Source organism: Electrona antarctica (assembly GCF_951216825.1).
Source record: "Electrona antarctica genome assembly, chromosome: 11".
Classification (NCBI taxonomy): Eukaryota; Metazoa; Chordata; class Actinopteri; order Myctophiformes; family Myctophidae; genus Electrona; species Electrona antarctica.
In genome coordinates, this window is record NC_136792.1 from 5,886,879 (window position 1) to 5,958,182 (window position 71,304).

The 71,304-nt window shown below is 39.9% G+C and overlaps 4 protein-coding genes and 4 long non-coding RNA genes across 8 annotated transcripts; all 8 read right to left on the reverse strand.

Moving 5' to 3' along the window:
- Nucleotides 1–358: 358 nt before the first annotated feature.
- LOC306933010 (uncharacterized protein) lies at nt 359–18,510 on the reverse strand (the record flags this gene model as incomplete). The annotated part of the gene is made up of 24 exons (XM_079514980.1): nt 359–1,806; nt 2,116–3,696; nt 3,787–4,635; nt 5,926–6,066; nt 6,200–6,243; nt 6,776–6,935; nt 7,172–7,300; nt 7,426–7,582; nt 7,986–8,225; nt 8,427–8,606; nt 8,704–8,839; nt 9,130–9,281; nt 9,537–9,637; nt 10,196–10,322; nt 11,291–11,392; nt 12,156–12,297; nt 13,013–13,130; nt 15,287–15,412; nt 15,498–15,699; nt 15,807–15,916; nt 16,398–16,479; nt 17,153–17,267; nt 17,666–17,912; nt 18,432–18,510. The coding sequence occupies 24 exons, from the start codon at nt 18,508–18,510 to the stop codon at nt 359–361; spliced, it is 6,768 nt and encodes a 2,255-aa protein (XP_079371106.1).
- A 14,203-nt stretch (nt 18,511–32,713) lies between these two features.
- On the reverse strand, nt 32,714–34,162 carry LOC306931960. The gene is made up of 2 exons (XR_013791090.1): nt 33,878–34,162; nt 32,714–33,217 (listed from the first exon to the last, which is right to left on the reverse strand). It is a non-coding gene; the product is annotated as an uncharacterized lncRNA (long non-coding RNA).
- Nucleotides 34,163–35,868: 1,706 nt separating this feature from the next.
- LOC306932628 lies at nt 35,869–37,679 on the reverse strand. Its single transcript, XR_013791135.1, has 5 exons — nt 37,552–37,679; nt 36,969–37,067; nt 36,710–36,832; nt 36,176–36,215; nt 35,869–35,999 (listed from the first exon to the last, which is right to left on the reverse strand). It is a non-coding gene; the product is annotated as an uncharacterized lncRNA (long non-coding RNA).
- A 302-nt stretch (nt 37,680–37,981) lies between these two features.
- On the reverse strand, nt 37,982–40,777 carry LOC306933011 (intestinal mucin-like protein; the record flags this gene model as incomplete). The annotated part of the gene is made up of 6 exons (XM_079514981.1): nt 37,982–38,097; nt 38,324–38,495; nt 38,670–38,701; nt 38,900–39,015; nt 40,488–40,560; nt 40,684–40,777. The coding sequence occupies 6 exons, from the start codon at nt 40,775–40,777 to the stop codon at nt 37,982–37,984; spliced, it is 603 nt and encodes a 200-aa protein (XP_079371107.1).
- Nucleotides 40,778–40,977: 200 nt separating this feature from the next.
- Nucleotides 40,978–51,329, reverse strand: LOC306933012 (uncharacterized protein; the record flags this gene model as incomplete). The annotated part of the gene is made up of 8 exons (XM_079514982.1): nt 40,978–41,162; nt 41,465–41,648; nt 42,228–42,252; nt 42,955–43,643; nt 44,013–44,696; nt 45,024–45,740; nt 46,221–47,017; nt 51,311–51,329. 8 exons carry the CDS (start codon nt 51,327–51,329, stop codon nt 40,978–40,980), a joined length of 3,300 nt encoding a protein of 1,099 aa, XP_079371108.1.
- A 60-nt stretch (nt 51,330–51,389) lies between these two features.
- LOC306932548 lies at nt 51,390–52,173 on the reverse strand. The gene is made up of 3 exons (XR_013791126.1): nt 52,129–52,173; nt 51,607–51,650; nt 51,390–51,451 (listed from the first exon to the last, which is right to left on the reverse strand). It is a non-coding gene; the product is annotated as an uncharacterized lncRNA (long non-coding RNA).
- A 73-nt stretch (nt 52,174–52,246) lies between these two features.
- On the reverse strand, nt 52,247–52,911 carry LOC306932545. Its single transcript, XR_013791123.1, has 3 exons — nt 52,780–52,911; nt 52,525–52,653; nt 52,247–52,288 (listed from the first exon to the last, which is right to left on the reverse strand). It is a non-coding gene; the product is annotated as an uncharacterized lncRNA (long non-coding RNA).
- Nucleotides 52,912–53,228: 317 nt separating this feature from the next.
- Nucleotides 53,229–56,639, reverse strand: LOC306933013 (mucin-2-like; the record flags this gene model as incomplete). The annotated part of the gene is made up of 6 exons (XM_079514983.1): nt 53,229–53,239; nt 53,422–53,560; nt 55,845–56,024; nt 56,114–56,221; nt 56,313–56,451; nt 56,557–56,639. 6 exons carry the CDS (start codon nt 56,637–56,639, stop codon nt 53,229–53,231), a joined length of 660 nt encoding a protein of 219 aa, XP_079371109.1.
- Between the last annotated feature and the right edge of the window lie 14,665 nt (nt 56,640–71,304).

The following is a 71,304-nucleotide window of genomic DNA, read 5'->3' on the forward strand; positions in this document are numbered from 1 at the left end:
AATGAATGGTGTTCATTCAACTCTAATATAGTTTTTGTTCCACATTTGCATGAACGTGCTTGAATACCTTTAATGGTGGCTCTAGGTAATAACAATCCACAGATGGAGTGGTTACTACAGGAGTGGTGATCTTTGTTGTGGTTGTGGTTGTAGACTGGCATGGTCTACTGTGTTTTGTAATGTTACCCGTACACGCATTGGGATCACATTCAGCAAAGTAACACCAGCCATCACCATCAGTTGCATTATAGATAATAGCTCCTATTATGGGAGAAGGAAAAAACATTAATTCTTACACTATGCTGATTTAAAACATATGTGAAAAAAGCCATGGGTGCCAATGGTTACAGGAACATTTTTACGTACCCTGAACAAATTCCTGGTTCTCGAATTTGCATTTACATGTTATCACTCTTTCTGTGGTCGGTTTAACTGTGGTACTTGGTTTTTCTGTGATTACGGGTTTTTCTGTGGTTGTCGTAGTTGTAGATTTTCCTGTGGTAGTTGTTTCTGTTGGAGGCTTTTCTGTGATTGTGGTAGTTGTTTCTGTTGGAGGTTTTTCTGTGATTGTGGTAGTTGTTTCTGTTGGAGGTTTTTCTGTGATTGTGGTAGTTGTTTCTGTTGGAGGTTTTTCTGTGATTGTGGTAGTTGTAGGTTTTCCTGTGGTAGTTGTTTCTGTTGGAGGTTTTTCTGTGATTGTGGTAGTTGTAGGTTTTCCTGTTGTAGTTGTTTCTGTTGGATGCTTTTCTGTGATTGTGGTAGTTGTTTCTGTTGGAGGTTTTTCTGTGATTGTGGTAGTTGTAGGTTTTCCTGTGGTAGTTGTTTCCGTTGGAGGCTTTTCTGTGATTGTGGTAGTTGTTTCTGTTGGAGGTTTTTCTGTGATTGTTGTAGTTGTTTCTGTTGGAGGTTTTTCTGTGATTGTGGTAGTTGTAGGTTTTCCTGTGGTAGTTGTTTCTGTTGGAGGCTTTTCTGTGATTGTGGTAGTTGTTTCTGTTGGAGGTTTTTCTGTGATTGTGGTAGTTGTAGGTTTTCCTGTGGTAGTTGTTTCTGTTGGAGGCTTTTCTGTGATTGTGGTAGATGTTTCTGTTGGAGGTTTTTCTGTGATTGTGGTAGTTGTTTCTGTTGGAGGTTTTTCTGTGATTGTGGTAGTTGTAGGTTTTCCTGTGGTAGTTGTTTCTGTTGGAGGCTTTTCTGTGATTGTGGTAGTTGTTTCTGTTGGAGGTTTTTCTGTGATTGTTGTAGTTGTTTCTGTTGGAGGTTTTTCTGTGATTGTGGTAGTTGTAGGTTTTCCTGTGGTAGTTGTTTCTGTTGGAGGCTTTTCTGTGATTGTGGTAGTTGTTTCTGTTGGAGGTTTTTCTGTGATTGTGGTAGTTGTAGGTTTTCCTGTGGTAGTTGTTTCTGTTGGAGGCTTTTCTGTGATTGTGGTAGTTGTTTCTGTGGGAGGTTTTTCTGTGATTGTTGTAGTTGTTTCTGTTGGAGGTTTTTCTGTGATTGTGGTAGTTGTAGGTTTCCCTGTGGTAGTTGTTTCTGTTGGAGGTTTTTCTGTGATTGTGGTAGTTGTAGGTTTCCCTGTGGTAGTTGTTTCTGTTGGAGGCTTTTCTGTGATTGTGGTAGTTGTAGGTTTTCCTGTGGTAGTTGTTTCTGTTGGAGGCTTTTCTGTGATTGTGGTAGTTGTTTCTGTTGGAGGTTTTTCTGTGATTGTGGTAGTTGTAGGTTTTCCTGTGGTAGTTGTTTCTGTTGGAGGCTTTTCTGTGATTGTGGTAGTTGTTTCTGTTGGAGGTTTTTCTGTGATTGTTGTAGTTGTTTCTGTTGGAGGTTTTTCTGTGATAGTGGTAGTTGTAGGTTTTCCTGTGGTAGTTGTTTCTTTTGGAGGCTTTTCTGTGATTGTGGTAGTTGTTTCTGTTGGAGGTTTTTCTGTGATTGTGGTAGTTGTAGGTTTTCCTGTGGTAGTTGTTTCTGTTGGAGGCTTTTCTGTGATTGTGGTAGTTGTTTCTGTTGGAGGTTTTTCTGTGATTGTGGTAGTTGTTTCTGTTGGAGGTTTTTCTGTGATTGTGGTAGTTGTAGGTTTTCCTGTGGTAGTTGTTTCTGTTGAAGGCTTTTCTGTGATTGTGGTAGTTGTAGGTTTTCCTGTGGTAGTTGTTTCTGTTGGAGGCTTTTCTGTGATTGTGGTAGTTGTTTCTGTTGGAGGTTTTTCTGTGATTGTGGTAGTTGTAGGTTTTCCTGTGGTAGTTGTTTCTGTTGGAGGCTTTTCTGTGATTGTGGTAGTTGTTTCTGTTGGAGGTTTTTCTGTGATTGTTGTAGTTGTTTCTGTTGGAGGTTTTTCTGTGATTGTGGTAGTTGTAGGTTTTCCTGTGGTAGTTGTTTCTGTTAGAGGCTTTTCTGTGATTGTGGTAGTTGTTTCTGTTGTAGGTTTTTCTGTGATTGTGGTAGTTGTAGGTTTTCCTGTGGTAGTTGTTTCTGTTGGAGGCTTTTCTGTGATTGTGGTAGTTGTTTCTGTTGGAGGCTTTTCTGTGATTGTGGTAGTTGTTTCTGTTGGAGGTTTTTCTGTGATTGTGGTAGTTGTTTCTGTTGGAGGTTTTTCTGTGATTGTGGTAGTTGTAGGTTTTCCTGTGGTAGTTGTTTCTGTTGGAGGCTTTTCTGTGATTGTGGTAGTTGTTTCTGTTGGAGGTTTTTCTGTGATTGTGGTAGTTGTAGGTTTTCCTGTGGTAGTTGTTTCTGTTGGAGGCTTTTCTGTGATTGTGGTAGTTGTTTCTGTTGGAGGCTTTTCTGTGATTGTGGTAGTTGTTTCTGTTGGAGGTTTTTCTGTGATTGTGGTAGTTGTTTCTGTTGGAGGTTTTTCTGTGATTGTGGTAGTTGTTTCTGTTGGAGGTTTTTCTGTGATTGTGGTAGTTGTAGGTTTTCCTGTGGTAGTTGTTTCTGTTGGAGGCTTTTCTGTGATTGTGGTAGTTGTTTCTGTTGGAGGCTTTTCTGTGATTGTGGTAGTTGTAGGTTTTCCTGTGGTAGTTGTTTCTGTTGGAGGCTTTTCTGTGATTGTGGTAGTTGTTTCTGTTGGAGGCTTTTCTGTGATTGTGGTAGTTGTAGGTTTTCCTGTGGTAGTTGTTTCTGTTGGAGGCTTTTCTGTGATTGTGGTAGTTGTTTCTGTTGGAGGTTTTTCTGTGATTGTGGTAGTTGTAGGTTTTCCTGTGGTAGTTGTTTCTGTTGGAGGCTTTTCTGTGATTGTGGTAGTTGTTTCTGTTGGAGGTTTTTCTGTGATTGTGGTAGTTGTAGGTTTTCCTGTGGTAGTTGTTTCTGTTGGAGGCTTTTCTGTGATTGTGGTAGTTGTTTCTGTTGGAGGTTTTTCTGTGATTGTGGTAGTTGTAGGTTTTCCTGTGGTAGTTGTTTCTGTTGGAGGCTTTTCTGTGATTGTGGTAGTTGTAGGTTTTCCTGTGGTAGTTGTTTCTGTTGGAGGCTTTTCTGTGATTGTGGTAGTTGTTTCTGTTGGAGGTTTTTCTGTGATTGTGGTAGTTGTAGGTTTTCCTGTGGTAGTTGTTTCTGTTGGAGGCTTTTCTGTGATTGTGGTAGTTGTTTCTGTTGGAGGTTTTTCTGTGATTGTTGTAGTTGTTTCTGTTGGAGGTTTTTCTGTGATTGTGGTAGTTGTAGGTTTTCCTGTGGTAGTTGTTTCTGTTGGAGGCTTTTCTGTGATTGTGGTAGTTGTTTCTGTTGGAGGTTTTTCTGTGATTGTGGTAGTTGTAGGTTTTCCTGTGGTAGTTGTTTCTGTTGGAGGCTTTTCTGTGATTGTGGTAGTTGTTTCTGTTGGAGGCTTTTCTGTGATTGTGATAGTTGTTTCTGTTGGAGGTTTTTCTGTGATTGTGGTAGTTGTTTCTGTTGGAGGTTTTTCTGTGATTGTGGTAGTTGTTTCTGTTGGAGGTTTTTCTGTGATTGTGGTAGTTGTAGGTTTTCCTGCGGTAGTTGTTTCTGTTGGAGGCTTTTCTGTGATTGTGGTAGTTGTTTCTGTTGGAGGTTTTTCTGTGATTGTGGTAGTTGTTTCTGTTGGAGGCTTTTCTGTGATTGTGGTAGTTGTTTCTGTTGGAGGTTTTTCTGTGATTGTGGTAGTTGTTTCTGTTGGAGGTTTTTCTGTGATTGTGGTAGTTGTAGGTTTTCCTGTGGTAGTTGTTTCTGTTGGAGGCTTTTCTGTGATTGTGGTAGTTGTTTCTGTTGGAGGCTTTTCTGTGATTGTGGTAGTTGTAGGTTTTCCTGTGGTAGTTGTTTCTGTTGGAGGCTTTTCTGTGATTGTGGTAGTTGTTTCTGTTGGAGGCTTTTCTGTGATTGTGGTAGTTGTAGGTTTTCCTGTGGTAGTTGTTTCTGTTGGAGGCTTTTCTGTGATTGTGGTAGTTGTTTCTGTTGGAGGTTTTTCTGTGATTGTGGTAGTTGTAGGTTTTCCTGTGGTAGTTGTTTCTGTTGGAGGCTTTTCTGTGATTGTGGTAGTTGTTTCTGTTGGAGGTTTTTCTGTGATTGTGGTAGTTGTAGGTTTTCCTGTGGTAGTTGTTTCTGTTGGAGGCTTTTCTGTGATTGTGGTAGTTGTTTCTGTTGGAGGTTTTTCTGTGATTGTGGTAGTTGTAGGTTTTCCTGTGGTAGTTGTTTCTGTTGGAGGCTTTTCTGTGATTGTGGTAGTTGTAGGTTTTCCTGTGGTAGTTGTTTCTGTTGGAGGCTTTTCTGTGATTGTGGTAGTTGTTTCTGTTGGAGGTTTTTCTGTGATTGTGGTAGTTGTAGGTTTTCCTGTGGTAGTTGTTTCTGTTGGAGGCTTTTCTGTGATTGTGGTAGTTGTTTCTGTTGGAGGTTTTTCTGTGATTGTTGTAGTTGTTTCTGTTGGAGGTTTTTCTGTGATTGTGGTAGTTGTAGGTTTTCCTGTGGTAGTTGTTTCTGTTGGAGGCTTTTCTGTGATTGTGGTAGTTGTTTCTGTTGGAGGTTTTTCTGTGATTGTGGTAGTTGTAGGTTTTCCTGTGGTAGTTGTTTCTGTTGGAGGCTTTTCTGTGATTGTGGTAGTTGTTTCTGTTGGAGGCTTTTCTGTGATTGTGGTAGTTGTTTCTGTTGGAGGTTTTTCTGTGATTGTGGTAGTTGTTTCTGTTGGAGGTTTTTCTGTGATTGTGGTAGTTGTTTCTGTTGGAGGTTTTTCTGTGATTGTGGTAGTTGTAGGTTTTCCTGTGGTAGTTGTTTCTGTTGGAGGCTTTTCTGTGATTGTGGTAGTTGTTTCTGTTGGAGGCTTTTCTGTGATTGTGGTAGTTGTAGGTTTTCCTGTGGTAGTTGTTTCTGTTGGAGGCTTTTCTGTGATTGTGGTTGTTGTTTCTGTTGGAGGCTTTTCTGTGATTGTGGTAGTTGTAGGTTTTCCTGTGGTAGTTGTTTCTGTTGGAGGCTTTTCTGTGATTGTGGTAGTTGTTTCTGTTGGAGGTTTTTCTGATATTGTGGTAGTTGTAGGTTTTCCTGTGGTAGTTGTTTCTGTTGGAGGCTTTTCTGTGATTGTGGTAGTTGTTTCTGTTGGAGGTTTTTCTGTGATTGTGGTAGTTGTAGGTTTTCCTGTGGTAGTTGTTTCTGTTGGAGGCTTTTCTGTGATTGTGGTAGTTGTTTCTGTTGGAGGTTTTTCTGTGATTGTGGTAGTTGTAGGTTTTCCTGTGGTAGTTGTTTCTGTTGGAGGCTTTTCTGTGATTGTGGTAGTTGTTTCTGTTGGAGGTTTTTCTGTGATTGTGGTAGTTGTTTCTGTTGGAGGTTTTTCTGTGATTGTGGTAGTTGTAGGTTTTCCTGTGGTAGTTGTTTCTGTTGGAGGCTTTTCTGTGATTGTGGGTTTTTCCGTGGTTGTGGTTGGCTTAGTAGTAGTAGCTTGAATAGTGGTGGTACTAAAGATAAAAGGTGTAGTAATTGGGGCACGTGTAGTTGTTGGTGTAGTTGTAGTACTTGTAACACATGGCTTCATGACCCTTGTAATGTTTCCATTCTTTCCGCAGGTTGCAGTGATACAAGTATCATATCCATCATGTGTGTCGTAGATTGTTGCTCCATATTCATATTTATTCCCCTTGTACAAACAATAGCAGGCTGGAATAGAAACAGACACACACACACACACACACACACACACACACACACACGTTATTGATACAGTCATGTTTATAGTAAATATGTTTAAAGTCATAATATTACATTATAAATATATCAGACTAATAGTTACCCTTGACATCATAGGTGCAGATCGCTTTTGTGGATTCACAAGAACTTCAAACATAGAGATTAAGAGAAGTTTAGTTCATGAATATTTAATACGACATTACAATTTGACATCACATTCATAAGATAACAAATTGTATTCATAATACTCTTCTCTTTTAAAGCACACATGTCAAGAGGAGTGTTATTGTTTTAGAACATTTACCGTAGCAGTGGACAGTTTCAATTTAATTTGTTCTTTTGTATTAATTTGGAGATTTGAATAATTAAACACATTTCGGGTTTTCATGTTCTCAGCTCATTTGCCTAATGTATGGAGCACAGAGTCGGCTGAGGAATGAAAATACATGTATCCCAATTTCATACAAAGTGATAATATGTGCAGATTCTATGCATAAAAATGCATAGAATCTGCACATATTATATGAATTTGAATCCCTCACTTTGAATTTGAATCCCTCACTTTGGTTGATTTATTCCCATTTGGGGAGTTTTGGCACACACAATAGACATTCCACCGTTCTCTCACTGTATGTGTAGTTAATTGAATCTTTCTACAGAATTACATCTACATAAATACCATTTGTGGCAGTTCTGGACTGAAGGGATGTCTGAAGGAATATCCTCTCCTTCCTCATAATGCTTCCCATCAACATAACAGCCACACTGCTTCATCTGCACACATTCCATAGTAGATTCTTCCAGATAAGGTCGTTCCGGAGGGCATCGTGGGTAGCACCCTATATTAACATTATTCCGTGGAGACCATAGAACAATACAGAATGGATATGAGTTAACAAACTTGAGCCGTGAAACAGGACTTCTACTTATTGTCCTCATTTGTATTGCCATTTGCTTTAAACTACGACTTTTCTGCCTGCTATGCTTGAATTCTCCTTTTTATCGAGGCAGTACGATAACATTTAGTTTTATGTTATCGTACTTCCTCTGTTTTCCATAAATGTATACATCATACCTTCCAGAGCTGGTATCGGATTGGTGCATAATCCTGAAGGATTTGTGCATGTCTTCATACATGGTTTACCACAGGGTTCGTAGTGCCATTCACATTCTCCAGATGGGTTGTAATAATCACAGAACAGAGCTGTGTAGGACAGAGACAAGACAACAGTAAACACCCTCTCTGTTAGGGTCAGTGTATCACAATACAACAGAATGACAATGACAGATGCTTTATGTGTTTCATTTGTTAGAAGGACAAAGACTCACGGCAGACTTTGGGAGTTCTCCACCTCACGCACACTCCAGCTATGTTACAGGCAGCAGCGTAAGCTGCCACCGCTGTGCAGAAACACTCACAGTCACCCCCAGAGTTACAGGCACAGGAGTCCTTCACACACGCTTCATAATAGTTTTTGGGATCCACCTTTTTCCAGAGAAGACATTTCATTATTGCAATTACGATTTGCTAGTGAATACAGCAAGAAATAAACATATGTTATTAACTAGTATGAACTAGTAGTGACTTTGCACGATTAAAGTTAGACCTCAGCTTGGGGTTTTAAATGCAGATCTCATCCTTTTGATGATGTATGACCACAACACTGCCCTTGATAACCTAAATTAACTTAAATATTTTGTTGCATAATTATATTAGGGGCATTATAATAATTCTGCAACATTTTGTTCAAGTTGACAAATATGGTGTTTTGGTAGAATCATTTGAATTATAAATAAAGTTCACTAATTACTACACAAAAAATACATATACGTATGTACGTGCATGCATGCATGTGTGCGTGCGTGCGTGCATGTGTGTGACATGCTACCTTCAAGTGACAGGCTTTGAATACATCAGTGTTGATAATGCTGCAGTGCTTCACAGCCCAGGCCTGTCTGTAGGAGTAGACAGCACAAGGACCTTTCTCACTTTCCTTGTCAGGACAACTAGGAGAAACTTTCCAGCTGTTTCCAAACTCAAGAGCTTTCGCCACCACTTCCTGGTTCCTGGTTGTGAAGTCATTCCTTGCATTTCCATCATAGTTCCCACACAGACCACAGATTTTTCCCTGGAGGAAAAAATATATGTTGTTTATAAAACATTCAGGAATCATCAAACAACCACCTTTGCTTCAGGCTGTCAGCTTAGCATTTTACCCCAATTCTGAAGACCTCAGGTGTTTGGATATACTATAGTTGAATAATAAGTTACAGCAGCATCACATGATTGATACTATAGATACTAAGCGTTTGTTATATTGTTAACTAACCTTGTATGTAGAGCTGAGTTTGATCATCAGACCTGTCTTCTTGTCCCAGATTAGAGTCAGTCCCTGTTTTGCCTCAAGGACCAAATAAATGCCCATGGTGTGGACCTTATAGGAGACCTCCTGGCTTTTACTTTGTTTGACAACTTTGACTCTTTCCTCACTCAGTTCAATTTCAGTGTCCTGAAATAACAAAGAGCAAAGCATGTTGACTTAACTTGTAATGCACCATGGTATGTGTACAGCAAATATGTGTTTGTAACAAATTTGTGCTTTGTACCCCTAAGAAGAGCTTGATCAAGATGGAGCAGGTCTGGTAAGCAGGCCCACATGGGACACTCTCAGTCAGAACCCTGAAGGTGCCGTCGGTGTTGCCGCCGCAGTAATCCTGTAAGATGCTGGCATTAGCATTCTGACTGAATTCACATCAAAACACTGAAATAACAGAGAGAGACCAAATAGAAACCTCTCTATTGTACCTGAGCAAAGACATATCCACAGCCACCATGAAAAGAGAACCTCTTGGCATCAAAAGTGACATAATGACCCTCTCCATAGATACTGCAGGTCCCTTCACATTGCTTTGTGGTGCATTTCCATGTTTTCCCAGAGCACGTGCTATAATGACCATAACAGAAAGGTTTAAATATCGAACAGGTTCTGAATAACACACAAAGACATACTTCAGAGCATGAAAGTCCTTTACCAGGTGTTACAGTCCACCTTGACCGTCTGTCCAGGCTCATAGGTGACCCCACCATACGAACAGGGACACTGGTTGTCTTTGATACATCCCCCTTTACCATCGGACAGCAAGCCGCCAGGACACACACAGCCTGACACGCAATCAGAGCTCACCTACAAAACACATCAAGTTCAGTTCATTGTAAACACCACCTTTATCTACAACAAGCTGAAGTCAGCATTGCATTGATAACATGTTACTATATTAGAAGAAGGGTATAACTATATGATTCAAGTGTTGTGTTGATGACGATTCAATCCTGTATGTTTAATTTCTGACTAGATTAGAGGTTCTGGGGTTCTGTTTCAATTATTCTCTGGACACACATTTTATTTCCATCACATGATAAAGCGCCAAAAGTAATTTACACATTCAGTGTCGGCAGACTGACAGCTCTTCTGGCATTCTGAGCCTTTTGCGTCCACCGAAGCTTTGGAACAGTTGAAGAAGACCATCGGAGCTTTGCAGGCTGAAGAGAAAATGGTGTTAAAAAACATACTTCTTATGTTAGAAATGATGCAACGAGAAGAGTGCTGAGTACCCACATGTAATGCTTGGCTTTCCATAACAGTTGAGCTTCCCACGCTTGCAGACACTAGAAAGTGAAAGAGACACATTGGACAGTAGATCAAAGAGAAGTAGAAAAACATCAAAGAAGAAGCATTGGAGCAGTGATATCCTCACCAGGTTTTTCCTTGAATCCTGACGGTGGTCCCAGGTTGAATCTGGTGATACCCATCATAGCAGGGACATTTTATCAATGGCACACACTCTCCCTTTTCATTAAGATAAGTTCCTTCAGCACATCCACAGCCGTCCACAGGAGTAAAGGCTATCTGACACGTAGTGTCGGGTTGGCTTAGAGAGCGACAACCATGATTACAGCTGGTCATTTTGTAGCTGTACACCATGCTAGCAGGGCAGGAGGTTGTGTATTTTTCTGTGAAAACATGAAAGGCTGTCAGTGGATTAAATCTAACAAACACTGCTGTTCATTTGAAATGAGATGTTTGTATGCAGAGCTTACTGCACACTGTGTTTCTCCACCCAGTGATGAAGATGCCTGCTGCAGCGCAGGTCTGAACGTAGGCAGATACAGCCGCACACATGCAGTCTTCACTCTTCTCACAGCTGCAGGTAGCCTCCTTACAGCTCTATGAAGAGGGTTATTCACAGGGTCAATCTACACACACATATTTAATCTACATTTGGCTGAATTGTTTTTAAAATATCAAATCTTTACATCTTCATAGAACTCTGGATCAATTTCAGAATGACACTTAGAAAAAATCCCTTTGGCGTCACCAATCATGGAACACCAATTCTCAGCATACTTCTCTGTAAAACAAAAAAAAAGGAAAAAAAGATGAAAACGTTTTATCCACTGAAATAGTTGAATAGACAGACTAAAGCAATGTGCAGATTACAGACCTTTCTGTACATTCAGACTGCATGCACTGGTAAAGACTTTGCTGGCAGGACAGGAAGCTTTACTCATCCATGTATTAGCAAACTCTGCAGCCCGAGCCTCAATCAGCCCACTACTGGTTTTTAAGTCATCAGTTTTAACATCGTTAAAGTCTCCACAAAGACCTGGAGAAACAACAGTCATATCATTGCATCACCATTTGAATATATTGTTTTTCAATAATACAAAACATTATGGTATGGATGCATACCACGGAGCTTCCCCTTAAGAGACGCAGCAGCTGTGATGTAGACTTGCATTCTGGGTGTTAGCTGTATCTGAACCTGGAGTCCATAGCTAGTATGAATGAGCACGTGGAATGTGGATGGCTTGAAGACTTTTACATTGTCTGTGAAATACAGAATGACTTATAGTACATTGAAGCCATTCAACATCGATGTCTGTAATAAACCAATTCATTACATGGAAGAAGGAAAAATAAATAACGACATCCTTTCAATGGATGGAAACTCACCCAGGAGGAGGGGTACTTGAGAAATCAGTTTGTTATAATATAATGTTCCACTATCTTCAACTTTAATTTTCTGTAATACAAAATAATAACCATTATGTACTTAGGCTACTGTATATAAAAACATATATAAAACATATGTTGTTGTTGTTGTTTTATTGTAGAGAGACATAATAACCTACCTGTCCAGGCAGGACCACAGTTACAGCCTCCAGACATGTCTCAGAGTCAGATTTACCACATCTGGACAGATCACCATGAACTGTGATGTTCTTACTTTTCACCTGGAAAACAAGGTGAAGATGAGAAACACAGCCTTTATTTCCTGCGATGGATAGAGGAATGATAATGCATGCTCCGATCACACGATGGTGTCTGGCCAGGAACGGCCAAGAATAGCAGACCAACAAGATGACAACGGGTCCTGACAGGGTCATAAGCCCCCTAAGCTTAAATATGGAGTGCCTTGATTTGTTTAAGTATTAAGTATGCCTGGTTTTCTTTGTGGGTGGTGATGGGTGGTGAATGGTGATCCACCTGAACTGAAGCCACACCCACAGCTGTTGTTGTATGATAAAGGGGGGGGGGGTGGTTAGGGGAGGGGAGGGATGATATTGTGTTGTCACTACAGTATATCACTGTTTTTTTTCATTGGCACGTTTGACTGTCAAGGTTTCAGCCTCCAGGGATGACATCATTGCACATACCAACCACACCGAGGGGTCTAATGAAGTACTGTCACTGTCACATGAAAAACTGACGATTTAAAAAATAAATCACGGCACTCCATCTTTAACACCAGGAATGACCCCCACCGCACACCTTATGTTTACTGTACACGTTCATTGCTATTATAGTGTTGATTATGTCTTGTTTACTGTTGTATATTATTGCAAGGCGCTCTGGATTAAGAGCGTCTGCTAAATGCCTAAATTGTAAATTGTAAATTGTAAATTGCATGTATTTAAATGTAATTAATTGAATATTGAATACACAGGAGTTATTGATTTAAAAAGGGATTATACTGCATTTCATTGTTTCACTAACTTGGGTCAGAATGTAGGAGCAGTCTCCGCTGAACTCGTATTGGTTCTCATCGTAGGTGGTGAAGAAACTGCCAGCCATGACGTTGCAGGTTCCAGGACAGTTATCGGTGTCAACACAACTCCACCTTCCACCTGTACAGGTACTGAAACACACACACATGTGTACATTTACATACGCTCAGTATACACACTTCACATAATTAGGCTACAGTTCATGGATATTATTGTCCTGTATATGCACATGTACAGTATATTTCATGCCCTTAGCACATCTGTCATCATTCATCATATTTGCATATGCCACTATGCATAGATGAAAATGTAAATTTAAACTGTAGACATGAATTATTTACAGACACGTATATTACATCAACTGTATGTAACACTACATGTACATGTAAGTAAATTCCCTTTAATAATACATAAATATGTCTATACATTGTATCGGTAATCTCTATAATTTGTCATGTCTCTCATTCATATACGTATACATGAATGTATTCAATGGCAGACACTAGGTGTGGAAGTGCTGAGACATTGCCCCACATTGAATAGCAAAAAACATTATAATTATTATGTCATTATAATCAGTACATATTATTATGTACAAAAGCTTTGCAGAGGGACCTGAGGTTGCCTTTACACCACTGGATTATATTATGTCTGGATCTGTATTTTCTGTTCTTATATTGGAGCACTGGAGTACTAATACAACTGACATTAAATATCACGTTAAATATGTTCTGTCTGTGAGTCTTTCTCTCTGTGACAAAAAGTGTCCCAACGATCGATATGTTTTGTTTGGCTGTAAGTGAAGATAGTGTTTGGGATTCCCTTTTTTTCTCTACAGTCTATTACCATTTTGAACATGTCTTGGTGTAGGACTCTCCAGCCTTGTAGATTTTGCCATCGTGAACACAGGAACACTGTTTAACAGGGACACAGCCACTCTTCTTGATGTCGTCAAACACAGTTCCTTGAGATTATGGTAATAAAAATCTATATTATTACATAGTCAGAGATTCTTACACTTACGGTGCATGGGAGAAAAAACATCTAAGGCGTATTCTGACATCAGAACCTTCTGTGTCATGTGACCAACACATGGAAGCATGTTAACCTAGTTATTGTGTCATGTGACCAACACATGGAAGCATGTTAACCTAGTTATTGTGTCATGTGACCAACACATGGAAGCATGTTAACCTAGTTATTGTGTCATGTGACCAACACATGGAAGCATGTTAACCTAGTTATTGTGTCATGTGACCAACACATGGAAGCATGTTAACCTAGTTATTGTGTCATGTGACCAACACATGGAAGCATGTTAACCTAGTTATTGACCAACACATGGAAGCATGTTAACCTAGTTATTGTGTCATGTGACCAACACATGGAAGCATGTTAACCTAGTTATTGTGTTATGTGACCAACACATGGAAGCATGTTAACCTAGTTATTGTGTCATGTGACCAACACATGGAAGCATGTTAACCTAGTTATTGACCAACACATGGAAGCATGTTAACCTAGTTATTGTGTTATGTGACCAACACATGGAAGCATGTTAACCTAGTTATTGTGTCATGTGACCAACACATGGAAGCATGTTAACCTAGTTATTGTGTTATGTGACCAACACATGGAAGCATGTTAACCTAGTTATTGTGTTATGTGACCAACACATGGAAGCATGTTAACCTAGTTATTGACCAACACATGGAAGCATGTTAACCTAGTTATTGACCAACACATGGAAGCATGTTAACCTAGTTATTGACCAACACATGGAAGCATGTTAACCTAGTTATTGACCAACACATGGAAGCATGTTAACCTAGTTATTGACCAACACATGGAAGCATGTTAACCTAGTTATTGACCAACACATGGAAGCATGTTAACCTAGTTATTGACCAACACATGGAAGCATGTTAACCTAGTTATTGTGTCATGTGACCAACACATGGAAGCATGTTAACCTAGTTACTGTGTTATGTGACCAACACATGGAAGCATGTTAACCTAGTTATTGTGTCATGTGACCAACACATGGAAGCATGTTAACCTAGTTATTGTGTCATGTGACCAACACATGGAAGCATATTAACCTAGTTATTGTGTCATGTGACCAACACATGGAAGCATGTTAACCTAGTTATTGTGTCATGTGACCAACACATGGAAGCATGTTAACCTAGTTATTGTGTCATGTGACCAACACATGGAAGCATGTTAACCTAGTTATTGACCAACACATGGAAGCATGTTAACCTAGTTATTGTGTCATGTGACCAACACATGGAAGCATGTTAACCTAGTTATTGTGTTATGTGACCAACACATGGAAGCATGTTAACCTAGTTATTGTGTCATGTGACCAACACATGGAAGCATGTTAACCTAGTTATTGACCAACACATGGAAGCATGTTAACCTAGTTATTGTGTTATGTGACCAACACATGGAAGCATGTTAACCTAGTTATTGTGTCATGTGACCAACACATGGAAGCATGTTAACCTAGTTATTGTGTTATGTGACCAACACATGGAAGCATGTTAACCTAGTTATTGTGTTATGTGACCAACACATGGAAGCATGTTAACCTAGTTATTGACCAACACATGGAAGCATGTTAACCTAGTTATTGACCAACACATGGAAGCATGTTAACCTAGTTATTGACCAACACATGGAAGCATGTTAACCTAGTTATTGACCAACACATGGAAGCATGTTAACCTAGTTATTGACCAACACATGGAAGCATGTTAACCTAGTTATTGACCAACACATGGAAGCATGTTAACCTAGTTATTGACCAACACATGGAAGCATGTTAACCTAGTTATTGTGTCATGTGACCAACACATGGAAGCATGTTAACCTAGTTACTGTGTTATGTGACCAACACATGGAAGCATGTTAACCTAGTTATTGTGTCATGTGACCAACACATGGAAGCTTGTTAACCTAGTTATTGACCAACACATGGAAGCATGTTAACCTAGTTATTGTGTCATGTGACCAACACATGGAAGCATGTTAACCTAGTTATTGTCGCAACCTGATTCTTATCAGTAATCAGATATGGATGTTATATTAATGTGGTCATTCTTGTTGTACCTTCTGGACAGAAGCATCCGTTGATGCAGTGGTCATCACACTGCTTACTCCTCTCTGTGTTACTGCAGGTGTCTGTGCAGGGACTTCCACATTCTTTGTACTCCATGTTGTATGGGCAGTTCTTTGCTATTCAACAAAATCAAAATGAAGTGTTATGACAGAACTTAAAACAGTGCTTTGATATATTTTTAAAATATTTAATATTTCTTACTACAGAGTTGATGCTTCTGTGGCTTTCCACCGGCGTGGGCACACTGGCGAGAATACTCAGCCAGGGTTGAACACAGACATGAGCTGCTGTTGTCACAGTGACAGAGATCACTGGAACAAGCTTGGCGAAAAGAATCATAATCCAGCAGCTCTCTGCAGCCTTTTAAGGCAGGTGATGTCAAGAGCTGTTCACACGTTACATTCTGTGGGTCAGAATAAAGAAACAGAATTAGCATGGAGCATATTCACGTGGATGATATATTGAAACATGTTGAATATGTTGATAATGTTTCACTGTTCTTGTCATTACTTGTTGTGTACAAGTCTTGTTGTTTGGTTGGACATCATCACAGTCATCACTGTCTGAGGGATCATTGGCTAACCAGCGTTCTGCGTAATCATCCACTTCACTCGCCTCCCCTGTAGAAAGACAATAAGACAAGTAAGCTTTAATGACAAGTAGCTTTTAGTAATGCTCTAGTTTTAATATTTGTTGCAAATATTTTTACCCTGTATTGTAGCACTTTGTAGCAGATTTGTTTTAAAAGACTAAAAATGTTGTATCTAAAGTCCAAGTTGAAGAGAATGTTGTGCGTAAATGAATGAAGCCTCCATGAGCCAATGGATAATTAAAAAGAAAAAGGAAATCAACCAAAAGTCAGCTAAATTTTGTCATGATAACTTATATGATAATGTTTTACATGAGTTTGAAATCTGCATTATAACTAACATAATACAGACATGTATTACAATTTCCACAGTCCCTCTTCATGGAGCATAATATATTGCATGTTGTATTTTGCATATATTGCTTATTGCATTTCTTGGTCCTAATATTGCTGCTTGCAACTACAGTATAATTATTATAAGTATTATTACAGTATTTCATTATTATTTTTACCATTTTCCACAAACTCTTCAATTCCGTTGAAATCTCCACACAGTCCACAGGTTTGGTTTCTGAACTGTTCATCCAATTCCACCTTAAAACAATTTTCAAAATAAAACATATTCATTATGTTCTGCTCAAGCTCTTTTAACATTAATATTTATTAATAGCATTATATATTAAAAAATCACACCCGTGTGAACTGAGTGGTGTAAGGTCTTATATAGCCTGATCAGCTGTGGTCTGACGTAAAGTCTGACGTAATGAAATCACACCCGGGTGAACTGGGTGACCGTAGCAACCATGCTCATTTTTTCTGCACAGACAGACAGACTAACAAAGCCAGTTGTAGGAGTGGTTTACACCACTCAAAAATATACAACCTGATTAGTCAACTAGACATTTAGAACATGTTTAAATCAGCATGACACCTATATCTCAAATGTTCAAATGAAAAATGCCTCATCATTATAATGATTATATTACTTTTAGTCATTGTAATGTTCTACTCAGATGTGTCAGCTTTGAGGTTTGAGGTCAGATATGTAGAGTCGCTGGCCAATATTGATGACATCAGCGATCTCCATATATGGGCATTCCCATATGTGAGCTTAATATTGATCGATGTCACATGATGCCACGAGGGGGTGACCAACCAAATGACGGGAATTGAAAAGATTTTCAATATTGTGCAGAGCAAAATATAGCATTTTTGTATACATTTGTAATAGTTAATAAGGAAGAAGGAGTATGTTTTCCAGACCTACCCACAGAGAGTCTTCAAAGTTGGTCATGAGAACGAGGCCGAACGTAGCTTTGACCTTGATGTAGGACGAAACTTTCTCCACTGAAACGCCAGACTGACTGAACTGATCTTTCACCCTGAAGAGACACATACAGTTGGTTACAGTGTGCTGCTGTCCAACAAAACCCCAACAGCCAATGGCTGAATCTAGTTTGTGTAAAATCATAGCTAGCTAAAACAAGCAGTTACCAGACCAAATAGTAGCTTATCACATTGCGGCTGACTATCCCTCCAGGCCATGGGATCTAGATTTTTTTGACCATGGGATCCAGTGTTTTTTTAAATTATTATTATTATCTCTCCGTTTTGAACTAAATGCCTCAAATAACGAACGCAGCGTCAGCGTGTGTTTTCCTTGACATTTTGCACAAACATTTCCATTTAATTTACCAGCCCTACTGGCTAGTCAGTTCCATTAAGACATCCATGCTAGTAATGATCATAGCTTGTTCTCATAATACTGGCCAGTACTTACACTTTGTCGTTGACTGTGATGGAGTTGTTAGTCATTTCAATGATCGCTCCTTCCAGGTTCATTGTGACTTTGTATCCTTCGTCTGTCCTCTGCAGTTGGACGTTAAACTGACTATATGCTGCTTTGCATTGAGACGTCAGGATGTAGTTACAACTTGAAGACATCTGGAAGACATCTCCATCATATGTCTTGTAGTGACGGTTCCCCCATGTACTGCAGAACTTCTCATTATGAGATGGTCTAACCTCTGCAGGGAAGACAAAACAATTAGCCTGGGCTTTGTCTAATAAGAGTAACATACATTGTAAGCTGCTTAAGGAACTATATAGTATTGATTTACAATAAAACAAGCATGTGTTAGTTCATGCATGCATGTCAATTCCTGTATGCACTGTTGTCAAATGCTCCAATGTTACCTGTTAGAGGGCCTTTGTTGATCGACTGAATTAAGACTGGGAGAAAAGGAATAAAACATATTTACTGTTGAATCACATCTTCTTTACAACTTCTTTGCCATCAACACATCAGTGGATTGGTACACTTTATTTGTGTACTTTGTAAAGAATCCTAAATGCATTTAATAAATGGGATATTTAAAAAAATATTCCTTTAACTTCCAATGGTCACTGTATCAGATCCAACATGAAACACAAATCTAATTTGTCCATTTTGCACTTGCCTCATGATCTGTAATACATCCTCAAGTAACTATTCAGTGAACTGTTTGAACTTCTGCATTTGACAAACTTGAACTTTAGTTACATACCAGCATTTATGGCAGGGAGCCCCAAGAACACGGCCATCCACGGCTGCAGCCATCGCTGTGCCATCCTGTTCTGAACCATTTTCCGATAGCTTGGTTTGCTTCTTCTTGTTAGACTTTGTGCATGTCTTTATATCCACCAAATTGTAACATCCCGCCCAATGACCTTCTCTCGACACGCCCAGAGCCCTACAGCTGCTATTTGCTCTCCTCATTATCCTTAATTTTTATTTGCCGTTACGTAAAACCAGTCATCATGAACCATTTGAACCCATCCATTGTATTCAGAATCACAATTCTGCTACAAGGACGGCCATAGCTGAATGGGTATAAGTCCTGCACCTGCATGGGAAACAGAAGGTCCCAGGTTTGAGCCCCGGCAATGACACTTAGGTCACATTCCCACCTAATACTTCGGTAGACTCGATGCGAATGGGAGGAGAATTCGGACTTCTTGCATATTTAATTTGCTGCGGTTTGCCTTCACACTGTCATCCGCAGCTATTGGAAACGCAGCAGGGGGGACCTTTATCAATGTGTTCCATAACTTCCATTCATAAACTATAGCCTACACAGTGAAATCTATGGTGATCAAAATTTCAAATTATACTCATAACGTGCATGTGTCGTGCCGTCTGGGACTGGACCCCCTCTCTCTCTCTCTATACGCACGCAGCCACGCACTGTTATTTTGGGCATGGAAGAAACACACAGTGACAGCACTCCATGTTTACGGCACGCACAGACAGACAGACAGAATATTCTGTAGGCTATAATACACTGCAGTGTTTTTATGTGTTTCCTTAAGCATTTGATTAATGTACTCGTCCTAATTTCGATCAGGGCTTCAGTCTCCTCATTCGACCACGTCTATCCACGGTAACGGGACATCTTTGCGCTGCGTAAAATATATCAGCTCCTTACCCGCCACATTGTTTGCTTCATTTATTTTATTTACTGCGGATTGCATTCACACCTGCACGGAATCGTAATCAAGTGCGATTGGAAGCGAAGCGAAACCTCCGTTTTTGCTCGGAGTAGAATGCGGTTCTTTGATACGCATTAGGATTCAAATGAGCCTTCACACCTGCCAAACGAAGTGCACTTTCTGACAATGCGCAGCAGGATTCGTTTTAATCGCAGCAAAGCTTTCTGGTGTGAATGTCACCTTAATGTACACTTAATATACAGTTAAAGGGGGTACAGCATTGTGTAAACAGAGCTATCTTCAAAACTATTTAAACTAGACCGACTGTAGAGCACCAAGTCTGTAACAATGGAAGTTGGAGATCCATGCCCCACATGGCTATGCGTATGGAATACCCGTTGTACCCTTGTCAGAGTACCCGTTCCACCCATCTATCTGTCTGTGTCCATATATGGAGATATAGGGGTGATCAGGTCCAGAGCCCGGGCAGAGTCCTTTTGTGGGGTTCTGGACAACCGTGGGTCCGACCGACTCGACACTGCGCACTGTACTCCCTGTGGTGGTGTGGAACGCGTCTGGGAGAGGTCACACAATTGGACTGATGTGCTTTTGTACATGATATTGCTTTTGTACATGATATTTAACCTACATTATCTATATATCTTTGGTATTCTAATGTAATTGAATTTAGATTTAGACAGACAAGTGTCAGTTGTTGTTTGTATGTGTATTGTATGTTGTTTTTATGTTGTGATGTTCTGTGTGGAAGTATGTGTCTCTGATATCTTGGTATTGTGGGCAGGTGTTTAGAAAGTGTGAGGGCTATAAATGTTTTGTGTTTTTGTCATTAGAATATGTCTTGGATTGGCGTAGGTTGGACCTGTGTTGAGCACAGTGAAACAAAGATGAGAAATGACCAATATCTCCAAAAGTAATGATGATGGTTTGCTGTTTCTTCTTGCTTCCAAGCAGTATTGATTTGAGCGATGACATGACATTTGTCTAGCTAGCACCACCGGACCAACCTTTTCAAGGAACAAATTGTGGAGGATTTTAGTCAGTCACTAAAGACAACTTTGGCATTTCTGCAAATCACATCATACTTTGAAAGTTGAACATTTTAAAGGGGAATGATCTTAATCACACAACCCCCCACACAAAAAAGTATCTGGTTCTAGGTGTAATGGTCTCTCTCTCTCTCTCTCTCTCTCTCTCTCTCTATGTGCGTGCGTGCATGCGTGGGTACGCATGTGTGTGTGTGTGTGTGTGTGTGTGTGTGTGTGTGTGTGTGTGTGTGTGTGTGTGTGTGTGTGTGTGTGTTTGAATACGTGTGTGATAGTGTCATATGTATGGTGACCAAAGGTCATGGTTGTAGGCTGTGCCAACATGCAGGATGTTCCTATTGACGAACCCTGCTGTTGAATGAATGTCATGTTTAAAGTACAGGAGGAAGTTCAGGCAGGTCAACAGCTCAGTGGCCTTGTGGTTAGAGTGTCCGCCCTGAGACAGGGAGGTCAGGGGTTCGACCCCCGGCCGGGTCATACCAAAGACTCTAAAAATGGGACCCAGTGCCTCCCTGCTTGACACTCAGCATCAAGGGTTGGATTGGGGGTCATACCAGCGTCATGTCCAGGGGGTGTACTTGTACAACAAGCTGCCTCACGCTACAGAAACAGGAGATAGGCTCCTGCCCCTATGGGCCTCATGGCTCAGCAAGGCTACTTACTTACCAGACAGATCAACAATGGGTCAAAAGCACAGGGATCATCTGGAGTATTGCAGATATAGCATCTTTGTCCATCATGATTCTTCATACATTATTTAGCTCCTTTTCACTTTCATAAGCAACTAAAAGTATGTGGAAATAGATTGTGCTTTGTTAGAAAATGAACTCAGTCGGTGGGTTCACAAAGTAAGAGCAAATAAAAATGCAGGATATAAAAAAAAGAACAAATAGCAGGAGGAGGGTTCTGGGTGTGTCGATGGAAGGTCATTGGGTGGAGACGGTTATCAGGTGGATATATAGGAGGGTTCTGGGTGTGTCGATGGAAGGTCATTGGGTGGAGACGGTTATCAGGTGGATATATAGGCATGCAAAACCTTTAACAAGATGAAAAACCAACCTGTCAGAAATGGTTCTGAACAGGATGCTACAGCCTGGCTACAGCCTTGGATTAGTCTCGCGTAGCCAGACAACTATTCCACAATCTCAGAATGCTATATAGAGTCTGGAACTACACCTCCAACAATCGCATATTTTACAATATCTTTAGAGCTTATTTTTTTATTTCCATTTGTATTAGGATAAATTTGCATGACTGTAAAGACGAAACGGAGTTGGGGAGGGGGCTTCACTTCGGCCGCTTTATATTTACTCATGATCAGAGCTTCCGCGCTCCAGACTGTATGACGGAAGCATTCAAAAATTGCGAGAGGCAACAGTCTGGCAACGCAAGACTAGTCTTGGATGGACATGCATGGGGCTTCCTGCCATAATCATCTGTAGGTAACACAAACTGTGTGTGTGTGTGTGTGTGTGTGTGTGTGTGTGTGTGTGTGTGTGTGTGTGTGTGTGTGTGTGTGTGTGTGTGTGTGTGTGTGTGTGTGTGTCCGTCCCACCTTTGTGCATTCCCTGGACAATTTCTTAGCGCTGCTTCTCCACTGTCTCCTAACATCCTAAATACACCAGATGTTGTTTTTGTTGACACCAGTCACAAGGAGGTCCTGATTCTGGAGGTGGACTGTATCTTTGATGTGTACATGGACCAGGCATTCCAAGATAAACATTCTAAGTACCAACCATTACTTGGAATTATAACAAACCTGGGGTATCGTTGTAGATTTCGGAAGCCTGGGCCATTTGCATAAACTGACCATGAGTGGCCTAAGAATAGCTGGCATGACAAAGAGCAACAGCAAACAACTTGCCAAATACTGTTCTGTTTCGGCTGTTATAGGCAGTTTGTCTGTGTGGAGGAGGAGGTGCCATTTGTATCTTTAAGTGAACATGAACTGTCAACCCATTTGATTCCTTTAAAAAAATGAATTGTAATTTGTGGATTAAAATAAAGATCTAAAATGTGTGTGTGTGTGTGTGTGTGTGTGTGTGTGTGTGTGTGTGTGTGTGTGTGTGTGTGTGTGTGTGTGTGTGTGTGCGTGCGTGCGTGCGTGCGTGCGTGCGTGCGTGCGTGCGTGCGTGCGTGCGTGCGTGCGTGTTTCTCCCTCCTCCCCTTCATTCTCTTTAATGCTGCTTCAGTACATAGGTTTACAATGTAATAGGTCCCGAGTAGGCTGGCTTGGCCAGCCTCATAGCGGGGATTCATTGAAGATTCCTCCCCGCATATGAGTCTGGAGTCGGGCTCATTGGCAGAGAGTATGCGGAAGCTGGAGAAATCAGAAAATGACATTGACGTTGAAGGTGGAACATATAGAAATTCTTCAGAGATTGCAAATGGTTTTAATAATTATTTTGTAAATATTGGAATTGCTTTGGCTAGAAATATTAAGAGCACAAATAACTGTCCACTTGACAAGATCCAGGGTCAGTACCCATCTATGTCTATATTTGAACGTCCTACCTCAAAAGAAATACACAATATTATTTTAAATCTAAAAAACTCAGCAGCAGGTTATGATAATATCAAAAGCAGTCTTGGTTAAAGATGTATGTATGTGTTTTCACTTTCTCTAGAGACGGGTGTTGTTCCAAGAGACTTGAAAGTGACAAGTTATACCTCGATCTGTTTAAATCTGGTGACTCATCCTTATTTTCTAATTACAGACCAATCTCTATATTACCGTCTTTGTCTAAAATATTGGAGAAGTTGGTTTACACTAGAATTTTGAAACATCTAAATGTGAATAATATATTATATGAACATCAATATGGGTTCAGACAAAAAACATTCTACTTACATGGCTCTTTTACAGTTTGTTGATAGAATTACCAAGGCACTTGACAATAATATAATATTTTTAGATTTATCAAAAGCTTTTGATACCGTGGACCATACAATACTTGAATCAAAGCTTCAGAGGTATGGTTTGTCTGGTTTTGTGATTAAATGGCTTAGCGACTATCTTTATAATAGAGAACAGTTTGTTTCCATTAATGGTGTAGATTCTGACAGGGCAAAGCTAGTTTGTGGAGTTCCTCAAGGCTCTATACTTGCCCCCCTTTTATTTTTTGATATATATAAATGATTTTGCTTCTGTATCTCCTAGATTATTCTCAATTATATTTGCTGACGACACCAACATTATTATGTCACATGATAATTTTGAAATATTATTTAGGGAAGCAAATTATGGTTTATCATGCGTCTCAAAGTGGTTCCAGACAAACAAGCTGTCATTAAATGTAGAAAATCTAATTTTATTTTATTTTGTAATAAAGGTAAGAGTTATTTAAGAAATGAGGCAAATCTATTCATCAATGATACAAAAATCAATCAAGTAACCTCAACAAAGTTTCTAGGGATTATATGACAAACTTAATTGGAAAAACCATATTGATCATGTTTGTAAAAAAGCAATGAAGTCTGTAGGCATAATTAGGGAGGTGTGTACATCATTGAACAGAAGTTGTTTTTTAACCCTGTATTATAGTTAGATTTTTCCTTACATATCCTATTGTAATATAATATGGGCTAGCACTCATTCATCTCATCTTCAAAAAATTATTTTACTTCAAAAAAGATTTGTTAGACGAGCAACCTCCTCAGATCGATTTGAACCATCTACTCTTTTCAAGAAATTAAACATTTTGTCTGTCTCTGAGGTAAAAAAAAAACCGGATATGTATATTTGTGTACAAATGTATTTATGACTATCAAAATCTTACAAATTGTTTTAATTGTTTCTTTTCTTTAAATTCAAATATTCATTAATATGCCACACGTCAATCCAAGGACCTGCACATACCTTATTGTCGTACTTCCCTTAGGCAGTTCTCAATAGGATATAGAGGGTCTACTCTTTGGAATGCTGTTGATTCTAGACTGAAAAAATCTCCATCTCTGCTAGTCTTTAAAGCAAACTACAAACAAACACTCTTATCCAAAACATAGTTTTGGATAACATGTATATATTGAAATTGTATTTATTTTAGAGGATAGCCCCTTGAGTTGTATCTCGTTTTAGAGGGGGTCCTCGGGCACAACACAATGAATACAGTACATACAGGTAGACAAAACAATACATTAAACATGTCGACACAGCACAATACACTTACATCAACAAAACATAGATGCTCTCCAAACCACTCAAACATTACATCAAGACCAGAAACAACTGCACTGAAACACCTAACCACCAAAAACAAGTACAAATGGGCTTCAGGTCTACAAGCAAAGAGGCCTTGAAAATGTTAAATGATGTAATTGATCTCAAAGCAACAGACAAGTTGTTCCAATCAGATGAAGCTTTAAACTGAAAAGCACGTCTCCCAATTTCATTAGATGTTGTGGGTACAGAAAAGTAAAGTTGTTGAGTATGTCTAAGAGGGTATCTAGAGTTATATGTAACTAATAACTGTTTTAAATTTGATGGATAATTAAAGTAAATGCACTTAAAAATGAAAAGCAGCCAGTGGAATTGCCTCCTCGTTTGCGGAGTTAGTCTATTTAAGGTATCATACATGACACAGTGGTGTGTCTGGTAGGGACACCTCAAGACAAATCTACAGATACTATTGCACACAACATTCAATGAATGGAGATGAGCCTCAGTAGTATTCTGATAAATGATATCACCATAATCAATAACAGGAAATAAGAGTTGTTGAACAATGCGTTTTCTTATTGTAAAAGTAAAGAAATGTATAGACCTGTACATTATCTTGAGACTAATATTAATCCTAGTTTTAATAAACTCAATATGAGGTCCAAAGGAGAGCTCAGAATCCAACCAAAGACCCAGGTATTTAAACGTCACAACAGAGTTAAGAATGGACCCATCAGCAAAGTGAATGGCCAAGTCAGACGGAGCACGGTTAAGATGGTATCTAGTGCCAAAAAGCATACTACAAGACTTCTGTTTGTTTAGAACTAAGTTGTTGTTTGAAAGCCATTCCTGAACCAAACAAAATTCTGATTGTAACGATCTTCGTATTTTGGATATATCTGGATCTGATGTATGACGGTATCGTCAGCATATAAATGCATAGAGCAGTTAGACATAATTTTTGATAAATCATTAATAAAAATTGAAAAAGTAAAGGACCTAAAATAGATCATTGTGGAACCCCTTTCTCAACAACTAAAAATTCTGATTGGGCCTGATGGAAAGAAACAGATTGACGATTATGCAAATAAGAATTAAACCAAAATAATGCAGGCTGAGACACACCAATAGCATAAAGATTATCCAACAGAAGGTAATGGTCCACTAAATCAAAAGCTTTACTTAAATCAATAAAAATGGCACCAACCAAGTGACCTTTGCCTAATGAAGCATATATATCATTGGTAAATTTGACAAGAGCAGTGGTTGTAGAAAAATTGGGACGAAAACCAGATTGAGATGGAGATAATATATTGAAATTGTTGACGTATTGTGATAATTGATTAAAATTTTACTTTTCAAAAATCTTTGCAGCTGTACAAATAATAGATATCGGTCTATAGTTGTTTACTTCAAGTGGATCCCCACCTTTATGAAGTGGTGTGACTTTCGCACATTTCCAGCTAGATGGAAATTTACATGTAGATATTGATAAGTTGAATAGATCTGCAAGCGGAAAAATAAGCCATTTTAATAAATTTAGCCTCTACACCATCAGGCCCAGGGGCACAGTTAACCTTTAAATCAGAAATAACCTTAAGAATTTATATGTGTGTGTATGTATGTATATATATATATATGTATGTAACTTATGCATATACTGTATACTTATGTACTGCATGGAATTTTGTATTTCAGCATATCTATTTGAATGTATTACTAGTATTGTTTTGTTTATATTTAATGTCTGATTCCTCAAAATAGGGGATGTTCTCGATAAGCCTTTTGGCTTTTAACTTCTCCTGCACAATATTAATATGCATGAATTTCCTTTTCCTGTTTTTAACCTTTTGTATGTGCGAATAAATAAAACCTAAAAAAAAAAAAAAACTTCGTAGTGGTGAGCCACAGCGGATCCACCCTCTTCATCCACTCTATGATCCCCTCGCTTATGTACTGCTCTACCCTGAAGGCACGCACTGGCTTGACTTTCATTTCACATCACATGATCCCTGGTAAACATGTTACATAGTATGCCTGATTCCTTCCTTCCTTTCTAGCATTCGGCAGGCTCTGCTATGAGAATCTGTGGAAGCTGAGGGCATTGCAACTTTCTTTCGACGACTTCTCCAATTCTGCAATCTCTGCCATGATAATGTAAAGCCATTGCAACTTCTTTTCACGGACAAGTGCTTTTTTTCCCCATTCGCGCAAGGCTGTTGCATATACAGTAGTTACAAGTGTAATTTCTCATTAATCTACATGAAGTTGCTTCAATGTCTATATAGAGACAAGTCTATAGACGTTTTTTAAAAACTGCTGATCAACATGTAGGCAAAGCTTAGACTGCTAAAAAACCTTTAGACTTTTTTTTTAAACTTGTTTATTGCCATTATAGAATCATTTACAGGCAATTTCATTTCATTTTACAATACATGTTCCATTTTCTCTCACTTCATTTCTTTTTTTCTTTTTTTTAAGTGTAAAAGTAAAATAAGTGACATTACAAGAAAAAGAAAGGGGGGAAAAACAAAAAACAAAAATACATAGTAATATATAGTATAGTAATGTTTGCCTTGCGAGTGCCTTGGGGGTAAACCTTTACTTTTCACTGTGATATGGGAGGTTTTAATTTAGGGTATCTGGGCAGCGTTTCTATTTGTAGAATCTGCTTCCAGATATTCTGCCACTAACTCCCATCTCCTTTTGAAGTTAGGGAGCTTAATTTGTAACTGGGCTGTCATATATTCCATCTTATATATTTGTTTAACTTTTTGTAGCCACTGATCAATAGTAGGGGGGTTGGGTTTCATCCAATTAAGTGTCACAATTTGTCTTGCTACTATTAATAAAATATGTATTATATAGCACTGGTCATTCGTGAACACTTGTTCATATATATCTAATAAAGATGACCTTGAGTTCAGTGGAATATCTTTTTTAAAGATTTTATCTAATTCTATTTTTACCTTTTTCCAATAAGTCTGTATTTTTGGGCAGTCCCAAAATATATGGGTATGGTCACCAATCATATCACAGTTTCTCCAACATTTATCAGTAGAGTTGGGCTTATATGGACTGGCTGTCAGAGGAGTCCTAAAGCGCCTCATTTTAGCTTTCCAGTCAAATTCTTTCCATATTTGTCTCTGTAGTCCTCCATGACAGCCAGAACATACATCTTCCCATATATCATCCTCTATCACAATGTTCAACTCCATTTCCCATTGTCCCTTGATATGAAGAGTATTATCTGACATATCTAACCTTAGCTTTTTATATATATGTGACCTGGTGATATGGATGACACCGGACACAATACTGCATTTGGGGTTGTTTATTATCAGACTGCCCTCCAGATTTGAGGACAGTTTAAGGTTATTTTTTAGAGTTCCCAATTTAAAGGATTGTGTTGATGAACAGACAAAAAAAGGTAAAACAAAAAAGAGCAGCTTGTCTTTGTTCACAATACTCTGTCCTTGTTACAGTCCAGTAGCGATCACAGTCCTTGACCACAGGCTTGGGTCAGAATTCAATTCACAATACAGTGACAATTCTAAACTGGAACTAATGTGCACAAATAACTGTAGTGATACCTCTTCTGTTAACAAACATAAAAGAAAACAAATACAATCACAAACAGTTACTTTACAAAGAACAGTAAACATTTGGTACATTAATATGCAATAAATGACTCAACACATATAAGAATGTACTCACTACATGAAATTGTTGATGCTCACACAGACAGCACATGAAACACAGGTTTCATCAACCTTCCTCAGCACTACACAATGAGAACAAATATACTTTCAGTATAATGCACAAATGACACATTCTCAAACAATACAAATAAAATAAACATTTGTATATCTAGAAAGAAACTTACAATGCTTTCAGCACGACAGTTGTACAACACTCCTCTGCTGACTATTGTTGCATGTGAGTGCATGTGAACACAACGTTACATTTTATACCTTCCATACAATCATGTTAAAGCATCTCTGTTGATCATTTTGTACAGAAAGAACAGATAATGTATATTTACCATGTTTTAGAATTATCAACAACTCTATACCATCATGGACAGTGGCAGTAAGATGGAAGACAATTCACTTCTTCTTCTTCTTCTATTCAACCTACCTATTGGATTCCTGAGTTACCTTACCACAACAAACCTATATTCTATCGATCAGATTGGTTACTCTTAAATATTCAAAAAGGTGCCTATAGCACCTGTCTACTGACACTTTTCTTAGTATATTTACTAAGTCGTACCTTTCTTTCACTTCTGCTAAATTCTCCCTTAACTGTCTTCTTTCTCCTTCATAAGCTCTACAGTTCATCATCACATGCTCAACTGTTTCCTCCCCACAATGATCGCACCTCCTTGTATTGTGTTTTCCTATCATAAATAATGCCGCATTTAGGCCTGTATGTCCAAATCGTAAACATGTTATTACTGTCTCTTCCCTTCTGCTCTTTCCTGCTCCCCTCTCCTCTCCTACTTTCCTCTGAATTCCATTAAACCATCTTCCCTTCCTCTCCTCCTCCCACCTCTTTTGCCATCTCTCCTTCATCTTTCTTTTAATAATGCTCTTTCCCTCCATCTTACTAACTTTCACTGCCATCTCAATGTTGCCACAGTTTGTCGCCTCCTTTGCCACCTTGTCCACCTCCTCATTTCCTCTCACTCCAATGTGTGCCGGTACCCACATAAACACCACTGTTAAGCCCATCATCCCTATCCTATATAAGATTTGTTTTATTTCTATTAGAATGTCCGGCCTACTTTCTGAGTTGCTGCACTGTAGGCTTTTTAGCACTGAGCTTGAGTCTGAACATATCACTACTCTTAGTGGCCTAACCTCCTCCACCCAGTGTACTGCCAGTAATATTGCAATCATTTCTGCTGTATACACAGATGCCTCATCGTTAATCCTTTTACCTACCCTTACCTTAAACTCTGGGACACAAAATGCCACTCCTACCTTACTGTCTGCCCTTTTTGACCCATCGGTGTACATCTTTACATATCCGTAGAAGACAATTCACTTCCTGCTTCCTCTAATACAAGTATACAACTTCCTCTGAGCCACTCCTGGCTGCAGGGAACACCCATGAGGGTTTAGTGCCATCTAGTGGTTTATTCTGGGAACATGCTATTTTCCACTTGGCTACATATAAGTGATACTTTTTGTGTTGGTGTTGGGTGTTCAGAGATGTCAATAAAATGTTGCTCCATATTGTTCGGTATTCTTTTAATTGCGTCCCAATCTTTATTTCTTGTAATATAGTTTCTAATTTGTAAATATCTATATAAATCTGTTGGCGGCAGGGCATACCTCTGTTGGAGTTGTAAGAAAGATTTAAATACATTACCATCAAACAATTGGTTGATTGTAATCAAACCTCTTTCCGCCCATCTTATGCTCCGTCCCATATAGATGGAATAAATTCTATGTTGCCTACAATAGTCATGGCTCTTGATAGGGCCGTGGCTATCTTTAGCTGTTTTTGCACTGAAACCCACATTTTCAATGTATGTTTAACCCATATATTATTTATTTTGATCTTCTTCCGAGACTCTTGGCTGAGAAATGGAAGTGTAGATAGTGCTATTCCTGGTATTGAGTTTTGTTCTATAGGGACCCATCCTGTCTCCGCATCTCTGAACACCCACGCCACAACTGCTCGAAGTTGAGCTGCCCAGTAATACATTCTCATGTTCGGTAGACCCAGCCCTCCTTTTTCCTTTGGTGACATCAAAATGTTCAGTCTAATTCTAGGCCTTCTATTTTGCCAGACAAATTTTGATATTAATTTTTCTAATAATTTGAAAAGCGATTGTGGCACTGTAATAGGGAGAGATTGGAATAAGACAAATAAGTCCAAATAAGGACAGAGGCAGCAGATCCTATCTGTGTAGGTCTTTTTTAATTTCTTTGACCAATTTATCGTAATTTGAACTGTATAGTTGTGTAATTTTAGGAGTAAGGATAATCCCGAGATATCTAAATCCCTGACTAGATCGTCTAAAGGAGACCATGTCGTCTAATTGGGACGGCCAATCCCCCGCTATCATCATAGCCTCTGATTTAGTTGTGTTAACCTTATATCCCGATACTTCACTGTATTCATTTAGACTGTGGAGAAGGGCTGGGACCGAAACCAGAGGATGTTCTATGAATATTAATATGTCATCCGCGAAAAGGGATAATTTATGTTGAACATTTCCTTCATCTGATATTCCTTGTATTAAAGGGTTAGTTCTGATTAATTCAGCCAGACATTCAATGCTTAACGCGAACAGAGACGGCGAGAGGCTGTCCCCTTGCCACGATCCACGTTCTAACGGGAAGAAATCTGAACAGCATCCGTTTACTCTTACTCTAGATTTGGGATCTTTGTAAAATATTCTAAACCACTTTATGAATCTATAGTTTAATCCCATATGACTCAACGTCTGCTCTAAAAAGGTGTGGTCCAGGCGGTCGAACGCTTTTTCAGCGTCAAGGCTGAGAAGCATCGACGGCGTGTCCCTCTTGGCTGCTATGGATTGTAGATTCAAGGCTTTTCTAATATTGTCTGTTCCTTGTCTATTGTTGATAAACCCTGTTTGTTCCGGTTTTACGAGTTTACTTATATGTTTTTGTATTCTGTTTGCTACAATCGAGGTTCAAATCTTCAGGTCTACACATAGAAGGCTTATTGGGCGATACGATGTGCACTGCGTGGGGTCTTTGTTCTCTTTATGTATAACACTTATTATAGTGTCTGCCCATGATCCCGGCGGATCACCCTCCGTCAGGGCATAGTTGTATACTCTACCAAGGATTGGTGTTAATTCGTTAATAAATATCTTATAGTATTCTCCTGGGAAGCCATCGACCCCTGGGGATTTGTTGTTTTTAAGTTTAAGAATACTGTCTTTAATCTCTATATCCGTGATCGGACACGTCATCATTTCTGCCTCTTCTGTTGTGAGTCTAGTCAGATGTATTGAATTGAAATTTTCTGTAATAAGTGGCAAATGCCTCGCTAATTTCCTTTGGTTGAGTTACTAGCTGGTTGTTATTTGGGCATAGTATCTTGTGGACCATTCTATTTGATTGGGCTTTACGTAGTTGAAAGGCCAATAGTCTACTCGCTCTATTGCCCCATTCATAATATTCCCTATTTGCAACTAGTGGGATCCTCCTGCTGGTCCTAAACAAGGAAATGTCGCATCACGACTTTGCTTATTCCTTCTAAATCTCTGGATATAAAACATAGCTAACTCGTCCAATCTCTTAGTAACATCAATATTGTTCTTCTAAAATAGTTAGTTTGTGCCTATAAGTATTAAGATTATAACGATCGCTTTTGTCTTTGCTGACAGGCACTCAAAAGGAACTCAAATGAGATGTTAACGTCCTGTAAGTACACTTAGAAATAAAACTAATTTTTACGTCATTACAAGTGGCTCTTATTTTGATGAGGACGTTTCTGCACAGGAAGTCTGTTTCAGTAGTAAACAAGCTACGATGGATGAGCTGTCAAAGTGCTAGTGCCACGTCGCCACGGCTAGTGGGATCCTCCTGCTGCTCTTATACTGTTGCTTTTTGAACTTGTACTTACACTGTTGCATTTCTGAGTTTAAACCTATTTGAATTCATATGGTTTTCACTTACTTAGACTGTTGCATTTCTGTATTTTGTGCCAAAGTTCTCAGCCCTAGCGGTCGCTTTATTAAGGCGTATTACTGGTGTAACATATTGTAACATCCACTCTAACTGTTGTCATTCTGTAATGTTGCCTGTGATTTGTGCTGATGTCATAACTATAGGTTTATCTTGCTACTACATTTTGTTCTGCAATAGGGATCTTTGTATTTATTTGTTTAGTGTTTTGTGATGTTTTGCATTATAATGATACTTTTCCCCTTTACTTAAAGCACAAATGGAAAAAACATTTATAGTGAGTTGTAATGCATTATAAGATAATCATTAATACATTATCAATTCAAATGTATTTCAATTATTAATGTGTTTCAATAAGACATGGACAAAATTAACCATTCATTAATTTTAGGCCTATTTCCACATCTAATTAGACCCACAGTTATAAGCCAAGAACCACAAATAGAACGTCCAGACATGCTTGAGAATTTTAATTGATTGCTTCAGATTGACAAATCACTGTTCAAATCAATCAAATAATTAAAGCTATAAGATTAGTTACAATACAAATTAGGATAGAATGTAAAATTATCTCTTTTAGATCAATGAAGATAATAATTGATAATGAATTGGGACCCGTCTACATCATGATGACATTGTTTCCGACTGTTGATGGTTGATGGTTTTGGTTGTTTCAATTGACAGGTAGACATATTGACTGGAATAACAAATCACTGTCCCATGTAGTCTGTCATGGCTTTGTGAAAAGTCCAGGCTACATTTCAGAGCAAACAAGTTTATCCTAGCCCGAAATTAAATCCTCACACTTGAGGTCACGACAACCACACTTTTCAATGACAGTGTAAGAGTACATCTCTGTCGTGCCATCAGCACATTTCAACTCTACTTCCTTCGTGCTGGTGGCCATCTCCTGACAACAGGTGCATTTGTGCATTAAGCCATTTGTCTTTGTTGAATACCTTTAGAGAGAGGAGAAGAACAGCGTTAGTGGTAGAGTTGCTGGAAATGAAGCCGTTAATCAACAAATACAAATATTGGACTTCAATTACTAATATAATATGTATTGTAGAAAGCACCTTCTTAATGAAATAAATAATATAACAAATACATAACTGTGTTCTGTAACAAACATGCTTTTAGGAGCATATCCGTACACACACGTAAAAGCACACAAATTGTCCCACTGCTCACTCAAATGTATAACCTTTTATGTTTGTGCATATGCTCATTTTTGTCATGCAGGTATCATCAGGAGAGATGCTTTGCACCATATTTAGTTACTAGGGGATATCTATCAACAGTCTGTTTACATCAATTCAAATGTATTATATGAAGGAAAGACAGACTGAGGAGTATTCTGAATGTTGATGGGCAGTTCAGTTTTGATTTCCTTCTCTGTCAAGACTCCAAACTACTATTGCATAGTTGGTGATTTTATGAATCAATAACAAATATTGTAGACATGGTTTCATTTGTTGGCATATTTTGCCAGGGGAAAATGCAGACAATGTTGTCTTGAGAAGAATTTCAAATAATGTATGTATATATGTATTTTGTATGTATTTTGAACTCCCATGAAACCCCAATCCCAAATCCTATAGAATAGATGGAAATCTTACATTGAGTATGTTGGACAGCTACCACCGCAGGATGTCATTTCAACTGGAACTGTTGATCTGCATTCAACAATTTGAGTTTCAGGACCAACTGGTACAGTTTTAGTTTCAGTGGAAGCGCTGAAGCGACCTGTAGGTTCAGTGACAGCTTGTGTGCTGGTGAAACCAATGAGCGGCCTTGTGACAGTGACAGCTCCAGTTTTTTCGGATCCGACAGACTGAGTTGTAGGTGCAGGGACAGTTTTAGTTCCTTCGGGACCAACGGGCTCAGCTGTAGTTACAGCGGCAGTTTTAGCTCCTTTGGGACCTATGGTCTGAGCTGTCTGTACAACTACAGGGACAGTTTTAGTTCCTTCGGGACCGATGGGCTCAGATGTAGTTACAGCGGAAGTTTTAGTTCCTTCGGGACCTACAGACTGAGATGTCGGTACAGAGACAGTTTTAGTCCCTTCGGGACTGATGGGCTGACCTGGAGTTACAGCGGAAGTTTTAGTTCCTTCGGGACCTACGGACTGAGCTGTCGGTACAGGGACAGTTTTAGTTCCTTCGGGACCGATGGGCTGACCTGTAGTTACAGCGGAAGTTTTAGTTCCTTCGGGACCGATGGGTTGACCTGGGGTTACAGCGGAAGTTTTAGTTCCTTCGGGACCGATGGGTTGACCTGGAGTCACAGCGGCAGTTTTAGTTCCTTCGGGACCTACGGACTGAGTTGTAGGTACAGGGACAGTTTTAGTTCCTTCGGGACCGATGGGCTCAGCTGTAGTTACAGCGGCAGTTTTAGTTCCTTCGGGACCGATGGGCTGAGCTGTCGGTACAGAGACAGTTTTAGTTCCTCCGGGACCGATGGGCTGACCTGGAGTTACAGCGGAAGTTTTAGTTCCTTCGGGACCTACGGACTGAGTTGTAGGTACAGGGACAGTTTTAGTTCCTTCGGGACCGATGGGCTCAGCTGTAGTTACAGCGGCAGTTTTAGTTTCTTCGGGACCGATGGGCTGACCTGGAGTTACAGCGGAAGTTTTAGTTCCTTCGGGACCGATGGGCTTACCTGGAGTTACAGCGGCAGTTTTAGTTCCTTCGGGACCAATGGGCTCAGCTGTAGTTACAGCGGCAGTTTTAGTTCCTTCGGGACCTACGGACTGAGCTGTAGGTACAGAGACAGTTTTAGTTCCTTCGGGACCAATGGGCTCAGCTGTAGTTACAGCGGCAGTTTTAGTTCCTTCGGGACCTACGGACTGAGCGGTCGGTATAGGGACAGTTTTAGTTCCTTCGGGACCGATGGGCTGACCTGGAGTCACAGCGGCAGTTTTAGTTCCTTCGGGACCTACGGACTGAGCTGTAGGTACAGAGACAGTTTTAGTTCCTTCAGGACCGATGGGCTGAGCTGTAGTTACAGCGGCAGTTTTAGTTCCTTCGGGACCTACGGACTGAGCTGTCGGTACAGGGACAGTTTTAGTTCCTCCGGGACCGATGGGCTGACCTGTAGTTACAGCGGCAGTTTTAGTTCCTTCGGGACCTACGGACTGAGTTGTCGGTACAGAGACAGTTTTAGTTCCTCCGGGACCGATGGGCTTAGCTGTAGTTACAGCGGCAGTTTTAGTTCCTTCGGGACCTACGGACTGAGTGGTCGGTACAGAGACAGTTTTAGTTCCTTCAGGACCGATGGGCTGAGCTGTAGTTACAGCGGCAGTTTTAGTTCCTTCGGGACCTACGGACTGAGCTGTCGGTACAGAGACAGTTTTAGTTCCTTCAGGACCGATGGGCTGAGCTGTAGTTACAGCGGCAGTTTTAGTTCCTTCGGGACCTACGGACTGAGCTGTAGGTACAGAGACAGTTTTAGTTCCTTCAGGACCGATGGGCTGAGCTGTAGTTACAGCGGCAGTTTTAGTTCCTTCGGGACCTACGGACTGAGCTGTCGGTACAGGGACAGTTTTAGTTCCTTCGGGACCGATGACCCGAGTTGTAGGTACAGCGATAGTTGTAGTTTCTTTGGAACCGATGAACTGACTTGTAGGAACAGTGACAGTTTGAGTTTCACTGGAACTGCTGGGTCGACTTGTAGGTCGTTCCTTTTTAACCTCCACGATGGTTGTTTCGTTCGTATGTACACAGTTGTGACGCTTGGTACCTGGTTTGCACATACAAGGTAATATTTATCAAAGAGAAAGAATACAATAACTGATAACAGTCTCTTACATTTACAAGTCTATGCATACACATTACAAAGCCACAGTTATTAGAAACATTTTAGCCTACTATAAACCAGTTAAAAAAACAGCATAACAAATGTTAATGAATTCTTACATGTTTTGCAACAGCCTTTCTTGTCCAATTTTTCTGTCCCCTGTAATACAAATTGTATACATATTGAAATCATCAGATAAAACGCCATGTTACTATTGGTTACTGACTACAGCTTCTTACTACTGCAAGCAATGAAGACTTCAATCTTGCAGATGAAAGATCAATGTTCCTGAAAAGCCTGAGCGTTCACAAATACAAAATTCCTTTATTATAAAACGTTATGAAGCTAGTATCCAGATATAGGCTACTCACTGGAAGGCAGTTGTTATGAAGCTAGTATCCAGATATAGGCTACTCACTGGAAGGCAGTTGTTATGAAGCTAGTATCCAGATATAGGCTACTCACTGGAAGGCAGTTGTTATGAAGCTAGTATCCAGATATAGGCTACTCACTGGAAGGCAGTTGTTATGAAGCTAGTATCCAGATATAGGCTACTCACTGGAAGGCAGTTGTTATGAAGCTAGTATCCAGATATAGGCTACTCACTGGAAGGCAGTTGTTATGAAGCTAGTATCCAGATATAGGCTACTCACTGGAAGGCAGTTGCTGGGATCATATTCAGCACATTCAGTTTTCTGTTCAAGGACTGTGAGTTGGTCTGCGACGCATTCATACTTTGTACAGTTGTCGTTTGGTGGAGACCAGGTTTGTGAAGGCTGAGAGGATGCAATTAATTACATTTTAAAAGACATGATATGGTTTGATGATGGAACATAAAACACATTTCCAACAACAACCTGTTGGAAACTAGTGAAAACTAAGTGTTTTCAAATGGTTTTCTATTGAACTCACCTCAATAACATAAGATGTGTTGTCTGGTAGAAGAACAATGCAGCTGGTCTTTTTGCACGTTCCACAACATTGTCCTGTCACATTTTCATACTTGAAGCCCTGTTTGAAAAACAGCACATGTTATATTTTAGGGATCAACAATCAATGAAATTATTAAGAAGATGAATATGATGCCTTTTAATATACTTAATATATCTGTTGTATCTCCTGACAGCATTCAGTACATGTATTGCTGCTGACATCATCAACAATATTCAAATCAAATTAAATTATATTGATCCTGTCATTTTATGGTTGTTAAGCTGTTAACAGTTGATACAGTTCCAAACACAACCATGCATTATTATAAGAATAAATATGGTTTCACAAGCAGTCTGACATGACCAATTCTGCACATGATCACATACAGATGATAGCTAAGATACAGAGATTCAGTGCATAGTTATGTGTGAAAGAGGTGTGATTTATAGCCTTGATAAAAGCAAAAGCAATTAAAGATTGCTTTTTTGATTAAAAGAAATAGTGATTTGAAAAATCCCAATCCAATACTGAGCAGAAGGTTATTAATGTCATGCACATTTACCTGGGAACAGTTGGTGTCACATGTTATAGGTTCACACTCGATAACATTCAGAGATGTGATGTTATCCGTTTTTTCACTACAATTGCATTTCTTGCAAATGTCTTGGGATGGGATGGATACACCTGGCTGTGACAGAATGGAAAGCTCATTACCTTTGTCTGACAGATATTTAAATGTATCAAAATACAGTTATTCCAATGAGCATTGTCTGTAGGTTGTTTGTATTGCAAATGTTTGATTAGGAATGTTCACAAATCGACATCACGGCTTACCTTGTATTCAGTGTCATTGTAGACACAAACTTTTTTGGGTTCTGGAGAAGAAGCATAATGTTGTATATTTCAAATGAATTCAAACACTCACATTCCCGACATAATCATCATCAAAGTCCATATCAATGAAAATAACAATACAGAATCAGAATACAGAATCAATAAAATAACTTACTACATGAGTCACAACATTTGTCGGGTAAGTCTTCTACGGTCATTTCAAACCCTGTTGCACACTTTTGTGTGCGATTTGAACACTTTGTTTTATCACACTCTGTGGGTGAAGGAAGTTCATGTATATATGATTACCATCAAAGTAGAACATTGTAGCACATCAGGAATATTTTCATCATGTGGGCTTTTATAGAATTCAAATTTGTTATTTTGGAAATACTGTGACTTTAGTATTGTATACTCTGTGGGTTACATTAACACCACGACTCTGGAAAGGATTGTCTAATTTAATTATATTATTTTATGCTGGCATACAAACAACTCACCACATTTTAATACTGGACAGCAGTCTTTGGTTTCGTTGACCAGCACCTCTCCATCTTTGTCACATCTAGGAGGAGATGGTTGGGTTGCACAAGCCACTGGCTCACACTCAACACTCATTGAGGTTTCATCACAAGTACACTGCTTACAATCACTCCTCCATGTGTCACCCACCTTGATCAGAAACAATGTTAGTACCAACAGAAGATCTAACAAAACCTAGGCTGTCAACATACACCATTACTGTCTGTCTGTCTGTCTGTCTGTCTGTCTGTCTGTCTACTACTACTAAACTATTAAACAATGGCAGCAATATTTAAACAGAGGTAAAAATCACATAACATCTACCTCTTTAGGATTGCCGTCCGGACCGGTACAACCTGATAGAATACAAAGGTTAGATTCATCTCATTGAGAAAACAACACTAATAATAATAATAATAAGGGTAATAATAATAATAATAACCAGTAAGGCGCTTCTCGCCCTTAGGCGTACATTCAATAGTTAACTACGCAATAATAATAATAATAATAATAATTTCAAGAACATATCCTATTTTGTAAATATTTGGACTTACAGCTGGAAACACAGGCATTCGACTTTGAACTGAACAAGACAGTTCCTTCAGGGCAGAAACATCCTTCATGAGACGCAGAAATTTGTGTCTTGTTCGCCACATTCTTTTCATTGTATCTAAGAAGAAGAAGAAATACATGACAGAAAGATGATACAAACATCAGGAGATCACTTAATGTTGTGTACAGCAGAGAATAAAAACTACTAATGTAATATCACCAAGTCTCACACTGATGAAGGCTGGATAGCCGAAACGTTTGTCCGTAATTGTTCAAAGTTGAAATAAACTATTTGAACTGCAGTCTTGGAGTGTGCGACCCACTACCGTTATTTTGATATCACCAAGTCTGACATCTGCCACTAGAGGGTGCTATCTCCCTTGGGTCTCTGCATTATTGTCTCCACCAGGCCGAAGGTATGTGGAGAGAGTATGTTTTGCACTCCGTCCGTACGTCCGTCCGTTACCAGCTAATCTCCGGCACCGTTGGCCCGATCCATGCCAAACTTTGCACACACACTCCCTAGATGCCAACGATGAACCTAATTTTCCTGAACGGCCTGTTATAGCGCCACCAGGAGGCCGACATTTGTATAACACATGTTTTGCTACTACTCAGAACACAGTACACAGTAGGCTATCTCTATGTCATGTGCTCACATTCCATATGTTGATCTGACCTGTAGACCCTGTAGACTCAAGACACGCTCCATATATGGCCAGTACAGAATTCATTCCATATGTTGATCTGACCCCCCATGCCAAAGTGCCAGTGCTCGCCCAGCAGTCTGCTGTCACCCAGGCGGATATGTTGATCTGACCCTCCATTCCAAAGCGCCAGCGTTCGCCCAGCAGTCTGCTGTCACCCAGGCGGATGTGTGCATGCGACCTCACCCTTTAAGGCAAGGTCGCTTCTCGCCCTCAGGCGTCTTACTGGTATAACTCAATAAATAAATTAGGCAGTGATATTAGGCTACGGCTACCTGATAAAATGGGCAGGTGGTTTGTTTATTTTCCCTGGGAATTCCAATACCATAAATAACACTGTAACCCAGAGGGGGTGGGAGTGACATCAGGACTATATAAGGGTTAAGATAACTGACAATGAAGGCGTGGCCCGTTCAGCAGGAGCTCATTAGCCTGGGCAGCATTCCTTTTGGGGTTTATGATCCGGTCGGGAGCGGATGATATCGCTACGTCATGTAGTAGTATTATTTTGTAGTCATCAGGCAGGAACAATCATCCGGAACTTCCTTTTCCCTCAAACCGATTTTTCTCAATAAAAGCTGCAGGCTACGAGAGCTTTTATTGTTATACTTCCGGTTTGAGGGAAAGGAAGTTCCAGATGATTGAGGAACATGACGTAGCGAGATAATCCGCTGTGTTACGGCAATTTTGTAACACAGACCAGGCTTTCCTCCGAGGTGGAAAGCCTGGTGACCCGAGGTTAGGAGCTCATATAGATAGCTATAGTGCTTCATAACACTGAACCCCGTTCAAATCCAAGGTGCATTACTGCATGTCATCCCTGTATATTTGCCTTTAAAATGCTAAATAAATAAATCTTAAAAAGAATGACTACAACAGGTACCTTCCATTACATGTTGCTTGTGGAGAGGTTGGACCACACGCCTTGTAGATCTGGCCCTTGGGGCATTTAGATTCTGAAACAAGAAGAAGCAGATTAAGAATCAAGCTGATACAGACAGTTAGTCTGATTATTATTATTAACAACTCTGAACATGTATTATGACTTTATGAGACACAAACAAACAAAACCTTCATACCACACATTCCAAATGTAAGATGCCTCCAGTCAAGACAGATGTTGTTTTCTGCACATTCTTCAGCGTACGCCTCCATACTACTGCAGGTCCTCATGATCAATTCCTTGTAACAATCCTCCTGACAGGCGCCATAGAATGGTGTTGGTGAAACGACTTGATGGCAGTCCTTAAAAACCCTGCATGTGCAAATAAAGTACACTTGTGTTAGTGTGTGACGTAGATTACACAGATACGATTTTGCATGATGATTGATTCCTTCTTACGGGCCCATGATGACTTTACAGACGTTAGTCTTCATGCATTCAACTGGGCGTTCAGTGGTGCCGAAACGTGTGGTGCCTGCAGTGGTCGATTGTGTTTGACCTGCAGTGGTCGATTGTTGCGTTTGGCCTGTGGTCGATTGTTGTGTTGGGCCTGTGCGCCCTGAGGTCGATTGTTGCGTTGTGCCAGCAGGGGTCGATTGGGGCGGTAGGGTGGTGCTGGGGGTTGGGGTTGTAGGAGTTGGCTTTTCACAATAAGTATTTGTCGCATTGGCAGTGATGTTATCTCTGACATGCCATTTATAAGCCATTTCAGTACAGTCAGTAATGATCTGACCATCGGGTAATCTGCATTCATTGGTTTTGTCGTTGTCACATGTGCCTGTCAGGACAGTTCATGTGGAGAGAGGGAAACACAGAGAGAACAGATGTTTATGTGTTTACCAGTAATATAACATTTATCACATGACATGACCCCCTCACTGTTCCTCAACGCAAATGTAATTCAAGCGGTATCTCACCACACTGTCCCTCTGTGTTGTTGTGGAAAAGGGAGTTTGGCAGTCTGATGCTATACCGAAGTCCTTTGAACTTCACAACGCCTTCAATATCTGGGATTTTCACCAGCATCTCAATTCCAGTACTTGTTATGATGAGGTCATCATTAGAGAAGGTTGGGATTACACGCTTGCCATTGACAATTACCTGGGGGAAAAAGTTAATTGAAATTTAGTAGTTCATTGTCTATTTAGAGTAATTCCACAAGTATTTAGAGCAGCTCACCGTGATATTATTTACCTTGTTCTCAGTCGCCTCTCCACTCTTTTGTGTGAGAATAATTTCATGCAGTTTGTAGCGTACGATCAAGGAGCGGTCACATGTAACATTTTCATAACAATTCTCATTTTGAATAAGAACAGTCAGATTGTATTTTGTAACGATTTCTTTAAATAAAACATATGTGCAATTTTCTTGGAAGTTGTAAGATTGTCCATCAAATGTAATATGATGACGATCTCCCCAGCCATCGCAGACACCTGGATGGATAATAACATAAAGCATTAAAGGTCACATTGAAGCAGAACATATCGTTTATTGGTAGATTTAGGATAAAATCTAGTATTGATATGAACTTACATTGACATTCATGGTGAAAACAACAGCCATCATCATCATCATAGACCTTGACTGGTGGAAGTCCATTTGAACATGTGGGTTTTGGTGTATCTATACATGTCTTAAATGCTGTAATTACTTTTCCAGATGAACATTCTTCTATTTTACAGCCTGATTCCCTGGTTTGTCCATTCTAATCAAGGAGAGTAAAGAAAAACATTCAAAACCACAAAATCAGTACTAAATGAATGGTGTTCATTCAACTCTAATATAGTTTTTGTTCCACATTTGCATGAACGTGCTTGAATACCTTTAATGGTGGCTCTAGGTAATAACAATCCACAGATGGAGTGGTTACTACAGGAGTGGTGATCTTTGTTGTGGTTGTGGTTGTAGACTGGCATGGTCTACTGTGTTTTGTAATGTTACCCGTACACGCATTGGGATCACATTCAGCAAAGTAACACCAGCCATCACCATCAGTTGCATTATAGATAATAGCTCCTATTATGGGAGAAGGAAAAAAACATTAATTCTTACACTATGCTGATTTAAAACATATGTGAAATAAAGCCATGGGTGCCAATGGCTACAGGAACATTTTTACGTACCCTGAACAAATTCCTGGTTCTCGAATTTGCATTTACATGTTATCACTCTTTCTGTGGTCGGTTTAACTGTGGTACTTGGTTTTTCTGTGATTACGGGTTTTTCTGTGGTTGTCGTAGTTGTAGGTTTTCCTGTGGTAGTTGTTTCTGTTGGAGGCTTTTCTGTGATTGTGGTAGTTGTTTCTGTTGGAGGTTTTTCTGTGATTGTGGTAGTTGTTTCTGTTGGAGGTTTTTCTGTGATTGTGGTAGTTGTAGGTTTTCCTGTGGTAGTTGTTTCTGTTGGAGGCTTTTCTGTGATTGTGGTAGTTGTTTCTGTTGGAGGTTTTTCTGTGATTGTGGTAGTTGTTTCTGTTGGAGGCTTTTCTGTGATTGTGGTAGTTGTAGGTTTTCCTGTGGTAGTTGTTTCTGTTGGAGGCTTTTCTGTGATTGTGGTAGTTGTTTCTGTTGGAGGTTTTTCTGTGATTGTGGTAGTTGTAGGTTTTCCTGTGGTAGTTGTTTCTGTTGGAGGCTTTTCTGTGATTGTGGTAGTTGTTTCTGTTGGAGGTTTTTCTGTGATTGTTGTAGTTGTTTCTGTTGGAGGTTTTTCTGTGATTGTGGTAGTTGTAGGTTTTCCTGTGGTAGTTGTTTCTGTTGGAGGCTTTTCTGTGATTGTGGTAGTTGTAGGTTTTCCTGTGGTAGTTGTTTCTGTTGGAGGCTTTTCTGTGATTGTGGTAGTTGTTTCTGTTGGAGGTTTTTCTGTGATTGTGGTAGTTGTAGGTTTTCCTGTGGTAGTTGTTTCTGTTGGAGGCTTTTCTGTGATTGTGGTAGTTGTTTCTGTTGGAGGTTTTTCTGTGATTGTGGTAGTTGTAGGTTTTCCTGTGGTAGTTGTTTCTGTTGGAGGTTTTTCTGTGATTGTGGTAGTTGTAGGTTTTCCTGTGGTAGTTGTTTCTGTTGGAGGCTTTTCTGTGATTGTGGTAGTTGTTTCTGTTGGAGGTTTTTCTGTGATTGTGGTAGTTGTAGGTTTTCCTGTGGTAGTTGTTTCTGTTGGAGGCTTTTCTGTGATTGTGGTAGTTGTAGGTTTTCCTGTGGTAGTTGTTTCTGTTGGAGGCTTTTCTGTGATTGTGGTAGTTGTTTCTGTTGGAGGTTTTTCTGTGATTGCGGTAGTTGTAGGTTTTCCTGTGGTAGTTGTTTCTGTTGGAGGTTTTTCTGTGATTGTGGTAGTTGTAGGTTTTCCTGTGGTAGTTGTTTCTGTTGGAGGCTTTTCTGTGATTGTGGTAGTTGTAGGTTTTCCTGTGGTAGTTGTTTCTGTTGGAGGCTTTTCTGTGATTGTGGTAGTTGTTTCTGTTGGAGGTTTTTCTGTGATTGTGGTAGTTGTAGGTTTTCCTGTGGTAGTTGTTTCTGTTGGAGGCTTTTCTGTGATTGTGGTAGTTGTTTCTGTTGGAGGTTTTTCTGTGATTGTGGTAGTTGTTTCTGTTGGAGGCTTTTCTGTGATTGTGGTAGTTGTTTCTGTTGGAGGTTTTTCTGTGATTGTGGTAGTTGTTTCTGTTGGAGGTTTTTCTGTGATTGTGGTAGTTGTAGGTTTTCCTGTGGTTGTTGTTTCTGTTGGAGGCTTTTCTGTGATTGTGGTAGTTGTTTCTGTTGGAGGTTTTTCTGTGATTGTGGTAGTTGTAGGTTTTCCTGTGGTAGTTGTTTCTGTTGGAGGCTTTTCTGTGATTGTGGTAGTTGTTTCTGTTGGAGGTTTTTCTGTGATTGTGGTAGTTGTTTCTGTTGGAGGTTTTTCTGTGATTGTGGTAGTTGTAGGTTTTCCTGTGGTAGTTGTTTCTGTTGGAGGCTTTTCTGTGATTGTGGTAGTTGTTTCTGTTGGAGGTTTTTCTGTGATTGTGGTAGTTGTAGGTTTTCCTGTGGTAGTTGTTTCTGTTGGAGGCTTTTCTGTGATTGTGGTAGTTGTTTCTGTTGGAGGTTTTTCTGTGATTGTGGTAGTTGTTTCTGTTGGAGGCTTTTCTGTGATTGTGGTAGTTGTTTCTGTTGGAGGTTTTTCTGTGATTGTGGTAGTTGTTTCTGTTGGAGGTTTTTCTGTGATTGTGGTAGTTGTAGGTTTTCCTGTGGTAGTTGTTTCTGTTGGAGGCTTTTCTGTGATTGTGGTAGTTGTAGGTTTTCCTGTGGTAGTTGTTTCTGTTGGAGGCTTTTCTGTGATTGTGGTAGTTGTTTCTGTTGGAGGTTTTTCTGTGATTGTGGTAGTTGTAGGTTTTCCTGTGGTAGTTGTTTCTGTTAGAGGCTTTTCTGTGATTGTGGTAGTTGTAGGTTTTCCTGTGGTAGTTGTTTCTTTTGGAGGCTTTTCTGTGATTGTGGTAGTTGTAGGTTTTCCTGCGGTAGTTGTTTCTGTTGGAGGCTTTTCTGTGATTGTGGTAGTTGTTTCTGTTGGAGGTTTTTCTGTGATTGTGGTAGTTGTGGGTTTTCCTGTGGTAGTTGTTTCTGTTGGAGGCTTTTCTGTGATTGTGGTAGTTGTTTCTGTTGGAGGTTTTTCTGTGATTGTGGTAGTTGTTTCTGTTGGAGGCTTTTCTGTGATTGTGGTAGTTGTTTCTGTTGGAGGTTTTTCTGTGATTGTGGTAGTTGTTTCTGTTGGAGGTTTTTCTGTGATTGTGGTAGTTGTAGGTTTTCCTGTGGTAGTTGTTTCTGTTGGAGGCTTTTCTGTGATTGTGGTAGTTGTAGGTTTTCCTGTGGTAGTTGTTTCTGTTGTAGGCTTTTCTGTGATTGTGGTAGTTGTTTCTGTTGGAGGTTTTTCTGTGATTGTGGTAGTTGTAGGTTTTCCTGTGGTAGTTGTTTCTGTTGGAGGTTTTTCTGTGATTGTGGTAGTTGTTTCTGTTGGCGGTTTTTCTGTGATTGTGGTAGTTGTAGGTTTTCCTGTGGTAGTTATTTCTGTTGGAGGCTTTTCTGTGATTGTGGTAGTTGTAGGTTTTCCTGTGGTAGTTGTTTCTGTTGGAGGTTTTTCTGTGATTGTGGTAGTTGTTTCTGTTGGAGGTTTTTCTGTGATTGTGGTAGTTGTAGGTTTTCCTGTGGTAGTTGTTTCTGTTGGAGGCTTTTCTGTGATTGTGGTAGTTGTAGGTTTTCCTGTGGTAGTTGTTTCTGTTGGAGGCTTTTTTGTAGTTGTAGGTTGTCCTGTGGTAGTTGTTTCTGTTGGAGGCTTTTCTGTGATTGTGGTAGTTGTTTCTGTTGGAGGTTTTTCTGTGATTGTGGTAGTTGTAGGTGTTCCTGTGGTAGTTGTTTCTGTTGGAGGCTTTTCTGTGATTGTGGTAGTTGTTTCTGTTGGAGGTTTTCCTGTGATTTTGGTAGTTGTAGGTTTTCCTGTGGTAGTTGTTTCTGTTGGAGGCTTTTCTGTGATTGTGGTAGTTGTAGGTTTTCCTGTGGTAGTTGTTTCTGTTGGAGGCTTTTCTGTGATTGTGGTAGTTGTTTCTGTTGGAGGTTTTTCTGTGATTGTGGTAGTTGTAGGTTTTCCTGTGGTAGTTGTTTCTGTTGGAGGCTTTTCTGTGATTGTGGTAGTTGTTTCTGTTGGAGGTTTTTCTGTGAGTGTGGTAGTTGTTTCTGTTGGAGGCTTTTCTGTGATTGTGGTAGTTGTTTCTGTTGGAGGCTTTTCTGTGATTGTGGTAGTTGTTTCTGTTGGAGGTTTTTCGGTGATTGTGGTAGTTGTAGGTTTTCCTGTGGTAGTTGTTTCTGTTGGAGGCTTTTCTGTGATTGTGGTAGTTGTAGGTTTTCCTGTGGTAGTTGTTTCTGTTGGAGGTTTTTCTGTGATTGTGGTAGTTGTTTCTGTTGGAGGTTTTTCTGTGATTGTGGTAGTTGTAGGTTTTCCTGTGGTAGTTGTTTCTGTTGGAGGTTTTTCTGTGATTGTGGTAGTTGTAGGTTTTCCTGTGGTAGTTGTTTCTGTTGGAGGCTTTTTTGTAGTTGTAGGTTTTCCTGTGGTAGTTGTTTCTGTTGGAGGCTTTTCTGTGATTGTGGTAGTTGTTTCTGTTGGAGGTTTTTCTGTGATTGTGGTAGTTGTAGGTTTTCCTGTGGTAGTTGTTTCTGTTGGAGGCTTTTCTGTGATTGTGGTAGTTGTTTCTGTTGGAGGCTTTTCTGTGATTTTGGTAGTTGTAGGTTTTCCTGTGGTAGTTGTTTCTGTTGGAGGCTTTTCTGTGATTGTGGTAGTTGTAGGTTTTCCTGTGGTAGTTGTTTCTGTTGGAGGTTTTTCTGTGATTGTGGTAGTTGTAGGTTTTCCTGTGGTAGTTGTTTCTGTTGGAGGCTTTTCTGTGATTGTGGTAGTTGTTTCTGTTGGAGGTTTTTCTGTGATTTTGGTAGTTGTAGGTTTTCCTGTGGTAGTTGTTTCTGTTGGAGGCTTTTCTGTGATTGTGGTAGTTGTAGGTTTTCCTGTGGTAGTTGTTTCTGTTGGAGGCTTTTCTGTGATTGTGGTAGTTGTAGGTTTTCCTGTGGTAGTTGTTTCTGTTGGAGGTTTTTCTGTGATTGTGGTAGTTGTTTCTGTTGGAGGCTTTTCTGTGATTGTGGTAGTTGTAGGTTTTCCTGTGGTAGTTGTTTCTGTTGGAGGCTTTTCTGTGATTGTGGTAGTTGTAGGTTTTCCTGTGGTAGTTGTTTCTGTTGGAGGCTTTTTTGTAGTTGTAGGTTTTCCTGTGGTAGTTGTTTCTGTTGGAGGCTTTTCTGTGATTGTGGTAGTTGTTTCTGTTGGAGGTTTTTCTGTGATTGTGGTAGTTGTAGGTTTTCCTGTGGTAGTTGTTTCTGTTGGAGGCTTTTCTGTGATTGTGGTAGTTGTTTCTGTTGGAGGTTTTTCTGTGATTTTGGTAGTTGTAGGTTTTCCTGTGGTAGTTGTTTCTGTTGGAGGCTTTTCTGTGATTGTGGTAGTTGTAGGTTTTCCTGTGGTAGTTGTTTCTGTTGGAGGCTTTTCTGTGATTGTGGTAGTTGTAGGTTTTCCTGTGGTAGTTGTTTCTGTTGGAGGCTTTTCTGTGATTGTGGTAGTTGTTTCTGTTGGAGGTTTTTCTGTGATTGTGGTAGTTGTAGGTTTTCCTGTGGTAGTTGTTTCTGTTGGAGGCTTTTCTGTGATTGTGGTAGTTGTTTCTGTTGGAGGTTTTTCTGTGATTGTGGTAGTTGTTTCTGTTGGAGGCTTTTTTGTGATTGTGGTAGTTGTTTCTGTTGGAGGTTTTTCTGTGATTGTGGTAGTTGTTTCTGTTGGAGGTTTTTCTGTGATTGTGGTAGTTGTAGGTTTTCCTGTGGTAGTTGTTTCTGTTGGAGGCTTTTCTGTGATTGTGGTAGTTGTAGGTTTTCCCGTGGTAGTTGTTTCTGTTGGAGGCTTTTCTGTGATTGTGGTAGTTGTTTCTGTTGGAGGCTTTTCTGTGATTGTGGTAGTTGTAGGTTTTCCTGTGGTAGTTGTTTCTGTTGGAGGCTTTTCTGTGATTGTGGTAGTTGTTTCTGTTGGAGGCTTTTCTGTGATTGTGGTAGTTGTTTCTGTTGGAGGTTTTTCTGTGATTGTGGTAGTTGTAGGTTTTCCTGTGGTAGTTGTTTCTGTTGGAGGCTTTTCTGTGATTGTGGTAGTTGTTTCTGTTGGAGGTTTTTCTGTGATTGTGGTAGTTGTAGGTTTTCCTGTGGTAGTTGTTTCTGTTGGAGGCTTTTCTGTGATTGTGGTAGTTGTTTCTGTTGGAGGTTTTTCTGTGATTGTGGTAGTTGTAGGTTTTCCTGTGGTAGTTGTTTCTGTTGGAGGCTTTTCTGTGATTGTGGTAGTTGTTTCTGTTGGAGGTTTTTCTGTGATTGTGGTAGTTGTAGGTTTTCCTGTGGTAGTTGTTTCTGTTGGAGGCTTTTCTGTGATTGTGGTAGTTGTTTCTGTTGGAGGTTTTTCTGTGATTGTGGTAGTTGTAGGTTTTCCTGTGGTAGTTGTTTCTGTTGGAGGCTTTTCTGTGATTGTGGTAGTTGTAGGTTTTCCTGTGGTAGTTGTTTCTGTTGGAGGCTTTTCTGTGATTGTGGTAGTTGTTTCTGTTGGAGGTTTTTCTGTGATTGTGGTAGTTGTTTCTGTTGGAGGTTTTTCTGTGATCGTGGTAGTTGTAGGTTTTCCTGTGGTAGTTGTTTCTGTTGGAGGCTTTTCTGTGATTGTGGTAGTTGTTTCTGTTGGAGGTTTTTCTGTGATTGTGGTAGTTGTTTCTGTTGGAGGTTTTTCTGTGATTGTGGTAGTTGTAGGTTTTCCTGTGGTAGTTGTTTCTGTTGGAGGCTTTTCTGTGATTGTGGTAGTTGTAGGTTTTCCTGTGGTAGTTGTTTCTGTTGGAGGCTTTTCTGTGATTGTGGTAGTTGTTTCTGTTGGAGGTTTTTCTGTGATTGTGGTAGTTGTAGGTTTTCCTGTGGTAGTTTTTTCTGTTGGAGGCTTTTCTGTGATTGTGGTAGTTGTAGGTTTTCCTGTGGTAGTTGTTTCTGTTGGAGGCTTTTCTGTGATTGTGGTAGTTGTAGGTTTTCCTGTGGTAGTTGTTTCTGTTGGAGGCTTTTCTGTGATTGTGGTAGTTGTTTCTGTTGGAGGTTTTTCTGTGATTGTGGTAGTTGTAGGTTTTCCTGTGGTAGTTGTTTCTGTTGGAGGCTTTTCTGTGATTGTGGTAGTTGTTTCTGTTGGAGGTTTTTCTGTGATTGTGGTAGTTGTTTCTGTTGGAGGCTTTTCTGTGATTGTGGTAGTTGTTTCTGTTGGAGGTTTTTCTGTGATTGTGGTAGTTGTTTCTGTTGGAGGTTTTTCTGTGATTGTGGTAGTTGTAGGTTTTCCTGTGGTAGTTGTTTCTGTTGGAGGCTTTTCTGTGATGGTGGTAGTTGTAGGGTTTCCTGTGGTAGTTGTTTCTGTTGGAGGCTTTTTTGTAGTTGTAGGTTTTCCTGTGGTAGTTGTTTCTGTTGGAGGCTTTTTTGTAGTTGTAGGTTTTCCTGTGGTAGTTGTTTCTGTTGGAGGTTTTTCTGTGATTGTGGTAGTTGTTTCTGTTGGAGGTTTTTCTGTGATTGTGGTAGTTGTAGGTTTTCCTGTGGTAGTTGTTTCTGTTGGAGGCTTTTCTGTGATTGTGGTAGTTGTTTCTGTTGGAGGTTTTTCTGTGATTGTGGTAGTTGTTTCTGTTGGAGGCTTTTCTGTGATTGTGGTAGTTGTTTCTGTTGGAGGTTTTTCTGTGATTGTGGTAGTTGTTTCTGTTGGAGGTTTTTCTGTGATTGTGGTAGTTGTAGGTTTTCCTGTGGTAGTTGTTTCTGTTGGAGGCTTTTCTGTGATTGTGGTAGTTGTAGGTTTTCCTGTGGTAGTTGTTTCTGTTGGAGGCTTTTCTGTGATTGTGGTAGTTGTTTCTGCTGGAGGCTTTTCTGTGATTGTGGTAGTTGTAGGTTTTCCTGTGGTAGTTGTTTCTGTTGGAGGCTTTTCTGTGATTGTGGTAGTTGTTTCTGTTGGAGGTTTTTCTGTGATTGTGGTAGTTGTTTCTGTTGGAGGTTTTTCTGTGATTGTGGTAGTTGTTTCTGTTGGAGGTTTTTCTGTGATTGTGGTAGTTGTAGGTTTCCCTGTGGTAGTTGTTTCTGTTGGAGGCTTTTCTGTGATTGTGGTAGTTGTTTCTGTTGGAGGTTTTTCTGTGATTGTGGTAGTTGTAGGTTTTCCTGTGGTAGTTGTTTCTGTTGGAGGCTTTTCTGTGATTGTGGTAGTTGTAGGTTTTCCTGTGGTAGTTGTTTCTGTTGGAGGCTTTTCTGTGATTGTGGTAGTTGTAGGTTTTCCTGTGGTAGTTGTTTCTGTTGGAGGCTTTTCTGTGATTGTGGTAGTTGTTTCTGTTGGAGGTTTTTCTGTGATTGTGGTAGTTGTAGGTTTTCCTGTGGTAGTTGTTTCTGTTGGAGGCTTTTCTGTGATTGTGGTAGTTGTTTCTGTTGGAGGTTTTTTTGTGATTGTGGTAGTTGTTTCTGTTGGAGGCCTTTCTGTGATTGTGGTAGTTGTTTCTGTTGGAGGTTTTTCTGTGATTGTGGTAGTTGTTTCTGTTGGAGGTTTTTCTGTGATTGTGGTAGTTGTAGGTTTTCCTGTGGTAGTTGTTTCTGTTGGAGGCTTTTCTGTGATTGTGGTAGTTGTTTCTGTTGGAGGTTTTTCTGTGATTGTGGTAGTTGTTTCTGTTGGAGGTTTTTCTGTGATTGTGGTAGTTGTAGGTTTTCCTGTGGTAGTTGTTTCTGTTGGAGGCTTTTCTGTGATTGTGGTAGTTGTAGGTTTTCCTGTGGTAGTTGTTTCTGTTGGAGGCTTTTCTGTGATTGTGGTAGTTGTTTCTGTTGGAGGTTTTTCTGTGATTGTGGTAGTTGTTTCTGTTGGAGGCTTTTCTGTGATTGTGGTAGTTGTTTCTGTTGGAGGTTTTTCTGTGATTGTGGTAGTTGTTTCTGTTGGAGGTTTTTCTGTGATTGTGGTAGTTGTAGGTTTTCCTGTGGTAGTTGTTTCTGTTGGAGGCTTTTCTGTGATTGTGGTAGTTGTAGGTTTTCCTGTGGTAGTTGTTTCTGTTGGAGGCTTTTCTGTGATTGTGGTAGTTGTTTCTGTTGGAGGTTTTTCTGTGGTGGGTTTTTCCGTGGTTGTGGTTGGCTTAGTAGTAGTAGCTTGAATAGTGGTGGTACTAAAGATAAAGGGTGTAGTAGTTGGGGCACGTGTAGTTGTTGGTGTAGTTGTAGTACTTGTAACACATGGCTTCATGACCCTTGTAATGTTTCCATTCTTTCCGCAGGTTGCAGTGATACAAGTATCATATCCATCATGTGTGTCGTAGATTGTTGCTCCATATTCATATTTTTTCCCCTTGTACAAACAATAGCAGGCTGGAATAGAAACAGACACACACACACACACACACACACACACACACACACACACACACACACACACACACACACGTTATTGATACAGTCATGTTTATAGTAAATATGTTTAAAGTCATAATATTACATTATAAATATATCAGACTAATAGTTACCCTTGACATCATAGGTGCAGATCGCTTTTGTGGATTCACAAGAACTTCAAACATAGAGATTAAGAGAAGTTTAGTTCATGAATATTTAATACGACATTACAATTTGACATCACATTCATAAGATAACAAATTGTATTCATAATAGTCTTCTCTTTTAAAGCACACATGTCAAGAGGAGTGTTATTGTTTTAGAACATTTACCGTAGCAGTGGACAGTTTCAATTTAATTTGTTCTTTTGTATTAATTTGGAGATTTGAATAATTAAACACATTTCGGGTTTTCATGTTCTCAGCTCATTTGCCTAATGTATGGAGCACAGAGTCAGCTGAGGAATGAAAATACATGTATCCCAATTTCATACATTGGATTTTATGCATAGAATCTGCACAATTTGAATCCCTCACTTTGGTTGATTTATTCCCATTTGGGGAGTTTTGGCACACACAATACACATTCCACCGTTCTCTCACTGTATGTGTAGTTAATTGAATCTTTCTACAGAATTACATCTACATAAATACCATTTGTGGCAGTTCTGGACTGAAGGGATGTCTGAAGGAATATCCTCTCCTTCCTCATAATGCTTCCCATCAACATAACAGCCACACTGCTTCATCTGCACACATTCCATAGTAGATTCTTCCAGATAAGGTCGTTCCGGAGGGCATCGTGGGTAGCACCCTATATTAACATTATTCCGTGGAGACCATAGAACAATACAGAATGGATATGAGTTAACAAACTTGAGCCGTGAAACAGGACTTCTACTTATTGTCCTCATTTGTATTGCAATTTGCTTTAAACTACGACTTTTCTGCCTGCTATGCTTGAATTCTCCTTTTTATCGAGGAAGTACGATAACATTTAGTTTTATGTTATCGTACTTCCTCTGTTTTCCATAAATGTATACATCATACCTTCCAGAGCTGGTATCGGATTGGTGCATAATCCTGAAGGATTTGTGCATGTCTTCATACATGGTTTACCACAGGGTTCGTAGTGCCATTCACATTCTCCAGATGGGTTGTAATAATCACAGAACAGAGCTGTGTAGGACAGAGACAAGACAACAGCAAACACCCTCTCTGTTAGGGTCAGTGTATCACAATACAACAGAATGACAATGACAGATGCTTTATGTGTTTTCATTTGTTAGAAGGACAAAGACTCACGGCAGACTTTGGGAGTTCTCCACCTCACGCACACTCCAGCTATGTTACAGGCAGCAGCGTAAGCTGCCACCGCTGTGCAGAAACACTCACAGTCACCCCCAGAGTTACAGGCACAGGAGTCCTTCACACACGCTTCATAATAGTTTTTGGGATCCACCTTTTTCCAGAGAAGACATTTCATTATTGCAATTACGATTTGCTAGTGAATACAGCAAGAAATAAACATAGATTTGTTATTCACTAGTATGAACTAGTAGTAACACGATTAAAGTTTGGGGTTTTAAATGCAGATCTCATCCTTTTGATGATGTATGACCACAAGACTGCCCTCGATAACCTAAATTAACTTAAATATTTTGTTGCATAATTATATTAGGGGCATTATAATAATTCTGCAACATTTTGTTTAAGTTGATAAATATGGTGTTTTGGTAGAATTATAAATAAAGTTAACTAATTACTACACAAAAAACACGTACATACGTATGTACGTGCATGCATGCATGTGTACGTGCGTGCGTGCATGTGTGTGACAAGCTACCTTCAAGTGACAGGCTTTGAATACATCAGTGTTGATAATGCTGCAGTGCTTCACAGCCCAGGCCTGTCTGTAGGAGTAGACAGCACAAGGACCTTTCTCACTTTCCTTGTCAGGACAACTAGGAGAAACTTTCCAGCTGTTTCCAAACTCAAGAGCTTTCGCCACCACTTCCTGGTTCCTGGCTGTGAAGTCATTCCTTGCATTCCCATCATAGTTCCCACACAGACCACACACTTTTCCCTGGAGGACAGATAATATGTTGATTATGGAAAATAAAAACAGTTAGCTCCAGATAGTCAGAAATTGAACCTTTGAAGAAATTGAAGCATTCAAACAGAAAGGAGTTCATTTTCCAAATTCTGAAGCAAAAACCATTATAGATTAAATTGTATATCTTGATTACATGTGTATATTGTTTAATAATTCTGCAGCACCAGATATAATAAATACTGAGATACTGAATGTTTCCTATCTGCCACTTCCAGTCAGTTTAGACTTTGCGTGTGTGATGTGTTGTCTTGCCCATTGAATGAGTAATTCAAGCCTAGCTTAGGCCTAGAGTTTGTGTAACTGTCAGAGGGATATTGTTTTAAAGAATGGTCCTCAAATTATAGTGTTCAGTCTTAATATGGATTAAGTGTGTCTACTGTATGTAATACATGGCTTAAAATGATTAGTCCAGGGCTTGTGGAGATCTATGAACATGCATCTATGAATGTGCTTTGTATTAATGGTCATTTTAGGTGGTTTGAAAATATGGACACAGATTTAGGACTAACAGGACGCTGAAAATGTCCACAAATGGTTCAAACACTAAACTGCTTTCCACTGTGTTGTCATGGAAGATAAACCCTTAAAGTTGTTAATGTAACACTAGTTTACAGGGTGTTGTTTAAATGTTTTAAACTGTACTTTCAAGGAGAGAAAAAGATCAGCATTGTCTTATATTGCTTATTAACAGATTAAACAGATTAAACTGAATCCAAACCCATTAGTGGCAAGACTTGTAGCAACAATTCAAGTATTAATAGCTGTCCCACTTTTATGTCACCCTACTGTTTTGGTGGGACATCCCTTCATAATATTGTTAACACATGTTAGTTTAAGGCAAGCCTTAGTTCTAATGTTATGATGTCCGCTATGTTAGTTCTATATTATTATGGCAAGCCTTAGTTCTAATGTTATGATGTCGGCTATGTAACAAGATGCATCATGTTAGTTCTATATTCTGTTATTAACAAGATGCATCATGTTAGTTCTATTGCTTTTTCTGCTGTGAACCAGATTTACGCATATTATACATCTACAGTACGTATGTTTATGGGTGGATGTATAGATTTTTGAGATAGCAGATAGATGATAGTATACAAGTAAGACGAGCGAACGCAGCTCGTAAATTGCAATAACAATTAGAATAAATTACATAGTTTTTTAAGGGGTTTTTTAAGTTCTCTTTTTTTATTATTATTATTATTTTTCTAAGTTAAGTTTTTTTTGTAAGTTATTTTTGTAGTGTGTGTATGTGTGCGTGTGTATGTGTGTGTGTTTTTCTTTTTTAAGTTTTATTTAAAAAATAATTTTAAGTTCTTTTTTTAGTGTGTGTATGTGTGCGTGCGTATGTGTGTGTTGTTTTTTTGTTAAGTTTTATTTAAGTTTTTATTTAAGTTTTTTTTTTAGTTTTCTTTTGTACGTTTTTTCTTTTTAAGTTTTTTTTTTAAGTTAAGTTTTTTTTAAGTTAAGTTTTGTGTGTGTGTGTGTGTGTGTGTGTGTGTGTGTGTGTGTGTGTGTGGGAGTGTGTGTGTGTGTGTGTGTGTGTGTGTGTGTTTTGTGTGTGATACAGCTGCGCCCTCTGGTGGTGGGCGGGTGTTGTTACAGCGTGACACACACAGACACACAGACATGTTCTGCTAGGTCTCATAGTTAGTGCTCACTGCGTTCGCAACTATAGATGGATGGATAGATGGAATAAAACAATATTTCTAATTAATTAACGTGCTAAGGTACTTCAGATAGATAGATAGATAGATAGATAGATAGATAGATAGATAGATAGATAGATAGATAGATAGATAGATAGATAGATAGATAGATAGATAGGTCATCTTTTGCAGCTATTTGTTATTAAATGGAAGGGGTCCAATGGAAGAGTTCAATTGCGTTAAAATACGAACTAATAACTATTAAAACGAATACACGTTAAAAACGGAAGCTTGTGTAATGTATAATGGTGCGGCAAGTCGTGCGGGAAGTACTGGGAGCTGATGGTAGGTGTGGCGCACTAGCGCTCCCCCTCAGTAATCCACCTCCCAGGGGTATATCACATTGACTCCTGTTACTGGCTGATACCGACAATAAGCCATTCCCGACCCACTTCCTACTTCTCTGTTAGTTAAAACGTTAAAGTGTCCTTGCCCTTTAACAACATTTATGTTCTATAATATTATTAGTTACTATAGATACTAAGTGTTAGTTCTATCGTTAACTAGATGTACGTTCTATTACGTACGTTCTATTGTTGACTCACCTTGTATGTAGAGCTGAGTTTGATCATCAGACCTGTCTTCTTGTCCCAGATGAGAGTCAGTCCCTGTTTTGCCTCAACGACCAAATAAATGCCCATAGTGTGGACCTTATAGGAGACCTCCTGGCTTTTACTTTGTTTGATAACTTTGACTCTTTCCTCACTCAGTTCAATTTCATTGTCCTGAAATAACAAAGAGCATAGCATATTGACTTGTAATGGCCAACACAGTACAGTAAATATGTGTGTTTTTTTGTAACTGTGCTTTGTACCCCTAAGAAGAGCTTGATCAAGATGGAGCAGGTCTGGTAAGCAGGCCCACATGGGACACTCTCAGTCAGAACCCTGAAGGTGCCGTCGGTGTTGCCGCCGCAGTAATCCTGTAAGATGCTGGCATTAGCATTCTGACTGAATTCACATCAAAACACTGAAATAACAGAGAGAGACCAAATAGAAACCTCTCTATTGTACCTGAGCAAAGACATATCCACAGCCACCATGAAAAGAGAACCTCTTGGCATCAAAAGTGGCATAATGACCCTCTCCATAGATACTGCAGGTCCCTTCACATTGCTTTGTGGTGCATTTCCATGTTTTCCCAGAGCACGTGCTATAATGACCATAACAGAAAGGTTTAAATCTAGAACAGATTCTGAATAACACACAAAGACATACTTCAGAGCATGAAAGTCCTTTACCAGGTGTTACAGTCCACCTTGACCGTCTGTCCAGGCTCATAGGTGACCCCACCATACGAACAGGGACACTGGTTGTCTTTGATACATCCCCCTTTACCATCGGACAGCAAGCCGCCAGGACACACACAGCCTGACACGCAATCAGAGCTCACCTACAAAACACATCAAGTTCAGTTCATTGTAAACACCACCTTTATCTACAACAAGCTCAAGTCAGCATTGCATTGACATTTGACAACATATTATTTTAGATATAGTAAAGGACCAAAATAAATTTACACATTCAGTGTCGGCAGACTGACAGCTCTTCTGGCATTCTGAGCCTTTTGCATCCACCGAAGTTTTGGAGCAGTTGAAGAAGACCATCGGAGCTTTGCAGGCTGAAGAGAAAATGGTGTTAAAATCCAAACCATACTTCTTATGTTAGAAATGATTCAATGAGCAAAGTGCTGAGAACCTACATGTAATGTCTGGTCTTCCATAACAGTTGAGCTTCCCACGCTTGCAAGCACTAGGAAGTGGAAGAGACACATTGGAAAGTAGGTGAAAAGTGTAGAAAGTAGATGAAACAGAAGCAGTAAATCCTGATAGAAGCATTGGAGCAGTGAAAGTCTCACCAGGTTCTGCCTTGAATCTTGACGGTGCTCCCAGAAGGTATGTGGTGATACCCATCATAGCAGGGACATTTTATCGATGGCACACACTCTCCCTTTTCATTAAGATAAGTTCCTTCAGCACATCCACAGCCGTCCACAGGAGTAAAGGCAATCTGGCACGTGGTGTCGGTCTGGCTTAGAGAGCGACAACCACGATTACAGCTGGTCATTTTGTAGCTGTACACCATGCTAGCAGGGCAGGAGGTTGTGTATTTTTCTGTGAAAACATGAGAGGCTATCAGTTTTTGTAATCTAACAAACACTGCTGTTCATGTGAAATTAGATGTTTGTATGCAGAGCTTACTGCACACTGTGTCTCTCCACCCAGTGATGAAGATGCCTGCTGCAGCGCAGGTCTGAACGTAGGCAGATACAGCCGCACACATGCAGTCTTCACTCTTGTCACAGCTGCAGGTAGCCTCCTTACAGCTCTATGAAGAGGGTTATTCACAGGGTCAATCTACACACACATATTTAATCTACATTTGGCTGAATTGTCTGTAAAATATCAAATTTCTTACATCTTCATAGAACTCTGGATCTATTTCAGAATGACACTTAGAAAAAATCCCTTTGGGGTCAGCAATCTTGGAACACCAAGTCTCAGCATACTTCTCTGTTAAAACAAAGAAAGTGTTATGGCCTGAAATAGTTCAATAGACAGACTAAAACAATGTGCAGATAACATACCTTTCTGTACATTCCAACTGCATATGCTGGTAAAGTCTTTGCTGGCAGGACAGGAAGCTTTACTCATCCATGTATTAGCAAACTGTGCAGCCCGAGCCTCAATCAGCCCACCACTGGTTTTTAAGTCATCAGTTTTAACATCGTTAAAGTCTCCACAAAGACCTGGGGGAACAACAGACATTGTTAAAGTCTCCACAAAGACCTGGGGGAACAACAGACATTGTTAAAGTCTCCACAAAGACCTGGGGAAACAACAGACAGTCATATCATTGCATCACCATTTGAATATATTGTTTTTCAATAATACAAAACATTATGGTAAGGATGCATACCACGGAGCTTCCCCTTAAGAGACGCAGCAGCTGTGATGTAGACTTGCATTCTGGGTGTTAGCTGTATCTGCACCTGGAGTCCATAGCTAGTATGAATGAGCAGGTAAAACGTGGATGGCTTGAAGACCTTCACATCGTCTGTGAAATACAAATTTACAGAATGACTCATCATCACCAATGAACCGATTAGGATTAGATTACATCTAGATTATATCCAAAAATGAAAACTCACCCAGGAGGAGGGGCAGTTGAGAAATCAGTTTGTTATAAAATATTGCTCCACTGTCTTCAACTTTAATCATCTGTAGTAAAAAAAGAAAAGGGTCTGTTAATTGACTATACCTAAATGGTATTGTCCAACTATAGGCCTACAGTATATGCGTAGTGTCCTACGCATATAGGCCGGTCCTATGTGCGTGTGTTCGTATGAGCGCATAGGTGCGCGTGCGGACGTGTGTGTGTGTGTGTGTGTGTGTGTGTGTGTGTGTGTGTGTGTGTGTGTGTGTGTGTGTGTGTGTGTGTGTGTGTGTGTGTGTGTGTGTGTGTGTGTGCGCGTGCATGTGGGGCGGTGGTGGTTCAGGGGTAGAGTGCCTGGATGGCAACCGCAAGGTTGCCAGTTCAAACCCGGGCTCCCCCAGAGTTACTGTCGAAGTGTCCTTGAGCAAGACACTGAACCCCTAATTGCTCCCGATGTGCTAGTTGGTGCCTTGCATGGTTTCCGTTGCCATCGGTGTATGAATGTGTGTGTGAATGGGTGAATGTAATGCACAATCTCTGTAAAGCACCTTGGATAAAGGCGCTATATAAATGCACCATTTACCATTTACCATGTGTGTGTTGTTGTTGTTGTTGTTTTATTGTAGAGAGACATAATAACCTACCTGTCCAGGCAGGACCACAGTTACAGCCTCCAGACATGTCTCAGAGTCAGATTTACCACATCTGGACAGATCACCATGAACTGTGATGTTCTTACTTTTCACCTGGAAAACAAGGTGAAGATGAGAAACACAGCCTTTATTTGACCCATGGGTCTAAGAGAGGACTGATAAAAGAAGGCTCATACGTTATAGTTCTGATTGGTGAGGTGCCAGAGATTGTCAGGGATGCTAAGAAATCAATGCAAGCCAAAGCAGCACCTTCCCATGAAGGCCCATGTTAAAATAAATATTTTAAACAAAGTCTGCAACCCTAAATTGGCAAGGTAGGAAGAATTGACCACAAAAGCACTGTCCCTCCAGAATTATTATATTTTATTTTTTTTCTATATTATTTATATTCCTATTTGTCTTAGGCCTACTTTTACTTGATAGAAGTACAACAATGGTTCATTGTTTTATTACTATTTTTCTACATTTCATACTTTTTACATTAATGCATTATTATACATTTTCACTAAATAACAGATGTACACGTTGTTATGTAGATCAGCTGTTTTCAGCAAGGGGGGGGGGAGTCAGCTTTAAGCTACTGCCATGGTACATAAGATGGTTGATGTGTAAAAGCTAAAAATGGATGGAGGTGGAGAATTCTCTTGCGTGCAAATTAACTGCACTCGAACTCGTTTGTGACGTGCCAAGTCATCTCAGCCAAAAACAGGTACAGTAGCAAGAATAATTGAGCTCTTAACTTGTTCATGTTTTACTAGTTATTACTAACTTGTGTCAGAATGTAGGAGCAGTCTCCGCTGAACTCGTATTCGTTCTCATCGAAGGTGCTGAAGAAACTGCCAGCCATGATGCTGCAGGTTCCAGGACAGTTGGTGTCGACACAACTCCACCTTCCACCTGTACAGGTACTGAAACACACACACACACATACAGGTATATATATAGCCTGTAGCACTTGCCGTAGCACTTGCCCTTGACCTTATAGCGTATATGCAAAGGCTCAATTTATGTAACTTAGATAGCATTTTATGTAGACATAGCAGTCTATAGTGTATACACATACTGTAGTTTCATTATAGAGATTTTCCACTGTATGATTCTTGATGACAATGTTTTCTATGTATTTGATGTATTACTAGATTTTTGTTCTTACTTACGTGTAAATCACTCTGGATTAAGAGCGTCTGCTAAATGCCTAAATTGTAAATTGAATATATTTACATACTCTATGTCTATGCACTCTAGTGCAATACTTCACATACCGGCAATTCAATGTACGGTAGTGCAGCTCATTTGTAGTATGAACATGTGCAGTACAGTGTAGATTTCTTGGACTAAAACTATGTCCGTCGACTACCTTTTTTCACTGACGAAAACGAAATAAAAATTAAACAAAAACTAAGCTACAAAGACTAAAACTATGACTAAATGTACTGACAATTTCGTCAACAAAAAAAATAACTATACATAATGTCAGGGAGGGACTAATGGAGAAGAGTTTGGTTCCGCTCTGAAAATAGCAGATCTACAAGATCAGATCGGCTATTTTCAGAATGCAACAAAGTGAAAAACCAGCCATTATACGATGCCATCAAGGCCCGCCGAAATACATTTTTGTCGCCTAAATAAACTGTAGATTTAGTGTAGACTGTAGACTAAAATCGTATGATATTTAGTGGACTAAAACTAGACTAAAGAGCTGACTGCACTGTCACTGGAGTACACTTCCTCTGGTACAAGTTGTACCAGAGGAACTGTACAGTATGTGACGAATAACCTTTCCGTCTGTGTCTCTTTCTCTGTGTGACAATACAAGCAGTCTAATGTTGGCTACTGTGTACATTGCAATGTTTATATTTACACTTTATTATTACCATTTTGAACAGGCCTTGGTGTAGGACTCTCCAGCCTTGTAGGTTTTGCCACCGTGAACACAGGAACACTGTTTAATAGGGACACAGCCACTCTTCTTGATGTCGTCAAATACGGTTCCTTGAGAATATAGTATTATTATTATTATTATTATATATTCAGGGTTATACACTTTCAGTGCATCAGAGAAAATCATATTCAGGGCTTATTTTGACATCAGATCATCCTGTGTATTTATTTTACCAACACATGGAAACATAACCTACTTATTATACTCATAACCCAATTCTTCAGATATTGGTCTTATTTATTAATGTGGTCATTCTTGTTGTATACCTTCTGGACAGAAGCATCCGTTGATGCAGTGGTCATCACACTGCTTACTCCTCTCTGTGTTACTGCAGGTGTCTGTGCAGGGACTTCCACATTCTTTGTACTCCATGTTGTATGGGCAGTTCTTTGCTATTCAACAAAATCAAAATGAAGTGTCATGACAGAACTTTAAACAGTGCTTTGATATATTTTTAAAATATTTAATATTTCTTACTACAGAGTTGATGCTTCTGTGGATTTCCACCGGCGTGGGCACACTGGCGAGAATACTCAGCCAGGGTTGAACACAGACATGAGCTGCTGTTGTCACAGTGACAGAGATCACTGGCACAAGCTTGGCGAAAAGAATCATAATCCAGCAGCTCTCTGCAGCCTTTTAAGGCAGGTGATGTCAAGAGCTGTTCACACGTTACGTTCTGTGGGTCAGAATAAAGAAACAGAATTAGCATGGAGCATATTCACGTGGATGATATATTGAAACATGTTGAATATGTTGATAATGCTTCACTGTTCTTGTCATTACTTGTGTACGTTGTGTACAAGTGTTGTTGTTTGGTTGAACATCATCACAGTCATCACTGTCTGAGGGATCATTGGCTAACCAGCGTTCTGCGTAATCATCCACTCCAATCGCCTCCCCTGTAGAGAGACAATAAGACAAGTAAGCTTTAATGACAAGTACCTTTTATTATTAGTATTAGTATTATTTAGTAGTATTAGTATTATTAGTAGTATTAGTAGAATTTAGTATTTTTTGCAAACTAAAATAGTGTCTGGCATGTACTTGGGAGTGGTTGTCAGGACACTTTGTTTCAATGCAACCAGTATGTGGTCTATTTTTTACCATTTTCCACAAACTCTTCCAGTCCATTGAAATCTCCACACAGTCCACAGGTTTGGTTTTTGAACTGTTCATCCAATTCCACCTTAAAACATAATAAAACATGTTCAGTATCAATGTTATACTCACACTTTTTAAACATTATTATTAATTTATAGCATTATCATAAAAGATTGTATAACGGGTCAATCTGATTGGTCATCTAGACCTCAAACTGGGGTCCGGAGACCCCAAGGGGTCCTTGAGGAGTTTTGGGACTGGACTGTAACTCAGAGAGTTCCATTTGGTTCCATTTGCACACTCTCAAAGACCCCTTTTCCACCGGTTGGTTCAGTTCTTTTTTGTTTTTAGTCCATGAGCCAGAGCTCCAAAATTGGTGGGCAAACTATACCCTATATTAAATTGTTTATAGGATCAATACAAGTAAATTATTACATGATAACCCTTCCACAGTAGTAGCTTTTTCATATTTTCGATTATTTTGCACATTTTCCTACATAATGCCTCATTTGCATATTTAAAAATGTAAAATTTGTAATATAATAGATCATTGTCGGTGGAAAAGGGGCTTTCAGGGTTTCTCAGGATGTTATGATATAGATTGCAGTCCCAGAGATAGACAATGGTATCAAATGGGACTGGGAGTCTGTGGTTTAATGCATATCAAACTATAGTGGGGGTCCTTGAAATCTAAAGGTTTGAGAACCACTGTTTTCAAACATTTGGAACGAGATGAAAAAATATAGTGAATCCGAGAAACCTGCAGTAAAATCGAGACTAACGGGGCCTGGCCTCAAAGGGGTCCGCTTTTAATCCCCCATGCAGGGCACGGCCTCCCGCGCCGGAAACAAGGGCGCCCCCTGCTCCGTCTTTTCTCGATTTTACTGGTTTCTCGATTTTGCTGTAACATATACATAGCCTATTGTAGTTTCAGTTTTATGGATATTTAATCAATATTAACTTTTGTCCTTAGCAATAACATTATTGTATTAATGCAATGGAAGAAGAAAACATAGCGTCCAGACCTACCCATAGAGAGTCTTCAAAGTTGGTCATGAGTACTAGGCCAAATGTAGCCTTGACCTTGACATAGGACGACACAGTCTCCACTGAAACTCCACCCTCACTGAACGGAGTCGTCCTGGGGAGACAGAGAAGCAGTTGGTTTTAGCTGTATTTTTGCTGCTGTCCAACAATTTGGAAAATGTATGTACTATTGGCCTGAATATAAGACATATCAAGAAATATCCTATAAGAAAACAGCGTTGTATTATAATCGAGGACTAGATTATTTGACATTCAATGTTCTTTTTTCCACAAATGAGTCTTGAAAAATGGGGGTCGTCTTATAATCAGAGTAGTTTTATATTCGAGACAATACAGTATATATATATATATATATATATATATATATATATATATACACCGTATTGTAGTTCAATGTCGGTTGGAAAAGCGTGCCTCGTCAGGACATATGCGTGTCAGATGGAAACAATGATTAACATGCATGTAACAGAACTCTCAACATTCATCTGACATTTAGAATTTAAAGGTGCTATATGTACATGTTTTTGAAACATGATGAAACACCATTATAAGCAGCAGTATTCATCTAAATAACTAATAATACATTATGTCATTACTGTTACAGCTACTGCTGTAACCGCTGTTGCTACTGGTAATTATCCTAACTTTATTTACTATAAGTGATACGTACGATACTTTGTCGTTGACTGTGATGGAGTTGTTAGACATTTCAATGATCGCTCCTTCCAGGTTCATTGTGACTTTGTATCCTACGTCTGTCCTCTGCAGTTGGACGTTAAACTGATTATATGCTGCTTTGCATTGAGACGTCAGGACGTAGTTACAACTTGAAGACATCTGGAAGACATCTCCATCAAATGTCTTGAAGTGACGGTTCCCCCATGTACTGCAGAAGTCCTCATTATGATTTGGTCTAACCTCTGCAGGGATGACCAAAAAGAAACAATGAATTTGGCTAATAGACAATGCACAGTGCTAAAATAACTATAATTTAGTATTGAATTAAAGATAAATAGGTGAGTGTGTGTGTGTGTGTGTGTGTGTGTGTGTGTGTGTGTGTGTGTGTGTGTGTGTGTGTGTGTGTGTGTGTGTGTGTGTGTGTGTGTGTGTGTGTGTGTGTGTGTGTGTGTGTGTGTGTGTGTGTGTGTGTGTGTGTGTGTGTGTGTGCGTGTGTGCGTGCGTGCGTGCGTGTACTGTCTTCAGTGGTTTTGTTGCCAGTCAGACTCTTGGTCAAATGCTCCAATGTTACCTGTTAAAGGCCCTTTGTTGATTGACTGAATTAAGACTGCATGGGAGAAAAGAAATAAAACATATTTACTCTCAAAATCACATGAACATCTCATTAAGCAAAGACTGCTAAATACATTTAATGACAATGGCGGTGTGTGTGTGACGTGTTATGTCATGTGAGGCTAATTTAACAAATGTCTCCTGCATTTCTGCTCCTATTTGAAATTCCACGGCATGCATCAGATTCAACATGAGAAAAGAAAAGAGGTAGGATATGCACTTGCCCACAATTCTTTATACAAGAAAGCACGGCACAGTATTATGCTGTGCGAGGACATGACTGTTCCTTTACTCAGATTCAACATAGAACATCAAACTATTACTACATTTGTTCAACTTGAGCTACTTACCAGAGTTTGTGGCAGGAAGCACCAAGAACACGACCATCCACGGCTGCAGCCATCTCTGTGGCATCCTGTTCAGAACCATTTTCTGACAGCTTTGGTTTGGTTCATCCTTGACTTTTTGCATGTCTTTATATCCACCTGTTCTCTGGACACACCCAGAGCCCTCCTTCTACAAGTGACGCGTTTATGTCAAGATGCCTTATGCTTATGTGTGCATAATCAATTACTGTTTGTATTGCTGTGTGTGTGTGGGTCATTATTGTATGGTATAGTACTGAATGTATTGCTGTTTTAAGGTATTGTATAGTGTCTAGTGACACCAGCTCAAGGTAACCTTGTGGTTATAGTGAGATTCGGAGGTTGGAGTTTGATCTCCCGTCCGAGTCATATACCAAAGATTATAAAAATGGTACCCACTACCTCCCCGTTGGTTGTATTCCCGGTAAGTCCCTGTGGCATATACAGTACTAACTAGCGTCATGGGCAGCTGTGGCTCAGGAGGTAGAGCAGATCGTCCAGTGATCCCTGGGTGGGCGGTTCGAATCCCGGCTCCTCCTGTCCACATGTCGAAGTGGCAAGACACTGAACCCTACATTGCTTCCAATGAGTTGGTCGGTGTCAGCTTGCCACCATTGGTGTGTGAATGTGGGAAGTGAGGACGCTGGCGTCGACTGTTCGCCGCTTCACCTCCCAATGAATGAATGAACCATTAATGTAAAGCGCTTAATTTGAGCACTTGGAAAAGTGCTATAAAAATGCAATTCATTATTATTATGTGAATGGGGTGTACTTGTAGAGGACAGGTCTTAAATGCTCCCAGAAAATGTCATCCTCATGTATCATGGTGAATATCTAAAATGACTATAGTTTGAGATCCCACTAATCTCCCTAAGACCAAACCCTGACAGAGACAAAGAATATTTTAATGAGTCTACAGAATTATCTGAACATTAAGACGGAGTTTTAAAGCCTTTGTTCAGAGACATGCACGATCTGACCATGTCTCTCTGTCGCTCTCTTGCCTGTCTCTGTGCAGTAATAATAATAATAATAATTATAATTTATTTGTATAGCACCTTTCATGACATAAAATGCAGCTCAAAGTGCTTTACAGAGCAATGGAGAAAGAAAAGAAAAGAAAAGCAAGGCATAAACATTAAAAAACAAGAGCAGTAATGCAATACAGTGAGGACATGAATAACAAAAAATTAAAAGATCAATTAACAGCAAGAGTGTAGAAGTGGGTCTTGAGCTGCGCTTTAAAAATGTCTACAGAGGCTGCCTGTCGAAGGTACAGTGGGAGTTTGTTCCACGCCGTCGGCCCGTAGAAGCAAAACGCTGCTTCCCCGTATTTTTTAGTTGCCATTCTTTTAGGCAAAGCGAGCAGGCCAGCAGTTAGGGGGTGGTTTGGGACATATTTAGGCAGGCAGTCATGTAGGTAGGAAGGTGCGAGACCATTGAGAGCTTTATAAACAAGTAAAATAATTTTAAAATCAATCCTAAAAACAACCGGAAGCCAGTGCAGTGATGGTTCTCAACCTTTTCAGGGCGTGACCCCTCAAAATAATCATATTTGAACTGGGGACCCCCCACCCTAACAAGCATTTGGAACTGTAGGCATTACATTTAGTTTGACTCAGTTCCACAGATAAATATTGTGATTTTCACAATATTTATCTGTGGAACTGAGTCAAACTAAATGCAGTCAATCTCACAATGTCTTGCAACGCCAGACTGTCATCTGGGGAGAACCACTGTCTTATAGTGACCTTCCGTTGACTCTATGGGGCACTAGTGGCTCAGGGGGTAGAGCACAGAGCATGGGCTGCCTGAGAATTGGAATTGGTTCCCGGTACGACCTCCGGCTCATTCCCGGCACCAACCCCCTGGGTTAGTGTCGTAGCGTCCTTAACAAGACACTGACTTAAAGGACAACTTTAGTTTTTTTCAACCAAGGTTCATGTTTTAGGTTGTAATTAGAGAAAGTAATTAATGAGTGTTAATTGTTTTTCATTTGCTGTTTTCTTTCGTTTTTGCGATTTTTGACAGGGGAGCAGGGGCATTCGAACATGGTCCTAAAATGTATTTTCTTTGTATTATTTACTATAGTCTGGTCTAGTAGGACTATAGTAAATATTAATACAGAAATCAGTGTACATTTTTGTAAAGAAAAGGACGTATTTAGCCCCATGTTTGAATGCCCCCGTCCCCCTGTCAAAATAGCTAAAATCGCTAAAAGGTAATTAAGAAAGCAGCAAATAAAAAAATAAAAAAACACTTATTTAATGACAACTTAAAACCTGAAACCTGTCCTTTAAACTTCTCCTGATGAACAGGTTGGTACCTTGCATTCCTGTTTTGTGATTGGGTGAATTAAAGCACACTGGAGAAAGGTGCAATATAAATTCAGCATCACCACTTTCTATGGATGTCAGGGAATATGCTGTGTTCTCCTCGTGTGTGTGTGTGTGCGTGCGTGCGTGCGTGCGTGCGTGCGTGTGTGTGTGCGTGCGTGTGTGTGCGTGCGTGCGTGCGTGCAATATTTGAATATTTAAGGTCATGGCTGTCAGCTGTGCCATTACGTTGAGGGTGTTCCTTCTGTTGTTTGAATGTCATGTTTAAACTACAGGAGTAACTGTTTATGTAAAGTCTAAATATGACAGCTAATGGCCTATAGTAATGGTCATTACTGTGCTGAAAAGTGTAAGCAGTAAAATCTGTCATTACATACATCCATCCAACTTCAAGAGCTAAGTGCTAAGATAAACATGTTGTGTGCGTGTGCTGTACTTCCAGTCCAGTCCAGGACAGGTTAGGGTGTGGCCTAAACTCTACCCTTTAACTTCACAGAAACGATGCCTATATGCCTAAACCTATAACCTCACATAAACTATGACTAAACATATCCTCAAAACCACGTCCACCTTGGCGAAACACCCGAAAAAGAGAGTCCACTTCCAGTCCAATCTGCACACAGGAAATGAGAGCGAAGTTGTAATGTAATACAGTTTTAGTGTCAGAATAAGGACCCTATAAGTATACATTCTGCATCAAATCCTTGTGGGAACCCGTGGCCTCTAACCTGTGAGATTTCTATGGATTCAGAACAAACTGATTCTGAACTTTCTGTTCTGTTTCTGTTCTTAAATTATATACGATTAAATCAGTGTTTTAAAGGTGAAGTAATTGATTTATTTGTATTTTCTCTTTGTTTTGTTTTTGTTCAAATAAGTGTTAAAGAGATCTATATTCTTCTGATAGTAATCATTGCTATTGAGTGTTTGTTCAGTAACAGGGGTCTCCTTGCCTCTACAGCTCTTTAGTAAACAGACAATTCCTTTTCAGGTTTGAATACATTTTATCCAACCAGGAGATCGAGAGACATATACAGAATACAGGATAACCTCTGCCGCGATTGGGAAGGCCCAGGATCATATCCCAAAGGTCGCTTTAGGATTAACTCCTGCAGGGAAAAGGCAGAAAGGTCGGCCTCGGCCTAAAACAACCTGGCGACTAACTATGTGGCAGTTGAGCTGTGGCAGCCGAGCTGAAGGAGATTAAACCTGACATGATGGGGCACACAACATGCAACAAGACAGGTCCCATCGAGATGGAGGCAAATTGGCCTTATGGACTGCTGGCACCAACCGGCACTGCATACTGACGGTTACAGCGTGCGTGTGTGCATGCCGTGCACATACACCAAAAGCTGGCTATTAACAACCAACATAAGTCAAAATGTTCTACATTTCATTAGAATCATGAAAACCCCCTAGTTTGTCACATGCTACTTGAAGTATAATGAAATTTAGAACATTTTGCCATATTGGTTGTTAATGGTACCCCAACTTTCAGCAGCTGTCAAAAATTCCCCTAGGGGGGTTGAATAGAAACCAATATGGGATATGTTAGTAGAGACCCTTACAAACACATTGGTGAAGGAAATTCTTGGTAAGAAATGTATTCCCAGGTTGTATTAATATCCTCTGACTATGTGTTGTATCTACAATAATTTGATAAAACACAGTGATGATTTGGGTCCATGTTATCGGCATGGTGTTGGTCCACTGACAGTGATAACATGTTATCTGCATGGTGTTGGTCCACTGACAGTGATAACATGTTATCTGCATGGTGTTGGTCCACTGACAGTGATAACATGTTATCTGCGTGGTGTTGGTCCACTGACAGTGATAACATGTTATCTGCGTGGTGTTGGTCCACTGACAGTGATAACATGTTATCTGCATGGTGTTGGTCCACTGACAGTGATAACATGTTACCTGCATGGTGTTGGTCCACTGACAGTGATAACATGTTATCTGCATGGTGTTGGTCCACTGACAGTGATAACATGTTATCTGCATGGTGTTGGTCCACTGACAGTGATAACATGTTACCTGCATGGTGTTGGTCCACTGACAGTGATAACATGTTATCTGCATGGTGTTGGTCCACTGACAGTGATAACATGTTATCTGCATGGTGTTGGTCCACTGACAGTGATAACATGTTATCTGCATGGTGTTGGTCCACTGACAGTGATAACATGTTATCTGCATGGTGTTGGTCCACTGACAGTGATAACATGTTATCTGCATGGTGTTGGTTGGTCCACTGACAGTGATAACATGTTATCTGCATGGTGTTGGTCCACTGACAGTGATAACATGTTATCTGCATGGTGTTGGTCCACTGACAGTGATAACATGTTATCTGCATGGTGTTGGTCCACTGACAGTGATAACATGTTATCTGCATGGTGTTGGTCCACTGACAGTGATAACATGTTATCTGCATGGTGTTGGTCCACTGACAGTGATAACATGTTATCTGCATGGTGTTGGTCCACTGACAGTGATAACATGTTATCTGCATGGTGTTGGTCCACTGACAGTGATAACATGTTATCTGCATGGTGTTGGTCCACTGACAGTGATAACATGTTATCTGCATGGTGTTGGTCCACTGACAGTGATAACATGTTATCTGCATGGTGTTGGTCCACTGACAGTGATAACATGTTATCTGCATGGTGTTGGTCCACTGACAGTGATAACATGGTATCTGCATGGTGTTGGTCCACTGACAGTGATAACATGTTATCTGCATGGTGTTGGTCCACTGACAGTGATAACATGTTATCTGCATGGTGTTGGTCCACTGACAGTGATAACATGTTATCTGCATGGTGTTGGTCCACTGACAGTGATAACATGTTATCGGCATGGTGTTGGTCCACTGACAGTGATAACATGGTATCTGCATGGTGTTGGTCCACTGACAGTGATAACATGTTATCGGCATGGTGTTGGTCCACTGACAGTGATAACATGTTATCTGCATGGTGTTGGTCCACTGACAGTGATAACATGTTATCTGCGTGGTGTTGGTCCACTGACAGTGATAACATGGTATCTGCATGGTGTTGGTCCACTGACAGTGATAACATGGTATCTGCATGGTGTTGGTCCACTGACAGTGATAACATGTTATCTGCATGGTGTTGGTCCACTGACAGTGATAACATGTTATCTGCGTGGTGTTGGTCCACTGACAGTGATAACATGGTATCTGCATGGTGTTGGTCCACTGACAGTGATAACATGGTATCTGCATGGTGTTGGTCCACTGACAGTGATAACATGGTATCTGCATGGTGTTGGTCCACTGACAGTGATAACATGTTATCTGCATGGTGTTGGTCCACTGACAGTGATAACATGGTATCTGCATGGTGTTGGTCCACTGACGATGAAAACTTCACACTGGAGTCAACAGAGCCATCTTAAGATCTGAGAACAGATTCTACAAAATGTCTTCTAGATCATGAAAAAACCTGTGTTTCTGTCTGTGGTTCTCAAACTATTTCATGTCAAGGACCTCAGAAATTAGGTATATGAAATTGGCCGCTGACCCTCATCTGAAAATATGTTGTTCCAGGTAAAAACGTTCGCGCTGAAAGAATATATATTCAAAGATTTGCGTCACATTTTCACGATTTAAAAAAATAGCAGATCTACACTGTGCTACGAGCTTGTAGATCTGCTATTTTTCAATAGCTAAAGTATAACATAATGCTTAAAACACCAGAAGGGGTTCCCGTCCTGAATGGGTAAAGCAAGTCAGATAGATTTAACTTTAATAGCTTTATATATTGTGAGCTTGTAGATCTGTTCAAGTTGTTACTTTGGGCTGATTATCTGTAAAGACATGCCGATTAAACAAAAAAAACAACTAGAATCGGCTGATACCGATGTGTTTGCCGATTAATCTCCCATGACTACTTGAAATATTAGTAAAGCTAGACTTTGATCATCTAGCCCAGTGGCCCAGTGGAACTTTTTCTTGTCAAGGACCCCCAGGGGTCCATTTGGTTCCATTTGTACGCTCACGGAGTTATTCATTTTACAATATGAATTGGGGGTCCCATAGAGGAGGATGTGATAGAGGAGGAGAAGACCTGA